Source organism: Perca fluviatilis, chromosome 18 (assembly GCF_010015445.1).
Source record: "Perca fluviatilis chromosome 18, GENO_Pfluv_1.0, whole genome shotgun sequence".
NCBI lineage: Eukaryota > Metazoa > Chordata > Actinopteri > Perciformes > Percidae > Perca > Perca fluviatilis.
The window spans coordinates 9,908,060-9,980,148 of record NC_053129.1 but is presented as its reverse complement, the minus strand read 5'-3'; the positions used below and the strand labels follow the sequence as shown (position 1 = coordinate 9,980,148).

The 72,089-nt window shown below is 39.3% G+C and overlaps 2 protein-coding genes and 1 long non-coding RNA gene across 3 annotated transcripts; 2 read left to right on the top strand and 1 right to left on the bottom strand.

The window, feature by feature from the left end:
- Nucleotides 1-34,407: 34,407 nt before the first annotated feature.
- LOC120547068 (mannose-specific lectin-like) lies at nt 34,408-35,284 on the top strand. The gene is made up of 3 exons (XM_039782467.1): nt 34,408-34,487; nt 34,732-34,825; nt 34,912-35,284. Exons 2-3 carry the CDS (start codon nt 34,736-34,738, stop codon nt 35,158-35,160), a joined length of 339 nt encoding a protein of 112 aa, XP_039638401.1. The 5' UTR covers nt 34,408-34,487; nt 34,732-34,735; the 3' UTR covers nt 35,161-35,284.
- A 6,382-nt stretch (nt 35,285-41,666) lies between these two features.
- LOC120546255 lies at nt 41,667-44,962 on the top strand. The gene is made up of 4 exons (XR_005636844.1): nt 41,667-41,714; nt 43,144-43,193; nt 44,494-44,575; nt 44,708-44,962. It is a non-coding gene; the product is annotated as an uncharacterized LOC120546255 (long non-coding RNA).
- Nucleotides 44,963-46,229: 1,267 nt separating this feature from the next.
- LOC120546401 lies at nt 46,230-48,793 on the bottom strand. Its single transcript, XM_039781325.1, has 2 exons — nt 48,747-48,793; nt 46,230-47,114 (listed from the first exon to the last, which is right to left on the bottom strand). The coding sequence occupies exon 2, from the start codon at nt 47,103-47,105 to the stop codon at nt 46,230-46,232; it is 876 nt and encodes a 291-aa protein (XP_039637259.1). The 5' UTR covers nt 47,106-47,114; nt 48,747-48,793.
- Between the last annotated feature and the right edge of the window lie 23,296 nt (nt 48,794-72,089).

The window sequence follows — 72,089 nt, the reverse complement described above, 5'->3', positions numbered from 1 at the left end:
CAAACTCCACCAGCAGTTAGCAGTTAGTTGGATACAAATCACCCCATTTCTGCAACAGGCAGTCCGGGGTAACACAGCCCTCCTCCACTAGTAGTCTTACCCGGTGACAGCAGGCTCGATTGTCCACAGCAATATTTCCACAACAACAAAAACACAGCACAGCAGTCTCTGAACTCACGTTGGGAGTTTCGTTAAAGTTGGATGTAGTCCAGTTTGTTTTATGAGCGGACACTTGCAAGCAGGATTGGTGAATGAGATGGCTGGCTAGCGTTAGCTTTCCACCGGCACACTCGTTCAACGCTCCCCGCTGATGAGGTCACTTTACCGGCCACAGGAATCGAGCACTACCGCTGGTCTCCGTGCAGGCAAAGCTCGCGTAGTGTGTGGAGTATTGCGTCTGTAATAAAGTGTCCTGCATATTCTCCGATGTGTTCCAATGTATCCCGGTGGTACACGTGTGTGGTAGTTTGAATGCACATAATTGTTGTTCTAAAATTTCCGTCGGGATGAACAGTTTCTGCTCCTGCTGAGAAGCTAAGCGAGGATTCAAGATGGCTTACACTCGTTTTTTCCTCGGCAATCTCTGGAAAAAGCCGACAGTCCAACCCCCTTTAGGCTATGCGGAAGTGGTTCCTAATACAGGCTGTAGTCTTTTGCCTCTGGGCAAAAAAACCTCAGATGACGCAAAAATCGTCATTTTGCGTCATCTGAGGCTTTTTTCCAGACCCACAATACAGAGATCTCCCCTCTCAGGGGGACATGAGGGAGGAAAGCATGGTCATTCAAAAATACTACCAGGTTTCTACTGATACAAAGCTTAATGCTAATCGGTGAAGTTTCCCTTTAATGTTTTCAATATGTTTATCGGTACTTGAATAATAAAGTTTTTTGGAAAAAAAAAGACAGCCTGGTAGCGAAGCTGATATAGCCTCTTGTTTCACATTAGATAGAAACTGATGATGTAGGCTAAACACAACGACATTTCATGCAACAACAGTTAAGTTTTCATGTAGTTACTGTAATTGGTCCCATGTACTTTTTCATTCATTTCATTTCTGATTTTGAAATGATATCCAAATTTGAAAAATGGTTCATTTTAAAGCTTGTTAATATTGATGACAATGTGTTCAAATGGAAAACGAGCCATATGTGTTGTTTCGTTGTGGACTTTCCTATTAACAGCAAGAATTCAGTCTCCATTACAACCAAATGTACAAAGGGGCGATTTTGCTTTATTAACAGGTGACCCAGAAGCATACGGTGAAACTCGAAAAATTTGAATATCGTGCAAGAGGTGTCATTTATTTCAGTAATTCAACATGAAAGGTAAAACTAATATATTATATAGACTTATTACATGCAAAGCGAAACATTTCAAGCCTGTATTTGTTGTAATTTTGATGATTATGGCTTACAGTTTATGAAAACCCTCAGAAAATTGGAATATTGTGAAAAGGTTCAATATTGTAGGCTCAAAGTGTCACACTCTAATAAGCTAATTAATCCAAAACACCCGCAAAGGGTTCCTGAGCCTTTAAATGGTCTCTCAGTCTGGTTCAGTAGAATTCACAATCATGCGAGATGCTCCTTGGATATTACCTGCACAGTAGGGCTGTTGGAATGAATACCGAAATTCGAATATAATTCGAATAGTAAAAAAATCAATACTATTCGAATGTTGAAATTACTATTCGAATGTGACTTTTTTTTTAATATAAATATGTTGGCTAACGTTAGCTAATCTCCCTCTTCTCGCCTTGACCTATACCCGCATGGGTGATTCATGTCACGCCGTATGAACAATAACAGCGGGAGTGAGAAACAACGCATTGTGCGGTCTTAAGACAACGTTACGTACCAGGTAACGTTAGTACAACATCACAGAGCTAACGTTACGTAGCGAGTAACGTTAGTACAACATCACAGAGCTAACGTTACATACCGGGTAACGTTAGTACACGGGGGAGTGACAGGCTGCGGCTGGAAATCGTAAACAGGACGGGAAATAGTTTTAACATGACTTTAAAATCGCCATCCACCGAGCCAAAATGCTAATGTTATCAATAGTTCGTTCTGGTTTCCTAACTGCGTTGGGAGGTAACGTTAGCGTAGCTGGGAGCTTCATGGAGAAAGCTAAAGTTTATGTTAGCTCCCCTACAGCTGTCAGAGTTAGCTTCTACTTGTTGGGGACCAAGAGTCTGGTTAAACCCGATTTTAACCAAAAGGCCTCAGATTAAACTGACCTCTGGATACAAGACACACATGTGCTCAGAGACAAGGGGACATGTGGCCAAGACAAAGGAATCTTGGCCTGTATGTAAACCTCAAAGCCTGGTTAATTCACACCTCTATGTGAAAGTGCCAGCCAGAAGGGAAACGCCTCACAACTGGCAGGAAGTCAAAGGACTACACGACTGTAGTTTTCACCCTTTCAAGAGTTTCGAGTCTTCCTATTGGTTCAGCGGGACCATAAACACAGCAGGGGGTCTGAACCTATAAATAACCTAACCCTAGGAAACCCCCTCGTCTTCACCTGCAACTCCCGTTGCTGACAGGAGACGCGCAAGCGCTTGTGCTCAACTTCTATTTTCTGGAGAAAGTGGATTTAATTTCGGAGGATCCTATGAAAAACGCACCAGTGTTTTTCATAACTGCAGTGAGAAGGAAACAACGTTTTTCTTCTCAAAGTCGACCAAGCTCTTCCCCTTACTGCCTGTTTGGAGGGGAGTTTCTCCGTGGCCCTGACGAGCGCCCGGGAGTCGTTCTGTTTCATTTCTGTGGAAATCTATCGACAGAAACAACGGACTGAACACACCGTAAAAAGGCTGACGTCTGGGCAGAGATAAGTAGTGTGTTTACTAATGAGCAAAGGGTTCGCTACCATTGTTGCCATTAATGTGATCTGATTTAATCATGTACTGGTCCATATGTGATTATTAATCTGTCTGTGAATGTATAAATTGATCATTATACTCGTTGATTTATGTCGCGTTAAAGTAGCTGGGCTAAAACCGTAATTGCTATCTGCTACTCACTCCTTTCAGGAGTTTTAATTACTGTCTGCCATAGAATCGCGAAAATCAGCTGCTAGCTACTGGAGTGGTTATAGTGACGTTTCCCTCAGCAAAACCAAAAGTCTCAGTCTGTAGGACAGTGGCTGAGGGGAACTAGGTCATTATCGATAATTAAAATCAAAGTGCCTCTTTTCTTTACTCTTCTTCTCTTTCTCCTCTTACTAACATACACACACACACACACACACACACACACACACACACACGACACAGGCTAGAAGCGTATCTCCCGAGCTAACGCGGTAGGCTAGCTTCACACGTGGAGTTGGCATCACCTTGTACAGAGCTAACACATGACCTAGCATACTAGGTTAAGCGTGCGCGTTGCCTAGCAACCCCCTCGGCTTCTTCAGCCCCTCCCCGTGCACGCAGCACCACTACCGCCCTCTTGAGGCTAAATAGTTTTGTGCAGCTCACAGGAGTAGCCAGTTTGGTTTTTGTGTTAGGAATACATTTTGACACCGCCCCTCCTCCTTCGCTCGCACACACACACACACACACACACACAGACGTGTCCATGACACATGCTGCTTTGTTTTGGCTTTGTTTTGGTTGTGATATGGTAAAAGATATATATGTTATTATTGAAGGATTATTGATTAGCTACTGATAATTGTGACGTTAATAAATCTTATTATACTTAATTAGCAGTTGCTTGTGATTATTTGTGTACTTGTTGTGATAATCGCTGGTCGATCAGGTCCGTGCTTGGATTCACCCCTTCCTTTATTTCCTTTTTAAAGGATTACCACAGAAATGAGACTGTTCCACAGTTTGATTATTGTTCCCTGACTAGCAGGGTGGTGCCCCATTTTGATTGTTTGTCGATTTGATAAAGTTATTAATAACCATATTCATAACTTTCGAGAATCCTACATACTTCATATATTACATTTGAACAGCTGTATTCTGAGTAACGTGACAATCTGCTGGAATCAGGTTGCTTATAAATCACTAAAATAGTAGTGACAGCACCGTTTGGCTTAGTTATTAATGCAGTTAGCATCGTTTGTTACTTACCTAGTTTATGAAAAATGGTTTTGGCTGTGCTTCCTAACATGATGATATTGTGCTAACTGTGCACCGTTAGCCTTTACAACAGAACCGCTTCACTTGTTAGATAATGTTTCATTACTCTGTTGATTTGGGTTTGTCGCTGTGTGCTCGTGGTGGAAAATTAATGTAAACAAAGTTGCGTGCAGGTCGCCTCAAGGCCAGGCTAATGGATGCCCCTCTAGTGGACAGAACGTGTAACAACAACCAAATGCTTGTAGTGGCATTGGCAATGCATAAGCCAGAGTAGTGTAGAACATATTTAACAGGCTGCATTTTGAGCATTAAATATTCGAATATTATTCGAATATTTAAAAAAATCTCAAATGGAATTCGAATAGTAATATAGAGGAAGATTGACAGCTCTACTGCACAGTAACACACCTAATCTAAGTATTTTAAAAGGTCGAACACACATACAGATGTCTAGATACAGTAAAATCGCTACGTGATTACCGTTATATCCGAGGGTTGAAGTTGCATTTTAACGGGGCCTGAGCTTTCACGTTATACACAATATCAAAATCAAATCAATATCACAATATAAAAGGTGTTGACCGTTGACTTAGCTAACAGTTAATTTACATGTCTATGAGCATGTTAGAAAACTACCCCAAGAGACAAATTCTGAGGAATATTGATAGAAAGCATGGGAAACTAGTACTTCCATACTTTTTAGCATTAGCTAATTTGCAACCTGCCTGCCATTACATCCCTGCCATAGGCTTGATGTCAAGCCCCGCCTTCCAGCGAGATACACTTGCTCTGGCGTCATCTCGTGCTGCATTCACTGCAGTTGGACATTGGAGATGCACACTCATAAATTGGCAAACTGGCCATAACTTTCAATTTTTTGCTCCCAACTGGGGTGGCAGCAGGGGTGGCAAGGCTTTCTTTTAGGGTAGCATTTGCCACCCTATGCCACCCCGGTAGTTCCGCCCCTGATTTTGATAAATCTTCGATGAAATGAATTGATTATTTAATAGGACACTTTTTATTTAAAAGGTGAGAAACTCTTTTTACCCACCAAATAACAAATAAAACTGTGTTGAAATCAGTAAAATAATCTATACAACAATGCAATGCAAAAAAGCAACATGCTGCCAGGAAACAAAATTCTTCCATAACCCAACATAAGGTCGCCTACCCAACCTATACAGCCTTAACCCAGCTTTTGGGTTATTAAAATAACCTAGCATTTTTTTGTGTACAGTCAACAGATGTCAGTAATCAGAGTAATTCCTAACCCTGACCCACCCTAATGAAAACCTTTTGACCTGATGATAATCTGTAAACAAACCACAGGGCAGGAACCAGAACCACATGCTGACTACTAAAGTGGAGTCATTTTTCTGTCGTATACTCAGAGGTGTCAAAAGTATTCCCATTCATTACTCAAGTAGAAGTATAGATACTAGGGTTTGAAAAGACTCTGTAGAAGTTGAAGTTTCAACTCAAGCTTTTTACTCAAGTAAAAGTGTAAAAGTACTGGTTTCAAAACTACTTAAAGTATAAAAATAAAAGTAATGTAAGGGGAAAAAAATGCCATTAAGGACAAAAGCTTAGCCCCCACAGGGGCCTATAGTGCACTATCCCACCTCCCCAAAAAAAAAGGAAGCACCTTGTTCAATTGTATTTCTCTGTTCTGTATGTTCAAAAATATAAAACATAAAAAAGTTGATCGAAAAAAAAAATTAAAAAAGGAGCACAAGGCGACATTAAAGAACGGCTTGTGTATTGCTAAAGCCACAGGGTCAAAATTAAATGATTTATTAAAAATGTAATAACAATAACTTATAACAATAACTTATTTCAAGCTGAGTCTGTGTTTTTCAGACGACAGCTACAGTCTGGTGTTACAATCCTCTCCAGTGAAATACAGACACACTTTTACACCGTTTAGCTGTCAGCATTTTAACCGTGTTTACTCCAGCTGCTAGCTAACGGTAGGCTAACGTTACCTGCTGTTGAGTTTAGTGTAACTAGCTAATGGTAGGCTAACGTTACCTGCTGTCGAGTGTACTGTTAACTAGCGTCCCGTGCGGCGATGTTTCAGTTCCCTGTAACGTCCTTTTACGGAGCATCAGAGAGAAGCGCAGGCATTTAAGTTGCACCTAAATAAGGCACCGAAATCCACGTTGCTATTCTGTCCGGTAAATAACGTGTCGTTAAGGCACTGGTGCTGTATTAGCACCGGGTCTGTGCAGGTGCGATGGATCGTGTAGAAACCAATTGGGTGTTGGAATGGTATATGTTTATACTTCTCATCCAACCACAATCAAATTCACTTTTTTTTGTGTGTGTGTTTTTTGAAGGATAACAAGCCGGAATGAAAACAAGCCAAACTGAAATAGGAGTAACAAGGCTATTTTTAAAATGTAAGGAGTAGAAAGTACAGATAGTTGCGTGAAAATGTAAGGAATGGAAGTAAAAAGTCTGCTGTAAAATAATAACTTCAGTAAAGTATAGCTAACAAAGTATTTGTACTTCGTTACTTGACACCTCGTATCCATGTATGTTTTATGTTTTAAATAATAAATTGTATGCTGCAGTAAGGTTATGAAAATAGGAATGGAATCTAGAATGACTACTAAGGTAAAAACAGCTGGTTATTTCTCTCCCCCTTCTTCCTGTTTCCTGCAGATAGATTAGGTTAAAACCAACTATTAACATATGAAGAGAAACATCTCTTTGAGTCTCCAACCTCCTGGTGCCAAGTCTGGGTTAGAACAAAGGAAATGCAAACTCTGTAAACTTGAATATAATCGGTACTACCATGTTAAACAACCTTTGTCTGTGACCTGGAGTAAACCTGAAATTCAGAGGTGTGTCCTTAACCTGTGAGACAGGAATATAATGCGGAAACGGAGATGATTTCCAGGAACAGGAGGAGGTGGGAGAACACCACAGCGGTGAAGATATGGAGGGAGAGCATCACCAAGATGAGGAGGGAGAAAGCGATAGACAAGATAACGTGCAGGGCTCAGACAGTGAAAGGGAAAGCAGAGAGCCTGGGCCATCACCAACGATCTCCAGTCGAGCTGGTCCACATGGTATGGAAATTGTTGCTGCATATATACTAAGTTACATATGAATAAGAACAACAAATGACAAAGATGGACATTTTTATAACATTTAAGAGACATTGCTTGGATATCAAATAAATATAAGAATTCATGTTTGCTTAAATATGAATAATTAGGGAAAGTTGTCATTGTGAAAGTATGATGAGATGAGGAGATGAGTTTTTATATTTTCTGTAGAATGTATTTTAGATCTATTGCTCAGATTAAATAAAAAATTAAACAAATTAACCTAAAAATACTCTCCCAGGCTAAAATGTTAGTGTGTGTTAACACAGAGATCATCATCATCATAATTTTTTGGAAGTCCAAGTCAAGTCTCAAGTCTTTGAGGGGCAAGTTCAGTCAAGTCTCAAGTCTTTGAGCTCGAGTCCGAGTCAAGTCTCAAGTCTTTTGCCACGAGTCCAAGTCAAATCTCAAGTCTCTGGGCATCTGATCTGTCCCTAACACTGTATTGTTACATCTTATGAATTCAAAGCATGTCCTGTAGCTACCATCCATACAGTACAGTATCAAAATCAATTGTGGGATAACTTTATGGGGTCTACTTAACACATCCCTCTAGCCCTCTGACCTGGTGAAATATTAAAGCTAAAGCTGTCACATCATATGGATACAACTATAAAGATACAATGTGCCTGTTCCCAGCATTAGCACAACACTTTGCGATGGTTAGCTTGTTACCTCAGAAAGAACAGGGGAGACACCTTGTTCTCACTATGACTGTAGTGTCACTAGTTGCTCCAAAGCTAATCGCTGTCACTCTCTCACTTCTCCCTCGCTCTATCACCCACTCCCCACACACACACACATGCCGGCTCAACGCACAAACCAGTGCACAAGTATAAACATCAGGCAACTTACGTAGGCTATGGCGAAAGCTCTGCGTGGAGACTCCGCAGAACCATAAAACAGGCTTTATGAGCAAAGCATTGTTTGTTACATTGGCCACAAATTCCCCAAATGTAATACCTCAAAGTCGCCACCAGATGTCGATGTACACCACGGAATCTTTTTGTCTAGAAACATGCTGCTGCAGTCTTTACCATGGTCCATGGATACTATGTTGACGACTGACAGGGCTTACTAACGTTACAATGCGATGATTACAGAATGGCCTCCTAAAAGTGTCATGTGGAATTTTGTGTAGCTTTGTACTTAGCACCCACCTGTGTTTCTGAACCATCATAATAATAATATAGCCTAGCTTTATTTCAGACTCACAACTAACTTTAGGTAGGTAGATCATATTTCACAATCAATGATTTTATTTTAGGAACATATTTAGGCTAATTCGTAGGCTACTGTTTCTTGGCTTTACCATAGTTAATTTATAACGTTAGTCAAATTAGTGCACCGTGTACCTAGCTAGCTAGATATTGGACATGGTAGCTGCCATGTTACAGTTTTTCTCAATGTTAACACACACATACTGGTACTTGAGACACAATGACCACAACATGTAACTCATGCACCACCCCCCTGAACCAATTCCTCCTAAACTACAAGCACAATTCCTGCTTTACACTCACATTGCAGTTCTAAAACACACTTTTTTCAAAACACTACACACAATTCTCTGCATTTGGCACAGTTTTCATGAAGAAAATCTCTTGTTTTCACAAGGAACACACTGCCATTCAAATATACTTACTGACTCATCACATGGGCAAACACCTGTCACACAGTTTTACAATTAGCAATCAGATTTCATCAGTTTAAATTGTCATTCATTTATCGACAGATAGAGAGCCTCACGCTGTTTTGCTCTGATCTTTAAAAAAACCAAAGGCTAATAGTGGCAGGTTTAGTTAAATGCATGTGATTGTATTTTAATAATGATACATTTAAACTGGAACTTGGTCTCTAACTGTGCATTTTGGTCTGATTTCAGGAACACTGACAGCTGTGGAGAGCTTCCTGAACATTACCAGTGGGCCTGAGGTAGTCTGATCAATTACAGCTTCTGTATTGCATGATGGGAAATGTAGTCTGATACTCATTCTCCAACCTTTCAAAAGTAAAGTGATGGCTGTGTTGCTGTAAGTTTATATGATTGAGCTGTCACTTTAAGAACACAGTTAAAGGTGCCATATGTAGGATTGTGAAGACCCATGACTTAGCCAAAAAATGTGAACATCGACAACTTGTCAGTCCCTACCCCCTTTCCGCTAAAGCCCAAAACTGTCTCCTAAGCCCCTCGCCCCACAAGGGAGAATGAATGCGTGTGCATGAGCAGTGATTGACACACAGTTAGATTATATCAACGCAAGAACTGTCACTGTTTCCCATTATTGATTGCAGTGATGGTAGTTAAAGTTACAGTTTTGCTCTATATGCTCAATACTGTGCCGTGTAGTCTGCTTTGTGCGTAACATCAGTAGAAATATTCCTCTTTCAGATGAAAAGAATAATTCATAATCACTCATTCAGAATTACTTGGTCTGATATGACCAGTAGCTCATGATTAGCTAATCTTAGCAAACAGTTCTTTAACTGACATCACTGAGTCAGTTTGCTGACTTTATGGCTCTTCTCAGATTGTGCTGCTGTTAGACAACGTTTTAGTATTCATCATTATCCTGCTGATGGTGAATGTTCGGCAGGAAGAAGTCAACTGGTCAGCTGAATTCTGTTGTACTCACCACAAGTCAGCTATATAGAGAGATGCTGGGTAGTCTCTGCCCTCCTTTGCTACCAGATGGGTCTGACCCATGAGTTTGCTGGGGGGCAGGGGGAGCACTGCCCCCTAGTGGCTGAAACGGGTAATTGCATTGTTTAAAAAAAAAAAAGATTGGATTAATCAATTATATCTGGCATGACCAGATATTTTATAAATATTTTAATCAAAACAAAACAACTAAATGGTGGTAGGTAATACATCAGATTTCATATACTGCTTTAGTAAAAAAAATATTACCTAACCTGGCTGACGATGGGAGCAGCAGGACGCAGAAAACGAAAGTTACTGTTGCACTATCTGGACATCTTGCCGTGCCAACCTTGCAATAAAGGTTTCCTAAATGCCATGTATATACATGTGATGTCAGCTTACTAATTGATTGCGGGTTTTGTGTAGATTTGGACTTTTATACGTTCATTCCACTTTGTTTAAACGGCGAAGTGGAGAGGCATCGTTCACCTGTTTGGAGCTGGCTGGTGAATGTGACGCTCGTATGGCCTTGCTGGATACACCGTGACTCTGTTTGTGGATCTACTGATCGCTGTGGATTACTTTTTTTTTCGTGTCATTACGGCAAAATACGGATCTTTTTTTCTCAACGTCTCTTAATGTTTTATGATGAGTTTGGAGAGGCGTCTCAACAGACTGTAGGTCCAACACTGATTGTTCACTGTTACATTTTAGTTGAATTTAAGTGTCGGGACATTCCGCCACCGTCTCTCTATTGCGTTCCAAGACAGCCGCGTGCCGCGATTGGATTTCATAAGGGCGAATTGTTAAATTGTTACAATGTAATTTAAAATCTTTTGTAAAAATAAACATATATGTTTTGGAATATAATGTTCAGCTTCGGCAGCTTTACCTATGTGCTAAATATACGACTGAGGAAGCCTAGTGATGTCATCCATAGCAACCAGCTTTGAATTGGTTATTTCCCAGTGTCCTTTGCTGAATCGTCTCAATGTTTTATTGTTTTATTTCATATGAATACTAGTTTACTAGAGGTGTAACTTAGTTTTTAAAGTTAATGCAGTAATGCAGGAAGTGTGCATTTAGTTTCCATGCTTATTGTGTTTTCACAACTATGTTAGTGAGTAAATCTACTGAAATTGCCACCACACCATAACAGAGGACTGTGATGTGTAAGATGAGAAGCAGAGGTTAACTCATGTATGTTATTGCTGTAAAAAGTCGAATGTTATTTTATATCTTTTCTAAGCATAAGCTAACATGTAAGGGTTTAGTCATATTTCTTTCTCAAATCATATTGGATGGTCTTAGAAAAATTATTATTGGTGAGGACGTGGTCAAGTCGGTTTAGCCTGAAAGACCCCAAACTCCTCTGATGGCCCCTTAAATAAATAACAGTGCTCTACCATACACTAGAAGACTAAAGTCTGACTCTATCTCACATCTAAAGACAATCATCTCTCATCTAAAGTTAAAGACTGTCATAATATGTAAAGACTGGGCATCCTGCAGGGTCACACTTTGCAAGACCGCAACTAGATTTTGAAAAATGTAACCAAGCTAGCGAGCTAGCCTTAGCTGGTAATTTAAGAATTAAAATGGTTATTCCAAGCATTTAAATGTGGATAAATGTCTCAGTCAGGTGTTGGAGTTTGCCAAAAGGCTTATTCAATGCTACTCATGTTAAATGCAGCAGCAGAGTGTGGCAACAACTGGGATATTACTTGATGCGTGTGAGTTTAGAAAGGTTTCAAATCAACATGGATTTTACAGTTTTAATGCTTCATTTGTCAGCACTGCAAATCAAGAAAAAGCAGATAAGTGATGGAGACTAAATTCAATTCAATTTTATTTATAGTATCAAATCATAACAAGAGTTATCTCGAGACACTTTACAGATGGAGTAGGTCTAGACCACACTCTATAATTTACAAAGCCCCAACAATTCTAACAATTACCCCAAGAGCAAGCAGTGCGACGGTAGCGAGGAAAAACTCCCAATTAGGAAGAAACCTCGAACAGACCCAGGCTCTTGGTAGGCGGTGTCTGACAGTGCCGGTTGGGGATGTGATGAACAGTGGCAATAATAGTCACTTTAAAGATAATGGAATAGTGACTTCAAATGATAGTCGTAGTAGTTCATGTCATATCAGGGCGCTGCAGGGCGTTACAGGATGTAGCACGGCACAGCAGAGCACGGATGGACGCTGCAGGGTTCAGCAGGACGCAGCATGACCTGCAGGGCACCGCAGAGCTTGTTAGGGAGTGCAGCAGGACCACGGCGACAGCTGCAACCAAGAACTTGGTGCCAACGTACTCCAAGGTAATATGCTGGGTGAGAAAAAAAATCAAAGCACAAGGACTCTGGGGAGTAAACTCCTCAGAGCCAGGTTAGTAACAAATGGAACGTGAGAGGAGAGAGCAGTCAAAGGAAAGAGAGGAGAGCGCAGTCAAAGGAAGGATGGAAGTCCCCCGGCAGTCTAAAACTATAACAGCATAACTAAGAGCATAACTAAGAGAGACAGGCAGTTTAAGTTTAAATGGAGTCAATAACATGTTTGTATAAGTGCCATTTGTTTTTTTGTCTTTCCCAAAGTTTCCATCACTCTTCTCCTTTGGCTTGTTCACCAAGTCTGGTCCAACCATAAAGCAGGTAACACAAATACTGTTAGAGCTTTATAGATTTGTATCATTTTAGTATCCTGAGATGAACTTAAAGCTACCTTGGGGAGAAATGGTGGTCAAACATCACCTGCAGTTAGGAGCTTTGAAACCAAGTGAAGTGAATGATCTGGTCTGGATGATGTAGTTTGTGTTGTCAAACGCCCTGAAAACCTGTTTTATTAATGGTCTTTTTATTATGAGTGATGGGGTCCAAAAATGAACAGAAAATCTGCCATAGCTAGAACGGTTTTGGTTATTTCACATCATGAGAGATTTCTGTACTTGTCTTCAGGATTTAACAACATTTGAATCAAAATGTGAAACCGTTGTCCTGATGGACTAGATTATCTGAGCTTTTGAGTGTTGTCTCATTCTTTTAAATGGTGTTAGAGTTAAATTCACAAAACAATAAAACTGATATGAATACACACACTCTTGGTAAATTCTCTTATTCATACTAAGTCTATGAACCTTTTTCAAGAGAGATTGTTTATGATGCTTGAAAAAGTATTAAAAAGGCTATGACTGTTTCCTAATGGGATGTTAACAGTTGATTCACTGAACATTGATTATCCATAGTTTTGTATCCTCACAAAGATGGAACCATACAGTACAACACACATAATAAATATGCTGTGGATGACAACTTAAGTGTACAAACCAATGAGGCTGCAGTTTTCCTCCCACTTTTCTGCCACCAGGTGCCAGTGTTTCCTCTGCTCCTCATCCCTGACAAATATTAACACGACATGACAGTAGAGGTTCATTTGGTGCCTTTGAGGATGCAGAGACAGTGCTCTGCCTCCATTAGAATACTGTACAATGAGAATGTGGAGAAACGGGGACAGGAACACAGAGGGTTGTTATTGTGAGGTAGCAGACATCTCAGATCTGTGAATAGGATGTCAAGTTTAAAAAGAGCTGGCAACATATTGTCTCTGTTTTTACTCTTTCTCCTCGTTGTGAGTCATTGTGAGTCTTTGGCTCATCTGTGTGGGGAGCTAGCTAGGTGGAACGCTAATGCTAGTCGGCCACCTGTTCCATCAATCCTGCTTGCAAGTGTCTGCTCATTAGACAACAAACTGGACTACATCCAACTTCAACGAAACTCCCAACGCGAGTTCAGAGACTGCTGTGTTTTTGTTGTTGTGGAAACATGGCTGAACAACAGTGATCCGGACTATCCAGCTACCAGGCCTGCTGCTCTGTCGCCGGGTAAGACTAGTGGAGGTGGGCTGTGTTAACACGGACTGGTGCTTGTTTACAGCCCACCAAGCGCTAATGCTAGTATGCGTTAGCAGAACTTTACGGAGCCTATAATGTGTGTGCACTAGCTAAATGTAGCCTGTTTCGTATGTTGTTTTTATATAATGTTGTTTTTACAGTGCCTTGCGAAAGTATTCGGCCCCCTTGAACTTTTTGACCTTTTGCCACATTTCAGGCCTCAAACATAAAGATATAAAACTGTAATTTTTTGTGAAGAATCAACAACAAGTGGGACACAATCATGAAGTGGAACGACATTTATTGGATATTTCAAACCTTTTAAACAAATAAAAAACTGAAATATATTGGCAAAATTATTCAGCCCCTTAAGTTAATACTTTGTAGCGCCACCTTTTGCTGCGATTACAGCTGTAAGTCGCTTTGGGTATGTCTCTATCAGTTTTGCACATCGAGAGACTGACATTTTTGCCCATTCCTCCTTGCAAAACAGCTCGAGCTCAGTGAGGTTGGATGGAGAGCGTTTGTGAACAGCAGTTTTCAGTTCTTTCCACAGATTCTCGATTGGATTCAGGTCTGGACTTTGACTTGGCCATTCTAACACCTGGATATGTTTATTTGTGAACCATTCCATTGTAGATTTTGCTTTATGTTTTGGATCATTGTCTTGTTGGAAGACAAATCTCCGTCCCAGTCTCAGGTCTTTTGCAGACTCCATCAGGTTTTCTTCCAGAATGGTCCTGTATTTGGCTCCATCCATCTTCCCATCAATTTTAACCATCTTCCCTGTCCCTGCTGAAGAAAAGCAGGCCCAAACCATGATGCTGCCACCACCATGTTTGACAGTGGGGATGGTGTGTTCAGGGTGATGAGCTGTGTTGCTTTTTACGCCAAACATAACGTTTTGCATTGTTGCCAAAAAGTTCGATTTTGGTTTCATCTGACCACAGCACCTTCTTCCACATGTTTGGTGTGTCTCCCAGGTGGCTTTTGGCAAACTTTAAACGACACTTTTATATGGATCTTTTTAAAAAGAAATTTTTTTTTTTTTTTTTTTTTCCCGCCCCGGTGGTGTGGGGGGCCCCCACTTCTTGTTCTCTTGGGGGCCCCCCCTCCCCCCTCCGCTGTTGTTCTCTGCAGTTCATCCCCCCCCCCCCCAGAGTGATCATGGGCCTCTTGGCTGCATCTCTGATCAGTCTTCTCATTGTATGAGCTGAAAGTTTAGAGGGACGGCCGGGTCTTCGTAGATTTGTAGTGGTCTGATACTCCTTCCATTTCAATATTATCGCTTGCACAGTGCTCCTTGGGATGTTTAAAGCTTGGGAAATCTTTTTGTATCCAAATCCAGCTTTAAACTTCTCCACAACAGTATCTCGGACCTGCCTGGTGTGTTCCTTGTTCTTCATGATGCTCTCTGCGCTTTACACGGACCTCTGAGACTATCACAGAGCAGGTGCATTTATACGGAGACTTGATTACACACAGCTGGATTCTATTTATCATCATTAGTCATTTAGGTCAACATTGGATCATTCAGAGATCCTCACTGAACTTCTGGAGAGAGTTTGCTGCACTGAAAGTAAAGGGGCTGAATAATTTTGCACGCCCTTTTTCAGTTTTTATTTGTTAAAAAAGTTTGAAATAGCCAATGAATTTCGTTCCACTTCATAATTGGGACCCACTTGTTGTTGATTCTTCACAAAAAAATACAGTTTTATATCTTTATGTTTGAGGCCTGAAATGTGCCAAAAGGTCGAAACGTTCAAGGGGGCCGAATACTTTCGCAAGGCACTGTATATATTTTTAATGTGTAACACCACTTGAGCCACAGTGAAACGTTGTTTTGTTTGGTGTCTTTCATCCACATGAGCCAAAAACACATTTTCTGTCTTTTCTCCGCCTAGAAGCCACCAATTTCTAAAAGAAATTCACATTTCTACTACATAAGTGACCCAATTTAAAGATATATTCATCTTTCCAACGGTGAAATATCCCTTTAAAAATTTTGAATGTTTGATTGGTTTTACACCACACTATCAAGCAGACCACATCTTCACCTTTCACATTCATATACATGTATAGAATAGACAATAGACATGTCTATCAGGACTGTTTTAATTTCAAAAGAAGCTTTTGATTTAACCTGGCAAAATGGGCTCTTCCTAAATGGTTTCAAAATAATGGAAGACATGTTTTGGGGGTTGTCTGTCCATCCCGTTTGTGTAAACGCGATATCTCAGGACCAGGGGCGTAGGCAGAAATAGTATTTTGGGCGGGCCAGTACAAAAGTGGGTGGGCCATTTTCTAAAAGACGAAGTAGCAAAAAGGACTAACTGAAACAAACAGCAACGATTTTACCTTTCAACATACTGCATTACAACGACAATAACAGTACTGTCTACAACTTGCTCAACCAACAAAGCTCCGTCTAAAAAGTTTGTACACAACAATATAGACAAAAACCTGTAGATTGTAAAATATTCAGGCTAAAATATACACAGCACTGTTATAAAATTAACCCTTTTATTGCACAAAGTGGCAACTAAACATGAACCCACACAGCAGAGAAGGCATTTACATACTGCAGGATATAGAATAGCCTACATCAGACAGAAATCACACATGTAACAATGCAACAGCATTGTTGCTTCAGGACTATGGTCAGATCATGAGCAGCAAATGGCTACCAGCAGTAAAAGAAAATCAAAGAATGAAAACTTCCAGCCAAGCATTTAGATTTAAAAAGCAATAATTGCATGAAAACAGGTTGTTGACGAGTCTCGAAGCTCGAAGTCTTTTGGGTCGAGTCGCAAGTCAAGTCTGAAGTCTTTTGGGTCGAGTCCGAGTCAAGTCTGAAGTCTTTTGGGTCAAGTCCGAGTCAAGTCTGAAGTCTTTTGGGTCGAGTCCGAGTCAAGTCTGAAGTCAGCTGTTTGTGCGACTTAAGTGCGACTTAAGTGCGACTCAAGTCCGAGTAGGGTGACCAGACGTCCCGAAAAATTCGGGAAAGTCCCGAAAAATTCGGGAAAGTCCCGAAATCCAAGCAGTTGTTCCGAATCCCGAATCCTGCCCTAATTGTCCCGAAAATTAGAGCAAAGTCTCAAGAGCAGACGCTCGAGTAGGCTAGTTCTAGTCTGATAGAACATTAAAAACTGTTCATGGTGACTGAGTCGTCCTGCGGCCAGCTCCCGGTCTGGCAGATGGTCCAGGGCACTCTGCCTGCGACCCACTTCCAATACGTTCCGAAAGTCCTCCTCGTCTCCAAAATAAAAGCCCCCATCCCGGGGTGGCATCACAGCTGAGGGACGCAACAGTCCGGGGTGAAATACTATAATAGTATAAAATAATATAATTACAAAAAATACAACCTTTGTGTCCCCTTTTGATGTTATAGAGTAGATGAGCGAGTGCGCAAGCTGAGCGGGGCGGGAATGCACAGCAGGCAGCCAATAAAAATAAATCATTTTGGTGCAGAGTTTTGAAATTCATGTTCACCCCCACCCCCACCCCCCCCCCCAACCCCCAAGTGCCTCGTCCCGAATTTTACCCATTCTCATTTGGTCACCCTAAGTCCGAGTCTCAGACTTGAGTCCCCATCTCTGACTAATAGCACGCATGGAGACGGTTAAGGCCGTTTTATGCTTCTGCGTCAAATCAACGTGCGACCCCTCGCGAGACCCCTCTGCGCCTAACCCGAAGCCTGACCGTGCACCTCGCAAAAATGTAACTACATGTCCGCGGCCGCCGGGCCGTGGCGCGTGAGCGTTGCATTTCCCCCCGACTCATTTCCTGGTTCTCCTTCTCCATAAACAACACGAAATCAAGGACAGGGTTAACTTTTGCTACAGATTTCCCACCGTGGTCAGAAAGAACTGGGGAGACACTTTGTTTCTCCCACTATGCCTCTAGAGTCACTACTTGCTCCGAAGCAAATCGCTGTCACTCTCTCACTTCTCCCTCGCTCTATCACCCACTCCCCACACACACACACACACACCCATACCGGCTCAACGCACACACCAGCGCAAAAGTATAAACATCAGGCCACTTATGTAGGCTACGGCGAAAGCTCTGCGTGGAGACTCCGCAGAACCATAAAACAGGCTTTATGCGCAAAGCATTGTTTGTTACATTGGCCACATTCCCCAAATGTAATACCTGAAAGTCGCCACCAGATGTCGATGTACACCACGGAATCTTTTTGTCTAGAAACATGCTGCTGCAGTCTTTACCATGGTCCATGGATACTATGTTGACGACTGACAAGGCTTACTAACGTTACAATACGATGATTACAGAATGGCCTCCTAAAAGTGTCATGTGGAATTTTGTGTAGCTTTGTACTTAGCACCCACCTGTGTTTCTGAACCATCATAATAATAATATAGCCTAGCTTTATTTCAGACTCACAACTAACTTTAGGTAGGTAGATCATATTTCACAATCAATGATTTTATTTTAGGAACATATTTAGGCTAATTCGTAGGCTACTGTTTCTTGGCTTTAACATAGTTAATTTATAACGTTAGTCAAATTAGTGCACCGTGTACCTAGCTAGCTAGATATTGGACATGGTCGCTGCCATGTTACAGTTTTTCTCAATTGTTAACACACAAATACTGGTACTTGAGACACAATGACCACAACATGTAACTCATGCACCACCCCCCTGTACCAATTCCTCCTAAACTACAAGCACAATTCCTGCTTTACACTCACATTGCAGTTCTAAAACACACTTTTTTTTTTTACTTACTGACTCATCACATGGGCAAACACCTGTCACACAGTTTTACAATTAGCGATCAGATTTTATCAGTTTAAATTGTCATTCATTTATCGACAGATAGAGAGCCTCACGCTGTTTTGCTCTGATCTTTAAAAAAACCAAAGGCTAATAGTGGCAGGTTTAGTTAAATGCATGTGATTGTATTTTAATACTGATACATTTAAACTGGAACTTGGTCTCTAACTGTGCAATTTGGTCTGATTTCAGGAACACTGACAGCTGTGGAGAGCTTCCTGAACATTACCAGTGGGCCTGAGGTAGTCTGACCAATTACAGCTTCTGTATTGCATGATGGGAAATGTAGTCTGATACTCGTTCTCCAACCTTTTCAAAAGTAAAGTGATGGCTGTGTTGGTGTAAGTTTATATGATTGAGCTGTCACTTTAAGAACACAGTTAAAGGTGCCGTAGGTAGGATTGTGAAGACCCATGACTTAGCCAAAAAACTTGAACATCGACAACTTGTCAGTCCCTACCCCCTTTCCGCTAAAGCCCAAAACTGTCTCCTAAGCCCCTCGCCCCACAAGGGAGAATGAATGCGTGTGCATGAGCAGTAGAGCTGAAGATCTTTGCCCGAACCCGACGGGACCCGACGGGTTCGGGCGGGTTCGGTCTTAATTTCTGTTATTTTACACGGGCTCGGGCCGGGCTCGGGCTTGCGCTTCGAGTTGCATGGTAAATGAGCGGTCAGCTGATGCGTTTCCATTAGCGTGAACATGGATCCTGAGGAGGTGAAACAGAGGCTGGTCTCTGGAGGACTTAGCTTGTTTCTTTGTTCCAACTTCCAAGTGGCCTATAGCCTCCGTTAGTCATGAATAAATGATGTTAAAACATGTATAAATGACTCATTTTTTACGAAAGACAAAGGAGCTGTGTGCGTGCGGCGCAGTCTCTTTTTTTCTTTCTCTCCCTTTTCCACCGAGTGGTGCGTGTGCCCGCTCGCGGTGTGAAGCGCGTGTCCGCGCTATTCTCCGACACTCTAATGACTGCTGATAGACGGCCTTTTGTACAGTCGGGCTGTAAACGGGTTCGGGCTTTTAAAAAGCTGTCAATCAAAATGTACTTGTCGGGCTCGGGCCGAACTCTGTCGGGCTCGGGCCTTTTCGGGACGTACTTTTAAGGCCCGATTACAGCTCTAATGAGCAGTGATTGACACAGTTAGATTATATCAACGCAACTGTCATTGATAAAATGAAATAATAGTGTGTTCTTCAACTTAATTTTTTGGATCACCCTTGTTCGACATATCGGTAGAGAGTTGTGGAAATTTACTGCACTCAAGCAGTAGTATACTTCAAAGACCACGTCGGCAGTACTGATGGCAAAATAGGCTACAGAATATTTAGTTCTTTGAGGTGCAATATTTGAAAATCGATAATTATAATTTTTTTTTTCAATTATATAATATCTGCATACCACATACCGTAAATACTGTAGTAGCTGGAACTGACAAAGCATTTTGTGTAATGAACAATGCTTTGGAACATTTAGAGATATTTCTGCAACTTCTTATCACCATGTTTGTGTTTTTGTTGTGGTTTACAGAGCCTGGTTATGTCGCTACAGTTTCTGCTATGGTACAAGCAGCCGTGACCTTGCTGAATGAAGTGCACTCTCTCCTCAGGAGGTCAGTTTTTTTTTTCAATTGCTTCCTTTACTTTGTCCCTCTCTGTCATAACTTATCTATATTATCTTTACCACCTCTTTCAAATAAATCTCTCTCTCTTCCTGTGTCTCTGTTGTTTTTGACAGGGAGGGGTGTACACTCCAGGAGCTGCCTTCTATAAAACTAGTCTCATCGACCGCCTCCATAACCACCAGCATCAAGTTTTCAGTCAGAGGCTACCAGTAATGCTTTATCACTGTGTAGGGCACGCCAGCTTCCAGTTACAGGATGTCAGTGCTGCTCAACTTGTATAGATCTTCTGTGCGCGCGGGAGGAAATTTTGCCAGACAGATTTACAATACACGTAATAGTTTTTTATTAAACTGCTTTAAGTTGCTCTGATCTGCTCTTTTCCTTCCATTCTCGTACCACTACCCTCTCCACTGATGTGAGTGTAGACTGAACAAATAATGGATGGAGCATCGCTGACCTGACCCATTGGTTTGTGGACCACCGTTTTGAGTTTGCATTTTGGCCGTCGCCATCTTGGTATTTGGGGCTCGCAAATTTTCAGCCATCTGATGCGAGTCCTCCGGTGGAATTTTACTGGCGGGTAAAGGCAGATCTGTAGGTACTGTAGCTGTTCGTTAGCAGGTCGAGAAATAATTTAAAAAATAATTGAAGTTCTATCTTGACTATTCCAATTATTCAACATTTTTGTGTTTGCGCATGTCTTTATATTTTTTCAGGTGAAGCCCAACACTACAAAACTTATTTGGCAACAACTGAAGATGAAATATAAGAATATTCATCAAACAGATTTAATTTTATTTCAAGCAATTGTGATGTTTAGTCTACCCCATAGTATTGGAGTTTTCTAAGCATACAGATAATAAAGCATAAAGTGAAATTCACAAGCTACTCGGCAGTTTACAGTGTAAAGTAGTAAAATGCAACATTAAAGCAATGTAAATATTACATATACATGTATTGCATCACAAATTATAATGAAATATTATACACTATATTCTGAAATGGGCTATTCTGTATAATGTGTACTTCACTACATTTTGATGCTAGTACTTTTGTACTTTTACTTCAGTAACATTTTAAATACACAAGCTTTACTTGCACATTGTGGTGTAACTTATTTTACTTAATTAGAAGATTGAGTACTTCTCTCCCCCCACCACCCCTCCCCTGCATTGCAAATTTTCATTTGTAGTAGTTTGATAAATATGGGCCCTGATTTGTCAGCATGGTAACAGTGATGGGAATAAGATAATGAAAACACATGAAGTGATACACAGTTTCTACAGTGAAGAGTCTGAAGCAAACACACCTTACATGCAGAGTTGTCTTTATTAAAAAGCAGGAAATGTTCAGATTAAAGTAATATTCAACCCTTAACATCATTGGTTAAAAACAGCCATTTAAAATCATTTGATTGACATCAAGTTCATCAGTAGAACCCATACCATTATTACTTTCTGATATTACCAGAATAGAATTAAGCACATGGTTTTCTATATTGAAGAAAAAGAGAAAATAAAATCAAAGAGGCTATCAGCAAAATGATTTAAGAATATTGTTGGGACTCTGCTTTCCACTTTAGTGAGTTTTGGGAATTCTCAGCTCCGCTTCCATGAAGAAGGCTTTCTCAGCCGTTCACTGATAGACACACAGGTACTCAGTGTTGCCCTTAGTGCCTGTGTTGAGATTTCTTTTGATAACAGAGACACCAGCCTTCACATACACTGGTACAGCATCTGTGTTAAGAAGCAGGGACATGGCCTTAATGGGCTTGGTGATGCCATCTTTCTTGTACCACAGGTACACCGGGTTACCTCCGGTCCCCTCGTTGAGGTTGACACTCACTGATGTGTAACCTTGCTGCTTAAGAGACTGATACTCAAGATCGTTGGTGGAGATTTTCAGATCAGTGAGAGCACGCTTTGGGTCGGTGGTCTGACGGTACCAGATGAAGACATAGGCTCCTCCTGCACCTCTGTTAGTATCTTCATCCACATGTATGTAACCTTTCTTATAGTAGTCAGGGTCTGATAAGTAGGAAGCAGTGGCAGAGACATCACAGATGTAGGTTTGTTTCTCTCTCTTCACCCAGGCGTGGATCCAGTTCCCTTTAGCGTTGCGGTTTAGATCACAGGCTGATCTCTCCCAGCCTGTGCTGAACTTTCCGGCTTCACTATCTCCATCTGTAGTGACATCAATCTCCACTATGGGAGTGTGGAACTCCCCGGACCCTCTGAAGTAGCAAAGGTAGATGAAATCACCTTTTGCTCCAGCATTGAGATCTTTATTGATCTTTGTGTACCCTGCATTGATCAGTCCAACAGCCATGTCATCGTTGAATGTAAACTGAACCCTGGTGATTGGTACTGACCCTTTTTTGTACCAAAGATAGATGTAATTTCCTCCTGCTCCTTTGTTTAGATCAACATAGATTTTCTTGAAGCCTTGTGATTGGAGCTCTTGCTCCTGAGCTTCATTAATGGACACATCAAGTTGTGAGATGTAGGCCATTGTGGGTAACTGCATAAAAGAAATACACATAATTTGTTTGTATGTATAACGTATGTATTTCTATGATTGTTACCTTGTGAATATGGTGTGGAAAACACAATAGTGAGTAAACACAATATGAAAAGTTAGCAGCATGACTGTGCCTTTGGTCCGTGTACTTTTTCGTTCATTCGATTTTCATTTCATAAACAGACTTAAAAAACAAAAAAGGAATGGTTATTTGATTTTCGTTTTAAAATACAACAATTGAAATTGAAATACAAGGCATTTTTTTCCTTTTCGTGGTCAAAAGGGGATGGGAGAAATTAAAAATATGCTGTGATTTTCATTTTCTATTTCATATAACAAAAATAAAATCACTCGGAAAATAGAAATGAAAAAGGTTTTTTTTCATATTCAGAGACCGGATGTTGTCATTTCCAAGGCAACAGCGCCAGCATAGTCTACCAGTGTTGCTTTCGCCCAGGCCAAAATTACTTTGGAAACCTGTGCTCTTGATAATGCTGGGGGGGAATTTTATTTCATAATGTCACATGTATTTATTCCCCTCTCTCCCTGCCTCCCTCTGACTCTCTGTCTCTACCCGCCGCAGACAACTTCGCCCCAAGAGAGTCGAACCAGTTGAGGAAACAGACTTTCAGTTCACGGCTGTAACGTTACCGTTACGCCACCGTTAACAATCCCAGCAAACTTTCTGTTGCTGATCTGGCAGAGAGTCACCTCATGGGATCATCAGATCATGGGGATCAGACCTCCGGTGCTGGGTCTATTCTAATATTAGCTGCTGCTGCAGCTAGCTAGCAGCTAGCCACCAGCCCTGTGACCTCGGTCCCCGTGGTTCGCTCCCCAGTGCTGACTGACTCTGGTCCGTCTGCAGAGCTGCGTTACCCGCTCTAGCTGAGCTGGGAATCTGCCGCTCGTGATTTATTCATATTTTATTTTATTTGCAGATAGTGATATGCTATGATGCACTGATGTCAGGCAGGCTTGCTGCTGCTTTTAGTCTGAGTCTGTGAGATAACCAAACTTCCCTTAAATATAACGTGCATATAAATAGATGGAATAAATAAAAGTCCCTCGAAATACATAGTAAAACATACATGTATTTAGGCTATTGAAGTATTATGACTAAAGCCTGTATTTCATGATCTATTTCATAGTCATATGTATATTTATGTAAAGGGGGCAAAAAGCGGAAGTTATAGGCTACAGATTCCCTCAGCTGCAGCCGGACATTCTAAAACACACAACGTGAAAAAGCTTAACTTTAATGTACCTAAACAATGATCAATCAAATATCAGTCAGTTATCAGTCAGATAACGTCCATAACGACTTTGTGTTAGTTTTTTGATCACTGTTTATAAACAGTGATCAAAAAAATCGCTTAACGTGAAAAAGCTTAATGGTTAACCACGTTTAAGCTTTTTCCTTACAATTTCCCTTAATGAAGCAGAAACCCTTAATGTCAGCTAACGTCCATATTAATTGTACTTTGGGTTAGATTTTTTAGTTTTTCAGTGGTTATGAGGAGCAATATGAGAGACAAATTTGGTAATCCTTGATCATTGCTCATTGATCATAGAGCAGGTAACGCCAGCTCTGCAGTCAGTCCCGGGGAGCGAACCGCGGGGACCGAGGTCACAGGGCTGGTGGCTAGCTGCTAGCTAGCTGCAGCAGCAGCTAATATTAGAATATTAGACCCAGCACCGGAGGTCTGATCCCCATGATCTGATCCCGAACCCCGGTGACTCTCTGCCAGATCAGCAAGCTTAACGGCAGCAACAGAACGTTTGCTGGGATTGTTAACGGTGGCGTAACGGTAACGTTACAGCCGTGAACCGAAAGTCTATTTGCTCCGCTGGTTCGACTCTCTTCGGGCGAAGTTGCCTGCGGCAGGTAGAGACAGGGAGGCAGGGAGAGAGGGTAATAAATACATGTGACATTATGAAATAAAATTCCCCCCAAGGATTATCAAGAGTATAGCTAGCTAGGTTTCCAAAGTAATTTTGGCCTGGGATGAACACTGGTAGGCTAGGCTGGCGCTGTTGCCTTGGAAATGACAACATCCGGTCTCTGAATATAAAAAAACAAGCCTTTTTTCGTTTCTGTTTTCGAGTGATTTTATTTTTGTTATATAAAATAGAAAATGAAAATCACAGCATATTTTAAATTTCTCCCATCCCATTTCGACAATGAAAAAGAAAAAACGCATTGTATTTCAATTTCAAATGTCATGTTTTAAAACGAAAATCAAATAACCATTCGTTTTTTGTTTTTTAATACCTGTTTATGAAATGAAAATCGAATGAACGAAAAAGCACACGGACCGCCTTTTGAGATGAGCTCCAATATGATTATAACAAATTAAAACATCAATATCAAATATGGATCACTATTATATCTAAAATTGTATTTTACAGTTTTTCCACAATCGCTATGACAATTTTTCAATACTTTTAACAACTTTCCTAAACTCTTAACCCACTAACACACCTACAACACACGATTGGCAAAACAGTTAATTTCATGCTTAAAATCACACATTGTAAACTAAACTCGACTGATTTTCAAAATACAATAATTTTTTTATTTTTATTTTTATTTATTTTTATTTATCCTTTATTTAACCGGGAGAAGCCCATTGAGATTAAAAATCTCTTTTGCAAGGGAGACCTGGCCAAGATAGGCAGCTGAATTACATCACATCACATACGGACAAAGACACAAAAAAACATGAAAATAAAGACATTAATAGAAACAGTTTGAAAGCCAATTATGCACTTACAAGGAAATAACAATTAAAAACATTGACAAGTGAGGGAGTTCAACTCAAAACACCTCATTCTTAACTTAAAAAAACTCAAAGGAATCAATTTACTAAGTTTTAAGTTGTTCTGCAGCAAATTCCATGTAAAGGGAGCAGAATAAACAAAGGCCTTTTTACCCAGCTCAGTACTGACATGTGGGACAGAAAGCAAGACAGCAGCCTGAGAACGGAGAGAATAATGACCAGCACTTTTTTTCATAAGAAGTGAACATAAATAGGATGGAAGCACACCAAGAATAGCCTTATATATAAATGTGTACCAATGACAAAGCCTCCGTGTGGCCAGAGCAGACCACCCTACCGCGAGTACAGCTCACAGTGGTGGGTGCGAGCTTTACAATTAGTAATAAATCTCAACGATGCATGATAGGCGCGTCAATCATATGAAGGCATTGAACAGATGAATGCATATATAATATATCACCATAGTCCAGCACAGATAAAAAAGTGGATGCCACTAACCGTTTTTTAACATTAAAAGAAAAGCACAGCTTATTTCGAAAATAAAAACCCAATTTTAGCCTCAACTTTCTCACTAGACAGTGGACATGAGGCTTAAATGATAGGCAATCATCAATTACAATACCAAGATACTTATAAGTTGTAACAATCTGTATTTCACGTTTGTCAAGAGTAATCACTGAGGGAACATTCAGTGGTCTATTCCGAGGGCCCGTGAAGAGCATACATTTGGTTTTTTCTGCATTGAGCACAAGTTTCAGCTGTAGCAACGTGTTTTGGACCACAGTGAAGGCATTCTGTAAATGTGCAATGGCTTGTTTAAGAGAGGGTGCACAGCAGTAAATAACTGTGTCATCTGCATAAAAATGAAAGTTTGCAGTCAATAATTCACTAACACAATACACTATGTTTACCAAAACAATGCAATCATGTCTCAAAATCAAATAATTCTTCCACAACACTAACACTTGTTCTCTCCCAACAGGAACATTTAGTCAATCATAGCACAATGTCATACAAAACACTAACATCCATGGAATTACAGAAATTGCATTATTTTATATGTGTCAGTCAGTTCTTCCCTTATACAACAGACAAAAGTGATTGTATTGATTATAGATTGTGTTTTGCACTGCAGTTTCTGTTGAAGCCTCTCTATATTTTGTTTTGTTGGGTTTAGTAAAAATATTTTAAATTATTTAAGATTATTTTTTGGGCTTTTCCACCTTTATTTGACAGGACAGCTAGTTGAGAAAGGGGAGAGAGAGAGAGAGGGGGGGAAGACACACAGGAAATTGTCACAATTTCAAGTCGGATTTGAACCCTGGACCTATGTGTCAAGGCACAAATCTCTAAGTGTATGTGCACCTGCTCTACCCACTGATCCAACCTGGCCACCATTTTGTTTCTTTTGCTGCAGAGATTCAGTACAAAAAATGAATGTCCCATCTCAGAGTAGCTTTATAGAATGTACAGTTTATGAAAAAAAGGAGACAGAGACAGAATTGTCCTGGTACTCCTCTTCCTCTCCCTCGTGAAGGCATTTTTCTTATTTTCTATGTTCATCTACAGTATATTGTTCAAATAGGTCCTCTTTTACTGTACTAGAAGGGAATCAGCTGTGATTGATCTATTTGCATAACTTCAATCAGCTGTTTCTCAATAAATGCATGTATGAAATGCAGGGGATATATTTGAGTTTCAATTTACAATATGAACAGCTGTTCACTTTGACTTTAGCCTATAAGTTAGGTTAAGAACATGATGCTATCTGTTCTGACATACAGTGTGAAAGCATTTGTAAATTTGGCAGTGAAGATCCATTGTTTTGGTTTTGGTGGAGCTTGTGTGTAAAAGAAGTTCAAGCATTTTAAATTTGTGTTAACTGTATGCATTTTGTGTCAAAGCAACAAGAAATGTGTTAATTGTATAGCCTACACAGACGGATGTTGTGCTAACTGTGTTAAGAGTTTAGGAAAGTCGTTAAAAGTATTGAAAAAAGTGTCATAGCAATCGTAAAAAAACTGTAAATGTGCATGCTGCACCTTTTTATACTGAATATAATAACTTTGAAATAGTAAAATGTATGTTCCACATAAAGAAAATAAAGTTCTTGAAGACTTACGTGTCTGCTGACGGTGAATGTTCGGCAGGAAGAAGTCAACTGGTCTGCTGAATTCTGTTGTACTCACCACAAGTCAGCTGCCTTTATATAGAGAGATGCTAGGGCTTATTGTGCAATCTCTACCTGTGAGGAGTCACACTCCGCAGAATACATTTGTTTTTGTTATTAAAGTTTATTATTAAAACTGGTTTGATCAGTTCTGTGGACCACACACCTTCTCAGTCCCACACACACACAGACACACACACACATATATACACACACACACACACACACACACACACACACACACACACACACACACACACACACACACACACACACACACACACACACACACATATATATATACACACATACACACACACACACACACACACATTTTGTATTATTTCTTAAGGTGAAATGCACTTTTATCATAATGTTTTCCCATTCAGACTATATTGTATTGTATTGTGTGTGTGTGTGTGTGTGTGTGTGTCTGTGTGTTTATGTGGGGTGTCTTTCAAATAACTGTTCATCTGATCTACTTTACACTTGGCTTCCTGGGTACACAATGAAGTTGGGGTTTGGAATTTGGAGCAGTTTGGACAGCTTTGGATATTACAGTTTTTTCCAACTGCTTACACATGTTTTCAAAACTATGTATCCTTTTTTCAAAACTCTACACACAATTCCCAAAACTGCACACACAAAATGCTAAATGCCTCACATCTCCTTCAAAATGAAACACTGCATTCAAAGTGCCATAAACACATCACACATTTACAACGTTCTAGAGTGAAAGTAATCTGCGGAGAGTGGTTGAAAAGTGTACTGTAAACAACAATGCAATGTTACAGTAAAACAGAATATATTTATTGGGCAAAACATTACATTTATAAGAGTAGCACAGTTTTGTATACAGTAGCATGAAACTAAGAAAACAAAACTATTAACATATGTAAACCAAAGGTATCATTTTTACAATAAAGAATATGTGTGTGTGTGTGTGTATGTTTGTGTCTGTGTGTGTTTGTGTGTGGGTGTGTCTGTGTGTGTGTTTGTGTTTTTCTGTGTGTGTGTGTGTGTATGTGTTTACAGTTTTTCTTGATTGCTTTGACCTGCTTAAAGAAACTGGGATCCACTCGGTTTTCATCATCACTGTCTCAGCAGAGCAGAAGACACCTCTTGCAAATGTCTTAACCCTTTCTCATTGGATTGACACATTTTCCCCACCCTTTTGCAGAACAGTTAACACGGATGTCATTCAAGCATATGTTCTTAACTATTAGAAACTACCTCCTACACACAAATCTTCAGTTAGCAATCAGTGTGCAGGGTTAGGCCATGTGGCCCCATAGATCAGTGTGCAGGGTTAGGCCATGTGGCCCCATAGATCAGTGTGCAGGGTTAGGCCATGTGGCCCCATAGATCAGTGTGCAGGGTTAGGCCATGCGGCCCCATAGATCAGTCTGCAGGGTTAGGCCATGCGGCCCCATCATCAAGACAGAAGAGACTGAGTATCAATAGTGGCTATTTCTCATACTCTACAGTAATATATGGTTATACTTTACTGTAATAGATTTTATTTTGGTTTACATGTATTTTGTGTAATATTTACAGTATTTCAGTTTTCAGCCACAGTTAAAAAAATAACAATAATTGGAATAAATAAAATTTGCATCAAAGCATTTCTGATTCTGGATCCAATTCTTTGCAAGAAGGCAAATTTGACAACAAATGTCACTGGGATGAAAACTACATCTAGTAATAGACTGCAATGAAAAGCAACGGTTCACTGATTCGCACTGAGTGCTGTATTTTGTATTTTGTTGTCCACTGTGTAATGGTTGATTGGAAGAGCTCATACACTTGTTTGCAAGTTGTGTTGTTTGAAGCCAAAATTTGCTTTTGTTTTGGCACGGTTAGAGCCTTTTGCAAACAAAATGTGTCATTTTGACCATGAGTGCCACTGTTTCAGCCTGTGTGTTAACTGTTTTGAAAATGTGGAGTTTGAGTTGACTGCTGCACCAAAGCAATCAAGAAAAACTGTAACAGCAAGTTTAACAGTAGAATATTTCTGTACTTAAATTAGAGTTTTGTTGGACTGCTAAACGACAGTGGTCACAACTGAAGCCACATGTGTAAAACTTTAACTGTAGTCTGCATTACCAACAGTCACCTGAGCTCAACAGTTCACATCTCCTGCAAAACTCATTCACAGCAACACAACTCTTCACACACGTCTCAGAGCAGGATCAGTGCAGCGAGACACTATGAACAATCTTCATCGAGACAACACACACTGTCACTCATCTTTACTGTTTCAATAATGTCAGTGACTTCACACTAATTAATATAAGGAAAAAGTGAAATTCTTTCACATGACATTTTTATTTTATGATATACCACTTTTTAGGTAAACAAGAAAGAAGGAAAATCTTCAGTTTGCTAAAGTTTAATCTATCAACTAGCTCTGCTACCTTCTTCGTTGCTCTGCCTGGTTGTAGCGCTATCCTATTGCGTGCAGAGGGAATTTGAAAGACAAGCGTTTATCCCGCCCCTCGGATTGAACTCCGTCAATGGTGAGTTCCCAGACCCAACATCTTGATGTGGGTCTGGCTTATCAGGACATGTACTTCTCAGCACAATCTACCATAATTCAAATAATAATAATAATAATAATAAGTTTATTTGATATAGCACCTTTCACAGACAGAATCACAAAGTGCTTCACAAGATAAAAATTTGTACAAAACATAGTGAATTATACAACAATAAAGATAAAAGAATAAAAACAGTCATTAAAAGGCAACATTTTACATGAATGAATCAAAAGCAAATTTAAACAAGTGCGTCTTCAGCTGCTTTTTAAAAGCTTCAACAGAGACTGCAGAACGTAAGGCAATAGGAAGCGCATTCCACAGGTTTGGAGCCACCGCTTCAAAGGAACGGTCACCTCTAGTCTTTAAACGGGTGCGTGGAACAACCAGTAATCCCTGGTTAGAAGACCTGAGGGGCCTATTTGTAGTGTATGAATGGAGCAGGTCCGAGATATACGCCGGAGCCTGACCATGCAAAGCTTTATAAGTCAGAACCAAAACTTTAAATTTGATCCTGTAGTTAATCGGAAGCCAATGTAATGAGTATAAAACTGGAGTAATGTGTGACATCCTGCTAGACCTGGTTAGCAGCCTTGCAGCAGAATTCTGGACTAGTTGTAAACGGTCCTGTGACGATTTGCTGAGACAGGTGAAAATAGAATTGCAGTAGTCAAGCCGAGATGAAATAAAAGCATGAATAATCATCTCAAGCTCAGAATGTGAAACAGTTCCTCTAATTTTGGCAATGTTTCTTAATTGAAAGAAACATGTGCGAGTCAGAGATTTAATATGTTGATCCAAGTACATGTTATTATCAAATATTACACCAAGATTTTTCAGTTTGGACTGAACAGCTGAGGACAAGGAGCCCAGCAGCCGACTAATCTTCGAAACTATAGGGTCCGGAGCAACAATAATGACTTCGGTCTTATTTTCATTGAGCTGTAGAAAGTTATTTGCGAGCCAATCCTTAATCAAAGTGAAACATCTAAGCAATTTCAACACTTTGTCAGTGTCTTCTGGCTCAAAAGAGACATACAGCTGGATGTCATCTGCATATAAGTGATAAGAAATATCTCCAACTTGGCTAATTATATGTCCCAGGGGGAGCATGTACAATGCAAATAAAAGTGGACCTAACACAGAGCCCTGCGGAACCCCACAGGAAAGGGCCGCGGTTTCTGAGGAATAGGGGCCAAGATACACCGAGAAACTTCTGTCTGATAGATATGAGGTGAACCAATCCAGGGCGCTTCCTGAGATACCAACCCAATGCTTAAGTCTTTCAAGCATGATGTTATGATCCACTGTATCAAAAGCGGCACTAAGATCCAGCAGCACCAAAACAGAGCATTGACCCTTGTCAGAGGACATTAATAAATCGTTGGACACTCTAAGAAGAGCGGTTTCAGTTGAGTGTTTCTGACGGAAACCAGATTGAAATTTGTCTAAAATGTTGTGTGCATTCAGAACAGTAGTGAGCTGTTTAGCAACAATTTTTTCTATAATTTTGGAGATAAAAGGTATTTTCGAAATGGGCCTATAATTTTCCGGCAGTGATGTATCCAGGTTGGTTTTCTTTAAAAGTGGCTGCACACATGCATGTTTAAAATATAAAGGGACACAACCAGATTGCAGAGAGCTGTTGAGTATAGCGAGAACCCAAGTACTCACAGACCCAAGAACATTTTTAAATAATAAAGTTGGTATAATATCTCCTGGGCTCGAGGAAGATTTCATGCTGCTAACCAGATCAGTGAGTTCTTGTAGCGAGATTGGAGCAAAATGGTTCATGATTGGTGGCCTGATTGAGTGAGCCAAAAATGAAGTAGTCGAAGGGATAATTCCATTTCTGACATCACTGATTTTCTTTACAAAGAACTTGAGAAAGTCACTGCAATCCTTGTTTGAAAAAATTGGCACTTCAGGAGGAGTAGGACTGACAATATTGTTGATGGTTTCAAAAAGAATTTTAGGGTTTTGTTTACTGGATGAAATAAGATTAGCAAAATAAGTTGTTCTTGCCTCCTTAACCATGTTGTTGTATTCAGTTAAGAGGTCCTTGTAATATAGTTGGTGAACATGAAGCTTGGAGGATTTCCACTGTCGTTCCGCCCTGCGACGCATGCGCCTGAAACAGCGTATGGAGTCACTACGCCATGGGGATGTGTTGACGGGGAAACACGACGCATCTGACATGGAGCCACTCTATCCAACACTGATATGCAATTTGTGTTGAATGAATGGACCAGATCATTAATGTCAGCATGAGAGGACAGCACTGCGTTTTGGACAAAAGCTGCCGTAAACCTCTCAGCTGAGGAGGGATTTAAGATGCGAGAACATCTTACATTTTTACTGGGCAATACATCAGGATTAAAAGACAAATTAAAAAAAACACAATCATGGTCAGTAATATGCAGTTCCTCAGTGCAAACAGAGTCAATATTAAGACCATGCGTAAAAACAAGGTCCAAAGTGTGACCCCCAATGTGTGTGGGACCAGAAACATGCTGGATAAAATTAAAAGCCTCAGTTACATTAAGAAAGTCTGCAGCTAAAATACTAGACAAGTCATCAACATGGATGTTAAAATCTCCAACCATAATGACGTTATCCAACATAATAATGGATGATAGAAAATCACTAAATTCAGACAAAAAAGAACTGTTAGAACCAGGTGGTTGATAAATTAAAATACAATAAAATGGATTAGAATTACCAACTTTGGTAACCTGCAGTTCAAATGAGGAAAAAACTCTACTGGGTACTGTCCGACTTTGAAAGCAGCCTTTATATACCACCGCGAGTCCTCCACCACGACCTGAGGTCCTGGGAGTACTGATAAAACAACAGTCAGGTGGACAAAGTTCAATTAGAGGGCCGTATTCTAAGATAACAAATTCCTATGTTCAAAATGGAGTAGGAAGAAGTTCATAAACAAACTTTTCTAGTCCTACCCCCTTTCTCTATTTTTATCCTTTAGTTAAATACAAAACAATTCAACACAATTACTCTTTACACACACATACACCGTCTATCTACCTACCTACAGCTCACATATACACAGACACAGATGCATGCATACATGCATACAAACTAGGGTTGGGTACCGAACCCGGTATTTTTACTGGTACCGACCGAATCATGCCGGTACTACTGATGTATTGGTTCATGTAAAGTCAAACGGTGCAAAATTTCGGAAGGCCTACCTGAGAGTAAGTGCAAGCTTATCTGTCCTCTCTGCATGTTGACAGAGAGCAGAGGTCCGACACACGCGTGCCGAGCTGCGGACGGAGTAAACTACGTCGGCTCTGCAGTTTTGTTGAAGTCACAGAGAGTCAGAGCGATGCCGGTAAAGTGGTTTCAAGTGTGGTTACAGTTTTTCAAAACTTCACAGAGACACAATTCACCGTGATATGATATTAATGGCGAGCCGAAAGCGGTCGCGGTGCTGTTGACGTTACATTTCCTCTGACAAGAGCAGGCACAACGGTGGTTTCTGTGCCCTGGGGACTGACTGACAGGCTGAGGTTGTAAGGCAAGGCAACTTTATTTCTACAGCACCTTTCAGCAGCAAGGCAATTCAAAGTGCTTTACATGAAACATTAAAGAGCAATTAACATTAAAGAGCAATTAAAAAAGGTCATGATGAAAATGAATCAGGCTAAAATAATATACAAATACAATAATAAAAGTAGAATAATTATTCAATTTAATAGGTTGTGGGGACAGGTTTGGGAGGAGAGAGGGGTTTTATTTTTGTTTGTCTTTAATTTATGTCAGTGTAAAATATTCTAAATAAATAACATAATGTTCTAAGTAAATAGGTTTGGAATTATTTTTACAACTGAAATATTTTTTTTGTAATTACAGAGGGAAAGTACTGAAAAAAAGTACTGTTGGGTACCGGAACCGAATTCCTGGTACCGGTTTCGGTAGTGGTATTGGTTCAGATGCGAAAGGTACCCAACCCTAATACAAACACAGATATAAATATATGTAAAACAAAAAGTATTTATATTTTGAAAAAAAAAATGCTATTTGTAAAGAGTTGCACAATAGTACAATGGAGCAGAGTGTAAAGGCTTCTGAATAAATGATTCATGTAACCTGTTCTTTATCTTTGTTACTGTAAGGTAGAATTTGTAATTCTAGGGAAATGGGAGTCAGGACTTCTAGATAAGAATGTCACGTCATCTACCGCTCCCTTTCCATCCCCAGATCAGAAGATATAAAGAAGATGTGAATTTCACTTCCTTCACTTCTGCAAACAGACTGACTGGTGTGAAATTCAAGACTGTAAGTACTCTGATGGATTCATATGTAGATTACTGAGCAAGAGTAGTTTAACGCAGAGTCGTTGCACAATGCTGTTAAATCTGTTTATAATAGGTACATCAGGCTTATTGTAGTGATGAACTGAGGTAGACAAATTAAATTTTCATCTTCAATGTAAGAAGCAAAAGTAGAGTTACTATTCAGTTACAAATGAAAAGCCCATCAATGCCAACATCACAGATGTATTTTTGTGTCTCTGTTTCAGGATCATGAAAAAGAACTTCTTGTCTAAAAATGAGCAGCTCTTCAAGGACGAGTTGCTGGTTTCCAACAATGGGAAGTGGCAGGCTATCTTCCAGGTGAGTAACTCTCTCTAAAATGAAATGCTCACTTTTGATATGATATTGTTTGGATATCAGTCAAATGCCTCTGTTTCTGCCTGCAGGGTGATGGTAACTTCGTCGTCTATGGTGACAGCAAGCCTGTGTGGGCTTCAGGCACCAATGGATCAGACCGTTACCGTGTGATCATGCAGGCTGACGGCAACCTGGTCATGTACAACAATAATAACCAAGCCGTGTGGAGCACAAATACATACCTCAAGGAGGAGTGTGAGATGTGCCGTCTTGTACTGACTGACAGCGGCAAACTGGAGTTGATCCAAACTGTACCTAAAAAGGTTTGGAGCTCATGATGAAATTAGGCCCAATGTCTTAACATGACATCACAAAGTTTTTAAAATGAAATGCTTTGCAAGTGAAAATCATCTTTGTTTGTGCATTACAATAAACATGCCTGGTATGTAATCGGGAACCAAATAAAAGCACATTTTCACAATGTATAAAGGTGTTTTTCTTTTCTTTTGTTTTTTTACTTATGTTATTTGTGGCTTCATAGTCACTTAAACACACACACACACACATATATATATATATATATATATAGTTTGGGTTTTGGGTTTGTTTTGACACTTCTGTTGCAGTTATCATGCATCCATACATTCCTCATTCATCCAAACACTCCACACACCACTGATACCATTTACTCACCACATCTCATGTTTTAGTAAATAGTAATTATATTTATTTATCAATAAACCTTTCATTGGCACTTTAACCTGTTTGGACTCCCCTGTATGTATATACTAATTATTTAATTAGTGAATTTGAAAAACTCCTCACAGATCTGAGAACACGTGGAACATTTCCACAGTGATATTTTTAAAGCAGATCTTCACACCTTGTGTAAACTGTGACCAGGAAAGGGGCAGTAGTTCTTATTTATGTTGACTTGTCACCATGTGGGTTGGTTGCTCTCTCTCCATTTCTCAAACATCATTTTGTGCCCTGGATGTGGCTCGTCTAGACAGCGCCATTGTCTTCTCTGCTCCTTGTGCGAAGAGTAAATCTCATTAACAGTGGGAGTCCTGCGACTCGTCCAACCCGCCACCAATCTATGATCTTTTTTTTTGTGGGGGGGGTGTCACTCTTGCCTGTCTTCAAAACTTGAGAGCCCTGGGTGTGTACTTAACCTGCGAGAGAGGAATATAATTCGGATCCTGAGAAAGATTCGGGGCTTCAACTGTGACTCCGCAAGGGGAAGCATGTTGAAGTCCGCTGTTTACAGTGTATTTGTTTTGTCATGTCGCATGGCTGCAGACTTTGACCCCACAAGGGGAAGCATGTCTGCAGTCTGCTGCTGGCAGTGTTTTGTGTTTTATGTTTTATTGTGTTTTGACTGTCGTTTTCATCGTGTTGTTCATTAAACCTTTTGCTTAACTTTCAATTGGACCAAGCCTCTCCTTCCTCCTCAGAAATCAAACGAACACTTCTTTTAGAAATTCTTAACACTATCCCGGTGGAGGCTAGCGTGGAACAGATTGGGCAGGTCGTAAAACGGTATTATCATCTGCGCATACGTCATGGCATACGTGTCATCTTGCACATGCGCAGAACGGATCGTGCCGGTGGAACGGATCGGGTACTGACAGATGGATGTGACATCAAGCCCCGCCTTCCCGCAGGCTGCAGCGAGATACACTTGCTCTGGCGTCATCTCGTGCTGCATTCACTGCAGTCGGACATTGGAGATTCACGCTCATAAATTGTCAAATTGGCCATAACTTTTAATTTGTGGGGTGGCAAGGCTTTCTTTTAGGGTGGCATTTGCCACCCTATGCCACCCCGGTAGAGCCGCCCCTGATTTTGATACATTTTTGATGAAATTAATTGATTATTTAATAGGACACTTTTTATTTAAAGGTGAGAAACTCTTTTTACCCACCAAATAACAAATAGAAAATGTGTTGAAATCAGTAAAATCATCTATACAACAATGCAATGGAAAAAAGCAACATGCTGGTCAAATTTAATTTGGTCCGTTTCAATAATGTTGTGTTACTTGTGCCAGGAAACTAAATTGTTCCATAACCCAACATAAAGTCGCCCACCCAACCTATAACCCAAAAGCCTTAACCCCGCTTTTGGGTTATTAAAATAACCTAGCATTTTTTTGTGTACAGTCAACAGATGTCAGTAATCAGAGTAATTCCTAAACTTTTTGACCTGATAATAATCTGTAAACAAACCACAGGGCAGAAACCAGAACCATATGCTGACTACTAAAGTGGAGTCATTTTTCTGTCGTATACTGTAGGTCAATTACAGGTCAGTGTTATTCAGTTTTTTCTTACTCAGCAAATAACTTTCTTACTCTTAGGTTGGCTCTTAGAGAATTCTTTTGTCAAAATACATATATGTGTTTTGACATTAATACATTTCAGAAAGAAAATGTTAGATTACTTAACTTCAAAATGTTTGTTTAATATGTGGAATGTTTTTCAAGTGTTTTTTTTGTTTTGTTGGTTGGTGTTTCTGATCAATATGTTATGTACAACTGGTCATATATGCTTGTAAATGTTTTCATTTGAGTATCTAGATATTCAGATGATTTTGAGCATATTAAAAAATATTATTCTGAGGAAGTGAAATATAATTTTGTTTGGAATAAAGCAGCATTTATATGTTCACAGGTAAATAATTATTAACTCTGATTTTTCTGGTGTATATTTGGTAGTTCATCTTTGTATCCTGGCAGCTTCTCATTTCCATAAATAGTTTGTGTTTGAGTGGGTTAAAACAGAATATCATATAGATGTTATAATGGTTTCAAACCAAATGTTAAAATGTGTCTACACAGATGACTTTAAAATATTTTAATAACTTGGATTTCCCTGCCAACAGTGGGGTCACAGCTCATTGCTTTCTCCCACCAATCAGTAGCTTTAATTCCTCTTAGAAGCCTACATGTGCAAAAAAAACTAATGTGTCAGAAGATGAAAAATTAAACATAAACATAAAGTCCATATGTTCAACACAATCAATACGTTCTTTCAATTGAAAGCATACATGTGTGCACGTCAATTCAGTTAGGATATTGTGAGATATGTTAGTCACAAACAAAAAAACAACTAAACGCAGACATTTCAGTAATTTTGAAATGATATGATGCAAATTTGGGAGTGTATTTCCTGTGAGTCTTTGTGCTGCTTTATCATCAGTTTTGAAACAAGACCATGAAGAAAATGCTTGCAGTAATTTTGAAATGATATGATGCAAATTTGGGAGTGTATTTACTGTGTGTGTGTGTGTGTGTGTGTGTGTGTGTGAGCAAACACCTGTGATATGTTTGTAGCATTGCTGAGCATAATACTCTAATTCAGAACAGAGTAGCTTCAGTCTAATATTTGCATTCATTTGAACATGTGTTACTCCACTGGCATTTATCAGGGTCTGGACAATAACAATAAAGCTGATAGTAAGATGCCAAGTAAGGCAAGGCAAGTTTATTTGTAGAACATTTCATACAGGCAACTCAAAGTGCTTTACAGAGGCATCAAAAAGCATCATAATAATAAACAATAAAAGTACTTTTAAGAAACAAAGAAAGTTAAAATAAAATTATTAAAATAAGCCAGTAAGAGTACATTTAAAGACAAGAATAATCAGTTAAGAATTAAAATGATGTATCAAATTTATAAGAAAGCTGCAGTGAACTATAATGTTTTCCGCCCCGATTTAAATAAGCTAACAGTTTGAGCAGACCTCAGGCATTCAGGAGTTTATTCCACAGCTGAGGGACTTAATAACTAAATGCCACTTCACTTAGTTTAGTCCTAGTTCTGGGAACACACAACAAATCTGTCCCAGACAACCTAAGTAATATTTTAAAATCCATCCTATGCAGAGATGTTCACAAGTCATTTTTTTGAAGTCAATTCTCAAGTCTTTGAGCTCGAGTCCAAGTCAATTCTCAAGTCTTTGAGCTCAAGTCCAAGTCAAGTCTCAAGTCTTTGAGGGGCAAGTTCAAGTCAAGTCTCAAGTCTTTTTCCACGAGTCCAAGTCAAGTCTCAAGTCTCTGGCCATCTGATCTGTCCCTAACACTGTATTATATCTTATGAATTCAAAGCATGTTCTGTAGCTACCATCCATACAGTAGGCTACATTATTAAAATCAGTTGTGGGATAACTTTATGGGGTCTACTTAACACATCCCTCTAGCCCTTTGAACTCACTGATGTAATGCAATTTATTTATTTTCTAAGTGTTAGTAGGCTCAGTGATACTGAGTCCAGCGCGAGGGAGACCCGACTCAGAGGAGGAGAGGTTAGTGAGGCCAGCGTCTCCATGGCAGGTGACAGTACGCACAGATCCGCTGCGCCACACATGGATGAAATAATGAAATAGTAAATAGGACTACAATAACAGAAATATGTGCAGAATTAAGACAGTTAAGACGGTTTGGTGGACCGGGTACACCTTGTTTACTTAATAGCCTACAAATCATCCACAGGATCAATTACGATCAATTACGCATCACATGAGTTTGTTCCTGGGGAGATGGATCCGTGCGTCCCGCCTCCTGTGTGCCATGGATGTCTGAGCCTCAGCAACTACTAACTATAAAGATACAATGTGCCTGTTCCCAGCATTAGCACAACACTTTGCGATGGTTAGCTTGTTACCTGTGACTATATATATATATATATATATATATATATATTAGCTAAATGTAACGTTTCACTTTCTTAGCGTGTGAGTGATGATGAGGTGCCTGATGAAGTTCGACGTTGTTGATCTGGCATCATTTATCTTGGTGCCACACACCTTGCATGTAGCTGTTGGCTTACTGCCTCTGTTTATCAAGTTATTGAAAGCAAAACTAATGATAAAAGGCACAACTCCAGGAGGACTTGGTGTCGCCATCGTCAATGTATTTTTATGTGTGAGTGCGTGCACTTAAGGCATAATGCATGCGTTACGTTGCACATTATGGCAAAGGGCAGGGGACATGCAGCTCGTCATACGTTTCCCCAACGTATATGCGCCAATAAAAGAAAATAGAAATACATGAATACATTTAGATTTAAAAAGCAATAATTGCATGAAAACAGGTTGTTGACGAGTCTCGAAGCTCGAAGTCTTTTGGGTCGAGTCGCAAGTCAAGTCTGAAGTCTTTTGGGTCGAGTCCGAGTCAAGTCTGAAGTCAGCTGTTTGTGCGACTTAAGTGCGACTTAAGTGCGACTTAAGTGCGACTCGAGTCCGAGTAGGGTGACCAGACGTCCCGAAAAATTCGGGACAGTCCCGAAATCCAAGCAGTTGTCCCGAATCCCGAATCCTGCCCTAATTGTCCCGAAAATTAGAGCAAAGTCTCAAGAGCAGACTCTCGACTAGGCTAGTTCTAGTCTGATAGAACATTAAAAACTGTTCATGGTGACTGAGTCGTCCTGCGGCCAGCTCCCGGTCTGGCAGATGGTCCAGGGCACTCTGCCTGCGACCCACTTCCAATACGTTCCGAAAGTCCTCCTCGTCTCCAAAATAAAAGCCCCCATCCCCGTCGGGAGACAACGGGGTGGCATCACAGCTGAGGGACGCAACAGTCCGGTGTGAAATACTATAATAGTATAAAATAATATAATTACAAAAAATACAACCTTTGTGTCCACTTTTGATGTTATAGAGTAGATGAGCGCAAGTTGCAGCCATGAGGCCAGGGAAAGTGCACATGCAGGCAGCCAATAAAAATAAATCATTTTGGTGCAGAGTTTTGAAATTCATGTTTGTTCACGAAAGCTCTGTGTGGAGACTCCGCAGAACCATAAAACAGGCTTTATGCGCAAAGCATTGTTTGTTACATTGGCCACAAATTCCCCAAATGTAATACCTCAAAGTCGCCACCAGATGTCGATGTACACCACGGAATCTTTTTGTCTAGAAACATGCTGCTGCAGTCTTTACCATGGTCCATGGATACTATGTTGATGACTGACAAGGCTTACTAACGTTACAATGCGATGATTACAGAATGGCCTCCTAAAAGTGTCATGTGGAATTTTGTATAGCTTTGTACTTAGCACCCACCTGTGTTTCTGAACCATCATAATAATAATATATTATAATTTATTTCAGACTCACAACTAACTTTAGGTAGGTAGATCATATTTGACAATCAATGATTTTATTTTAGGAACATATTTAGGCTAATTCGTAGGCTACTGTTTATTGGCTTTAACATAGTTAATTTATAATGTTAGTCAAATTAGTGCACCGTGTACCTAGCTAGCTAGATATTGGACATGGTCGCCGCCATGTTACAGTTTTTCTCAATTGTTAACACACACATACTGGTACTTGAGACACAATGACCACAACATGTAACTCATGCACCATCCCCCTGAACCAATTCCTCCTAAACTACAAGCACAATTCCTGCTTTACACTCACATTGCAGTTCTAAAACATACTTTTTTCAAAACACTACACACAATTCTCTGCATTTGGCACAGTTTTCATGAAGAAAATCTCTTGTTTTCACAAGGAACACACTGCCATTCAAATATACTTACCAGAGATGGGAAGTAACGAAGTACAAATACTTCGTTACTGTACTTAAGTAGATTTTTCGGATATTTCTACTTTACTTTACTATTTTTTTTGTGGCGACTTTTTACTTTTACTCCTTACATTTTAACACGAATATCGGTACTTTCTACTCCTTACATTTTAAAAATTAGCTCGTTACTTTAGTTTTGTACAAGAGGTCGTAATGTCGGAGAATAGCGCGGACACGCGCCTCACACCGCGAGCGAGCGGGCGCGTGCGCCACACAGAAAAAAGTGAGAAAAAAGAAAGAGAGACTGCTGTCCGGAGGATAATCAGTTGAGATGGTGTGTGTGCGTCCTTGAGAACTGTAAGTAGTAGCCTATAACTTATGTTGTCAGTTCATTTAATGTTTAATGTTGTTGTATTGGTCTATAGTTCCTGCACAGTTAAAGTAGGTTAGCTAGAGATTTAGTTGTTTGTGTTCTTCACCTGTTAGCTAGGTTTCACGTTGCTTGTAAAGCATCAAAAGAGAGAAGTTGTCTCTGTCCGTGTTTTACAGACACACCTGGGGGGGGAGGGGGGGGGAAGTTTGAAACCAGCATCAGCTTTAAATACGGTCCTAATCTAGTCCTCACTAGCAAGTTTCAAATAATTTCGCTGGAGTTACCGTTATTATTTTTAACGTGATCAATACCGAATTCAATCTAATTGGATGGGAATATAATGTAGGCTACGTTGCATGTAACGCACCACTACAAGACGACTCGACAGATTCGGCCGCATTCATTTGCGGCAAATAATTGCAGCATGATGGTGGTAACGTTAGCACTAGTAGCATGGACGGCGACATGATTGTAAATGAAGAAAAGAGAGATCCCAGAGATTAGGCAGATAAGCAGCAAGACATTCCCAATCATCCCTGGCCTTATCTGAGGGAGATGTTTGAGATAGGCTAGGAGGCATCAAGTATGACTCCTGGCCAATGTGCTGTGTAACTCTAAAAGTATGGGGAACTTCTTAATTAATCTATGTTTAGTAATTCATATTGTATCCTTTATTTTCTTTCTATATTTGAGCACACACACATACATGTAGATTCCTTTAAATGTTAAGGGGACGATTAAAAAAGAGAAACTGGATCTGTGAATTCTCACAGAATCACAATTGAATTCATATCTTGCTACTCAGTCAGAATCTTATTAAGCTGGAGTCCCAGTCTCTGTCACAATAATCATATATGTCATGTTTGGCAGACATCCATTTAAAATGTAGACAATGGCATATAAAGAGCCTGGTTTTTATGTCCACTGAAGTTTCTCATCTTGCACTCTAGTAACGTGTGGTCCAGGTAGCTTTGCATAAAAGTGGTTGTCATTCGCAAGGCTACTTTTACTTTTATACTTTAAGTACATTTCAAAGCCTGTACTTTGTTACTTTTACTTAAGTAAAGAAGTTAAATCAGTACTTCTACTTTTACCAGAGTATTTTTTAACACAAGTATCTTTACTTCTACTTAGGTACGGGAAGTGAGTACTTTTGCCATCTCTGATACTTACTGACTCATCACATGGGCAAACACCTGTCACACAGTTTTACAATTAGCAATCAGATTTTATCAGTTGAAATTGTCATTAATTTATCGACAGATAGAGAGCCTCACGCTGTTTTGCTCTGATCTTTAAAAAAGCCAAAGGCTAATAGTGGCAGGTTTAGTTAAATGCATGTGATTGTATTTTAATAATGATACATTTAAACTGGAACTTGGTCTCTAACTGTGCAATTCGGTCTGATTTCAGGAACAATGACAGCTGTGTAGAGCTTCCTGAACATTACCAGTGGGCCTGAGGTAGTCTGACCAATTACAGCTTCTGTATTGCATGATGGGAAATGTAGTCTGATACTCGTTCTCCAACCTTTTCAAAAGTAAAGTGATGGCTGTGTTGGTGTAAGTTTATATGATTGAGCTGTCACTTTAAGAACACAGTTAAAGGTGCCGGTGTAGGATTGTGAAGACCCAGGACTTAGCCAAAAACTTGAACATCGACAACTTGTCAGTCCCTACCCCCTTTCCGCTAAAGCCCAAAACTGTCTCCTAAGCCCCTCGGCCCACAAAGGGAAATGAATGTGCGTGTGCATGAGCAGTAGAGCTGAAGATCTTTGCCCGAACCCGCGGGACCCGACGGGCGGTTCGGTAATTGTTCTAGTTTCTGTTATTTTACACGGGCTCGGGCCGGGCTCGGGCGGGCTCGGGGCTTGGCGCCCGAGTTGCATGGTAAATGAGCGGTCAGCTGATGCGTTTCCATTTAAGCGTGAACATGGATCCTGAGGAGGTGAAACAGAGGCTGGTCTCTGGAGGACTTAGCTTGTTTCTTTGTTCCAACTTCCAAGTGGCCTATAGCCTCCGTTAGTCATGAATAAATTATGTTAAAACATGTATAAATGACTCATTTTTACGAAAGACAAAGGAGCTGTGCGTGCGGCGCAGTCTCTTTTCTTTCTCTCCCTTTTCCACCCGAGTGAAGTGCGTGTGCCCTTCGCCGGTGTGAAACGCGGTGTCCGCGCTATTCTCCCGACACTCTAATGACTGCTGATAGACGGCCTTTTGTGCAGTGTGTAACGGCGGGTTCGGGCTTTTAAAAAGCTGTCAATCAAAATGTACTTGTCGGGCTCGGGCCAAACTCTGTCGGGCTTGGGCCTTTTCGGGACGTACTTTTAAGGCCCGATTACAGCTCTAATGAGCAGTGATTGACACACAGTTAGATTATATCAACGCAACTGTCATTGATAAAATGAAATAATAGTGTGTTCTTCAACTTAATTTTTTGGATCACCCTTGTTCGACTTATCGGGAGAGAGTTGTGGAAATTTACTGCACTCAAGCAGTAGTATACTTCAAAGACCACGTCGGCAGTACTGATGGCAAAATAGGCTACAGAATATTTAGTTCTTTGAGGTGCAATATTTGAAAATCGATAATTATAATTTTTTTTTTTTTCAATTATATAATATCTGCATACCACATACCGTAAATACTGTAGTAGCTGGAACTGACAAAGCATTTTGTGCTACTAACAATGCTTTGGAACATTTAGAGATATTTCTGCAACTTCTTATCACCATGTTTGTGTTTTTGTTGTGGTTTACAGAGCCTGGTTATGTCGCTACAGTTTCTGCTATGGTACAAGCAGCCGTGACCTTGCTGAATGAAGTGCACTCTCTCCTCAGGAGGTCAGTTTTTTTTTTCAATTGCTTCCTTTACTTTGTCCCTCTCTGTCATAACTTATCTTCTTATCTATATCTGCCTACCACCTCTTTCAAATAAATCTCTCTCTCTTCCTGTGTCTCTGTTGTTTTTGACAGGGGAGGGGTGTACACTCCAGGAGCTGCCTTCTATAAAACTAGTCTCATCGACCGCCTCCATAACCACAGCATCAAGTTTTCAGTCAGAGGCTACCAATAACGCTTTATCACTGTGTAGGGCACGCCAGCTTCCAGTTACAGGATGTCAGTGCTGCTCAACTTGTATAGATCTTCTGTGCTGCCGGGTGGAAATTTTGTAGACAGATTCAGATACACTTAATAGTTTTTTTATTAAACTGCTTTAAGTTGCTCTGATCTGCTCTTTTCCTTCCATTCTCTGACCACTACCCCTCTCCACTGATGTGAGTGTAGACTGAACAAATAATGGATGGAGCATCGCTGACCTGACCCATTGGTTTGTGGACCACCGTTTTGAGTTTGCATTTTGGCCGTCGCCATCTTGGTATTTGGGGCTCGCAAATTTTCAGCCATCTGATGCGAGTCCTCCGGTGGAATTTTACTGGCGGGTAAAGGCAGATCTGTAGGTACTGTAGCTGTTCGTTAGCAGGTCGAGAAATAATTTAAAAAATAATTGAAGTTCTATCTTGACTATTCCAATTATTCAACATTTTTGTGTTTGCGCATGTCTTTATATTTTTTCAGGTGAAGCCCAACAGTACAAAACTTATTTGGCAACAACTGAAGATGAAATATAAGAATATTCATCAAACAGGTTTAATTTTATTTCAAGCAATTGTGATGTTTAGTCTACCCCATAGTATTGGAGTTTTCTAAGCATACAGATAATAAAGCATAAAGTGAAATTCACAAGCTACTCGGCAGTTTACAGTGTAAAGTAGTAAACTGCAACATTAAAGCAATGTAAATATTACATATACATGTATTGCATCACAAATTATAATGAAATATTATACACTATATTCTGAAATGGGCTATTCTGTATAATGTGTACTTCACTACATTTTGATGCTAGTACTTTTGTACTTTTACTTCAGTAACATTTTAAATGCACAAGCTTTACTTGCACATTGTGGTGTAACTTATTTTACTTAATTAGAAGATTGAGTACTTCTCTCCCCCCACCACCCCTCCCCTGCAGTGCAAATTTTCATTTGTAGTAGTTTGATAAATATGGGCCCTGATTTTTCAGCCTGGTAACAGTGATGGGAATAAGATAATGAAAACACATGAAGTGATACACAATTTCTACAGTGAAGAGTCTGAAGCAAACACACCTTACATGCAGAGTTGTCTTTATTAAAAAGCAGGAAATGTTCAGATTAAAGTAATATTCAACCCTTAACATCATTGGTTAAAAACAGCCATTTAAAATCATTTGATTGACATCAAGTTCATCAGTAGAACCCATATACCATTATTACTTTCTGATATTACCAGAATAGAATTAAGCACATGGTTTTCTATATTGAAGAAAAAGAGAAAATAAAATCGAAGAGGCTATCAGCAAAATGATTTAAGAATATTGTGGACTCTGCTTTCCACTTTAGTGAGTTTTGGGAATTCTCAGCTCTGCTTCCATGAAGAAGGCTTTCTCAGCCGTTCACTGATAGACACACAGGTACTCAGTGTTGCCCTTAGTGCCTGTGTTGAGATTTCTTTTGATAACAGAGACACCAGCCTTCTCATACACTGGTACAGCATCTGTGTTGAGAAGCAGGGACATGGCCTTAATGGGCTTGGTGATGCCATCTTTCTTGTACCACAGGTACACCGGGTTACCTCCGGTCCCCTCGTTGAGGTTAACACTCACTGATGTGTAACCTTGCTGCTTAAGAGACTGATACTCAAGATCGTTGGTGGAGATTTTCAGATCAGTGAGAGCACGCTTTGGGTCGGTGGTCTGACGGTACCAGATGAAGACATAGACACCTTTTGCACCTCTGTTAGTATCTTCATCCACATGTATGTAACCTTTCTTATAGTAGTCAGGGTCTGATAAGTAGGAAGCAGTGGCAGAGACATCACAGATGTAGGTTTGTTTCTCTCTCTTCACCCAGGCGTGGATCCAGTTCCCTTTAGCGTTGCGGTTTAGATCACAGGCTGATTTCTCCCAGCCTGTGCTGAACTTCCCAGCTTCACTATCTCCATCTGTAGTGACATCAATCTCCACTATGGGAGTGTGGAACTCCCCGGACCCTCTGAAGTACCAAAGGTAGATGAAATCACCTTTTGCTCCAGCATTGAGATCTTTATCGATCTTTGTGTACCCTGCATTAATCAGTCCAACAGCCATGTCATCGTTGAATGTAAACTGAACCCTGGTGATTGGTACTGACCCTTTTTTGTACCAAAGATAGATGTCATTTCCTCCTGCTCCTTTGTTTAGATCAACATAGATTTTCTTGAAGCCTTGTGACTGGAGCTCTTGCTCCTGAGCTTCATTAATGGACACATCAAGTTGTGAGATGTAGGCCATTGTGGGTAACTGCATAAAAGAAAGACACATCATTTGTTTGTATGTATAACATATGTATTTCTATGATTGTTACCTTGTGAATATGGTGTGGAAAACACAATAGTGAGTAAACGCAATACGAAAAGTTAGCAGCATGACTGTGCCTTTTGAGATGAGCTCCAATATGATTATAACAAATTAAAATATCAATATCAAATATGGATCACTATTATATCTAAAATTGTATTTTACAGTTTTTCACGATCGCTATGACAATTATTTCAATACTTTTAACAACTTTCCTAAACTCTTAATGCACCAACACACCTACAACACACGATTGGCAAAACAGTTAATTTCATGCTCAAAATCACACATTGTAAACTAAACTCCAACACTGATTTTCAAAATACAATAATTCACTAACACAATACACTATGTTTACCAAAACAATGCAATCATGTCTCAAAATCAAATAATTCTTCCAAAACACTAACACTTGTTTTCTCCCAACAGGAACATTTAGTCAATCATAGCACAATGTCATACAAAACACTAACATCCATGGAATTACAGAAATTGCATTATTTTATATGTGTCAGTCAGGTCTTCCCTTATACAACAGACACAAGTGATTGTATTGATTATAGATTGTGTTTTGCACTGCAGTTTCTGTTGAAGCCTCTCTACATTTTTGTTTTGTTGGGTTTAGTAAAACAATTTGAAAGATTTTTTTTGGGCTTTTCCACCTTTATTTGACAGGACAGCTAGTTGAGAAAGAGGGGAGAGAGAGAGAGAGAGAGAGAGAAAGGAGAGGAAGACACGCAGGAAATCGTCCCGATTTCAAGTCGGATTTGAACCCTGGACCTATGTGTCAAGGCACAAACCTCTAAGTGAATGTGCACCTGCTCTACCCACTGATCCAACCTGGCCACCATTTTGTTTCTTTTGCTGCAGAGATTCAGTACAAAAAATGAATGTCCCATCTCAGAGTAACTTTATAGAATGTACAGTTTATGAAAAAAAGGAGACAGAGACAGAATTGTCCTGGTACTCCTCTTCCTCTCCCTCGTGAAGGCATTTTTCTTATTTTCTGTGTTCATCTACAGTATATTGTTCAAATAGGTCCTCTTTTACTGTACTAGAAGGGAATCAGCTGTGATTGATCTATTTGCATAACTTCAATCAGCTGTTTCTCAATAAATGCATGTATGAAATGCAGGGGATATATTTGAGTTTCAATTTACAATATGAACAGCTGTTCACTTTGACTTTAGCCTATAAGTTAGGTTAAGAACATGATGCTATCTGTTCTGACATACAGTGTGAAAGCATTTGTAAATTTGGCAGTGAAGATCCATTGTTTTGGTTTTGGTGGAGCTTGTGTGTAAAAGAAGTTCAAGCATTTTAAATTTGTGTTAACTGTATGCATTTTGTGTCAAAGCAACAAGAAATGTGTTAATTGTATAGCCTACACAGACGGATGTTGTGCTAACTGTGTTAAGAGTTTAGGAAAGTCGTTAAAAGTATTGAAAAAAGTGTCATAGCAATCGTAAAAAAACTGTAAATGTGCATGCTGCACCTTTTTATACTGAATATAATAACTTTGAAATAGTAAAATGTATGTTCCACATAAAGAAAATAAAGTTCTTGAAGACTTACGTGTCTGCTGACGGTGAATGTTCGGCAGGAAGAAGTCAACTGGTCTGCAGAATTCTGTTGTACTCACCACAAGTCAGCTGCCTTTATATAGAGAGATGCTAGGGCTTATTGTGCAATCTCTACCTGCGAGGAGTCACACTCCACAGAATACATTTGTTTTTGTTATTAAAGTTTATTATTAAAACTGGTTTGATCAGTTCTGTGGACCACACACCTTCTCAGTCCCACACACACACAGACACACACACACATATCTACACACACACACACACACACACACACACACACACACACACACACACACACACACACACACACACACACACACACACACATTCTGTATTATTTCTTAGGGTGAAATGCACTTTTATCATAATGCTTTCCCATTCAGACTATATTGTATTGTGTGTGTGTGTGTGTGTGTGTGTGTCTGTGTGTTTATGTGGGGTGTCTTTCAAATAACTGTTCATCTGATCTACTTTACACTTGGCTTCCTGGGTACACAATGAAGTTGGGGTTTGGAATTTTTAGCAGTTTGGACAGCTTTGGATATTACAGTTTTTTCCAACTGCTTACACATGTTTTCAAAACTATGTATCCTTTTTTCAAAACTCTACACACAATTCCCAAAACTGCACACACAAATGCTAAATGCCTCACATCTCCTTCAAAATGAATGTGTTGTTACAGTAAAACATAAATATATTTATTGGGCAATATATTACATGTATAAGATTAGCACAGTTTTGTATACAGTAGCATGAAACTAACAAAACAAAACAATTAACATATGTAAACCAAAGGTATCATTTTTACAATAAAGAATATGTGTGTGTGTGCGTGTGTGTGTGTGTGTGTGTGTGTGTATGTTTGTGTGTGGGTGTGTCTGTGTGTGTGTGTGTGTGTGTGTGTGTGTGTGTGTTTACAGTTTTTCTTGATTGCTTTGACCTGCTTAAAGAAACTGGGAAACACTCGGTTTTCATCATCACTGTCTCCGCAGAGCAGAAGACACCTCTTGCAAATGTTTTAACCCTTTCTCATTGGATTGACACATTTTCCCCACCCTTTTGCAGAACAGTTAACACGGATGTCATTCAAGCAGTCCAAACTCCACTGTTTTAGTTATGGTAACCAAACAGAAAGTATCTGTTCTTAACTATTAGAAACTACCTCCATCAGTATGAAATCACTGAAGCACCTGTTTGACACTCCTTCACACAAATCTTCAGTTAGCAATCAGTGTGCAGGGTTAGGCCATGTGGCCCCATAGATCAGTGTGCAGGGTTAGGCCATGTGGCCCCATAGATCAGTGTGCAGGGTTAGGCCATGTGGCCCCATAGATCAGTGTGCAGGGTTAGGCCATGTGGCCCCATAGATCAGTCTGCAGGGTTAGGCCATGTGGCCCCATAGATCAGTGTGCAGGGTTAGGCCATATGGCCCCATAGATCAGTGTGCAGGGTTAGGCCATGTGGCCCCATAGATCAGTGTGCAGGGTTAGGTCATGTGGCCCCATAGATCAGTCTGCAGGGTTAGGCCATGTGCCCCCATAGATCAGTCTGCAGGATTAGGCCATGTGCCCCCATAGATCAGTCTGCAGGATTAGGCCATGTGGCCCCATAGATCAGTCTGCAGGGTTAGGCCATGTGGCCCCATAGATCAGTCTGCAGGGTTAGGCCATGTGGCCCCATAGATCAGTCTGCAGGGTTAGGCCATGCGGCCCCATCATCAAGACAGAAGAGACTGAGTATCAATAGTGGCTATTTCTCATACTCTACAGTAATATATGGTTATACTTTACTGTAATAGATTTTATTTTGGTTTACATGTATTTTGTGTAATATTTACAGTATTTCAGCCACAGTTTAAAAAATAACAATAATTGGAATCAATAAAATTTGCATCAAAGCATTTCTGATTCTGGATCCAATTCTTTGCAAGAAGGCAAATTTGACAACAAATGTCACTGGGATGAAAACTACATCTAGTAATAGACTGCAATGAAAAGCAACGGTTCACTGATTCGCACTGAGTGCTGTATTTTGTATTTTGTTGTCCACTGTGTAATGGTTGATTGGAAGAGCTCATACACTTGTTTGCAAGTTGTGTTGTTTGAAGCCAAAATTTGCTTTTGTTGGATATTTTAAATGTTTTGGCACGGTTAGAGCCTTTTGCAAACAAAATGTGTCATTTTGACCATGAGTGCCACTGTTTCAGCCTGTGTGTTAACTGTTTTGAAAATGTGGAGTTTGAGTTGACTGCTGCACCAAAGCAATCAAGAAAAACTGTAACAGCAAGTTTAACAGTAGAATATTTCTGTACTTAAATTAGAGTTTTATTGGACTTCTAAACGACAGTGGTCACAACTGAAGCCTCATGTGTAAAACTTTAACTGTAGTCTGCATTACCAACAGTCACCTGAGCTCAACAGTTCACATCTCCTGCAAAACTCATTCACAGCAACACAACTCTTCACACACGTCTCAGAGCAGGATCAGTGCAGCGAGACACTATGACCAATCCTCATGGAGACAACACACACTGTCACTCATCTTTACAGTTTCAATAATGTCAGTGACTTCACACTAATCAATATAAGGAAAGTGAAATTCTTTCACATGACATTTTTATTTTACGATATACCTACCAACGCCTACCAAGAGCCTGGGTCTGTCTGAGGTTTCTTCCCAAGAGGGAGTTTTTCCTCGCCACCGTCGCACTGCTTGCTCTTGAGGGAATTACTGTAATTGCTGGAATTGTTGGGGCTTTGTAACTTATAGAGTGTGGTCTAGACCTACTCTATCTATAAAGTGTCTCGAGATAACTCTTGTTATGATTTGATACTATAAATAAAATTGATTTGAATTGAATACCAGTTTTTAGGTAAACAAGAAAGAAGGAAAATCTGCAGTTTGCTTCAATATATTATTTTATTTTTATTTTTTAATTTTAATTTTTATTTCATTTATATATATATATATATATATATATATATACACACACAATATATGTTCACTAACAAGTCTAAAAAAAGACACCTGCTTAGGCTTTCAGCTGAAATTGCAATCAGCAGTGTTTGAAATGCTCCAGGCTGAAATCCATTCTGTTTTGAATGTTTTCAAAGAAAGAAAGCAAATTCTTTTTTTCTTAAACCACACTACTTTGTGTGTTCAAGTCAGTGGAATTTCTTCATGTTCTGGCTTGAATACTGATGATCAGCTCATTTTCATTAGTTATTGCACGTTTCTAATGAAGGATTTATGTGAGAGGAAGAACTGAAATGGCTTGTTCTGTGGGAGTCACTCCTCAGTAACACACACACACACACACACACACACACACAGACACACAAACACACAGCATTGAGCTCTTACAGTTTTTTACAGTTACTAGGACGCATTTCTCAATACTTGGCTCACTTTGTCAAAACTCTTCACACAGTGAGCACAACAGAAGTATATGTGGGCTAAACTGTGGATCATTTATCATTGCTTTGGCACAAAATGCATTCAATGACTACATCTTTCAAATGACATTCATTCTTTTCTCACTTCAACGCAACAACCGCCAAAACTATATGTACCTACAGGCAGTGTTGGGCAAGTTACTTCCAAAATGTAATACATTATAGATTACTAGTTACTGTCATTTGAGAGTAATTAGCAGAGGTGGGTAGTAACGAGTTACATTTACTCCGTTACATTTACTTGAGTAGGTTTTAGAAAAAATTATACTTCCAGGAGTAGTTTTAAATCACTATACTTTTTACTTTTACTTGAGTAGATTTGTGAAGAAGAAACTGCACTCTTACTCCGCTACATTAGGCTACAACGAGCTCGTTACTTTTCTTTTTACTGCGTCATCGTTTTTATCTCCCCGCATTCGCCTCATTTTAATGTTTTATTTTGACGGAGAGAGAGATTTCTGCTAGAGGCTCTACCACGTGGCTGTGTTTCACCAATTAAACGTAGTTGTGCAGTCTCGTCACGTGACCATACTCAATCTCATCGGCGGGACGGGTTAGCTTTACAATGTCAGAATCAACCATCGGCAATGCAGACACAGATGAGGAGGAACACCCCAGAGGCCAGATCAACATGTCCTGGATTTGTTTCAGTTACCCGGCTTCACCTAACCTAACAACCGCGGTCCCGCAAGCTGTGTCACGACCACTGACATATATAATGGTGGTTAACAACTAGTTCAATCAACCCAGGGTTTCCCAATCTAGCGGCGCGTGTTCACATAAAAGCAGTGTTGTAATGTAACGGAGTACAAATACTTCGTTACTGTACTTAAGTAGAAATTTCACGTATCTGTACTTTACTTCGCTATTTAAATTTATGTCAACTTTCACTTTTACTCCACTACATTTCCTAGATAAAATGTATACTTTTACTCCGTTATATTTCCACTAAGCATCTTCGTTACTTGTTACTAAAAAATAAAATTAGAAGAAATGTGTGCGATTGCAATAAGGGAGGTTTGGCGAATCACTGCTCCTAGATTGCATTACGCACGCTCCGCACACCGCGCGCTCTATTTCAGCGCTTGTTTGTTGCTAAAGGAGGAGGAGGACGCACAACTGAAACCGCCATTGGAAGCACGAGCACCTACTGGAGGACCTCCCGTTATTGTAGACGACCAGGCTCGACATAAGCAATGGCCCGATGGCCCGGGGCCAGTAAAAACATATGTCGGGCTGGTTGCAGCCACAGTCACTGGTGTGTGCGTTACTTCACGCAGCACATGTACTGACTGGAAACGTTACCGAGGATTATTTACCGCCGATGGCGCAGATGAACTAACGCTACACTCGTTACTGTAAGTAGGTAGCCTACAATAAAACCTTCATGATTAAAGAGTCAATACTTATCAATAACCCACCTACCTGTTCTACAGGCAGAAACACGTAGAAACCCATATCTCAGTCTGCGCTGTCCACTCTCGTCCACCGCGCTGTGCAAACACAGCTCTACTCTGCAAATAGCGACTTTACAAACGAGCTAAAATGAAAGATGTCAGTTTGTAGTCTAACTGTTTGTCTTAATTTGCAACCAATCTTGAACTTTGGACAAACTCTTGTAAACGTAGCTGCTGTCTAAACGAGCCATCCTCTCCGCTGGAGCGGTAAACCTATGGATGTATTATAAGACCAAAACAAATACATGTGGCTACTTAATATGCACGTGAATGACGTGTTTTTCATTCTTGACGATGTTGCCGGTTGTATTATTTAGCAACAGAATTGTCTTATTTCAAATTAGGCATACAGGACTAAACGGAGATCATTTTCTAGTTAAGTAGCCTATCTAGTTATCATTATGGATTTTCCATGTTTTTAGGGGTTTGCTTGCTAATGTAAAAAATATAGCATTAATTTAGTAAGAAAGTGAAAATATCAAACAAGATGATTGATGTCAGCTCTAAAAATATGCTGTTTGTTCTTTGAACTTAAGAGAATTGTGCCTGAAAAGTCCTAGAAAAGAATGTGATTTTGATTTGATGAGTGAGATTAAGAAGATATGGGAACCCTGAATATGCTTTATGCTTTACTATAAGAAAGCCACAATAAAAGTTCTAACCGCTTGCTTTAAAAAAAAAAAAAAAACTTTTACTTTTACTTCAAATACTTAAGTACATTAAATATCAGAAAATTACTTTTGATACTTAAGTACAGTATATATCAGATACTTTAAGACTTTTACCTAAGTAATATTCTAAAAGGTAACTTTCACTTCTACCAAAGTCTTTTTCTAGTACGATACTTGTACTTTTACTCAAGTATTGCTTTCTAGTACTTTATACAACACTGCATAAAAGAGGCGATGTTTGCACAACATGACCAATAGCCACATATTTTACATAAAAAGAGCAAACTATAATTCTACATAAATATGAAGAACACAGACACGGTTTTACAGACAAAACGCAATACAGTCGCTGCTTCCTAAAACAGGAGGACAGCTGGCAAAAAAAAAGAAAGAAATAGGCGACGCTGTAGATGCGTAGGCTAGCCTACATCACAACGCTTATCAATATCACTTCCCCATCAGTCAGGCACAACATCTGACCATGATTACACTTGTGCTTTCCATAAACTGTCGCTGCTTTAGCCTATTATTTCAGTTGCAACCCTGGCAGTGGAAGCGATCGTGAGAGCAAATAAAACATATAAAAAACATAATTCAAACCGCTGTGCGCATTGGCCACACACGGCTCAAGAAGCCGACAAATAGCCCATATGTAATTCCCTTCCATTAAAATCTATATATTTCATAAATATACCCATCAGGGAATGTTAACGGGGTTGTCGGTCTCTAAATGTTTTTTGTATGAGCACACCCCTCTCTTTTTCTCTCTCTCTCTCTCTCTCTCTCTCTCCGCGCACCGAGCTCCGCCTGATTTTCTAAGAACGGTGACGCCGTTATCAATCGAGTATTGATTGGTCAGTAGGCGGTGCTTTTACACCGGTTGATCTCTGATCTCCAACATAACCTGCTCCCGACCAGGTTAGGCGTCCAGCATGAGTTACCACGGCGATTGAACCCGGTAACAACTGATCCACCTTCGTGATACAGAAAACCAAATCTTGCTTCGTAGTCCAGGCCTCTGGCCTCATAATGAAAGCATGTTCACCTTAGTAAAAGTGCCAAACAGCAGCTCCATTACCTTGTTCTAGTTCTGCCTGCAAAGCCTGGTAAAAAAAAAAAGTATAAAGGTTTGGAAATTTGTGTTACTTGTGCTTATTTATTTTTTTATGTATTATTATTTTATTGATTTCATTTTTTAAGTATTTGAATTTACCTGGATTATTTGAATTTAAGATATTTTGTAATTAATTAATTAATTTTAATTTATTTTATTGATTGAATGAACTATAATGTCCCTAAAGATGATTATTTTGAATTTTTGTCTGTCTGATTGAATGTTTGTGTTAAAAAAAAAGAAACCAGACGTTACTCAACAGTTACTCAGTACTTGAGTAGTTTTTTCACCAAGTACTTTTTTACTCTTACTCAAGTAATTATTTGGATGACTACTTTTTACTTTTACTTGAGTCATATTATTCTGAAGTAACAGTACTTTTACTTGAGTACAATTTTTGGCTACTCTACCCACCTCTGGTAATTAGTTATATTACAATATTACTGTCTCTGAATTGTAATGCTTTACACTACTTTTGCATTACTTTTGAGTTACTTTCACCAAAATAACAGCGGAAGTTTGACTTGGCAGCTAGCTTGTGAATTTCACCACTGGATCAATAAAGTCTCATCTTTATCCATTTTAATACATCACATATTATTCATAATTAATATGAATATGCAAAGTAACTAAAGCTATAAAAAATAGGTAAGTAAAACGTACAATAGGCAAGTAGGAGAAAATGAAAATACTCAATTAAAAGTACCTTATAGTTGTATTGAAGTAGCCTACGGCATTGTTGTAAAATGTTTCTTTAAAGCACTTGAATAAGAAATTCATGTTGTTTAGTTTAAAACAGTCTAAAGGAAATTGTCAATTATAGTGTGATTAATGTATCTCATGTATGACACGATGTGCCCTGCTATGACATGAACTTCCACGATAACCTTCGAAGTCACTGTGACCTCTAATGTGACTATTATCGCCACTGTTCATCACACCCCCAACCGGCCCGTCAGACACCGCCTACCAAGAGTCTGGGTCTGCCGAGGTTTCTTCCTAAAAGGGAGTTTTTTCTTGCCACTATCGCGATAGCCACTGCTAATGCTTGCTCTTGATGGAATTACTGTAATTGTTGGGGTTTTGGAAATTATAGAGTGTGGTCTAGACCTACTCTATCTGTAAAGTGTCTCGAGATAACTTTTGTTATGATTTGATACTATAAATAAATTGAATTGAAATGGAATTGAATTAAAACTCACTATTTACATTATTTACAGTACTTATTTGTTTAACATTAATTTAGTGTTACTGCGAACCGTCACAGGAAGTGCTTTTATTTTGAAGTAGCCTACAGGGAAGTTGTCGGTTGTGTACAAGGGGGTAAGCCAGCGTCTGGAATGCGTAGCTCCTATGGCGCCATTTTGATGCTAATAAGTGATCACCCGCCGTTAGCATCCCATTGACTGCCATTCATTTTGACATCACTTTGACTGCGAATAACTTTACATCTGAACCGTTTAAAGACTCTATTTGTCCATTGTTTATTTCTAAAGAAACACGACAACGTATAAAAGGCTCCATTAACTTGTACCTCACGTTATGGCTCCGTAGCAGACGTTTTTGTAAAAATAGGCTAACGATTGTGTCATAACCAAGTGACTTACTGTCGCACAGTAGAGGAATTACCGTATAGTACAGGAGAAGCTCGCAGGCAGTTTAATTAGTAATGCGTTATATTACTGCGTTACAGCAAAAAGGAATACATTACTGTAATTGCGTTACTCCCAACACTGCCTACAGGCCAATTTGCACATGCTAACATACTATTTTCAAAACTGTTAAACTTAAGTCAAAACAATAACATAATAAAAAACTGAATAAGACAGCAATTTGCTACATTTCTACAGTACTATTGTAATGAAATATATTTTGAATCGAATAATTAAATGCTATGAAAACAATTGGACAATTGGACCAACCACAGCTGATTCTCATTATGGCTAAACACCTACACAGGTGTTACTCTTTCAATTTCATTACAAAAGCAGACAACCTCAGAATAGTTTTGTATTGTGATGTTGACATGGACCCAGCCAGAGATGGAGAAGTGGCTGAAAGAGGAAGAAGAGTGGCTGGGAATTCATATGCGTGGTGGAAGAAGAAGAGAAAGCTCAAGAGCTGTAGTCTCAGATGAGATTAGAGCTACTGTAATTGATCATGTAATCAATCATGGTCTCTCAATGAGAGAGGCTGGTCAGAGAGTGCAGCCAAATCTGCAACGCTCAACAGTGGCATCTATTGTTAGAGTTTTCCGGCAAACCAACAGGTAACTTGTATTCTGCATGGCATCTGACTGAGCTGCACATTACAGAATTAAATGCAGAAGACCGGGTAGATTAGCATTCCTATTGTATCTGTATCAGTGGATGGTGTGTATACAAATTCTTGTATTTTGGAATTACTCAGTGCAAATAAAACACATACAATATGTTGAAGCGTACTGCATCATGTCTGATTCATTCCAGTAACATATATTGCAGTGAATTCTAAACAGTAGAGAGGTGTCCTTGTTTTACATAAGAAAACATTGTATAATGATACCTGTTGTTAGTGTATTTTAGGTCATTGTTTTGTGGGTGACAAAGTGTGTTTGTTGGCTGTCAACCTTTGCTAGTGTTATGGGAGAAGGAGTTGATTTGAGACATGTATGAAGTGATTTGGTAGTTTTAGTGCATTTTGAATGTGAAATGAACTGCTGTGCCGAGCTGAAAGTTGGTTAAGAGAACTGTGTTAAGAGTTTTGAAAAAGTGACCTAAGTATTGAGAAATGTATCCTAGTGACTGTAAAAAAGTGTAAGTAAGTAAAGTTTATTTATATAGCACTTAACAAAAAGTGCTTCACACTTTTTTTTTTATTGTACATTTGTTTTCCAGGGGCCTGTATGAGAAAATAAGAAAGATCTAAAATGACAGCAGTGTTTAGAATTCAGTTCACTAGTGTGTTGTTTCTGCTTTGAAATGTGTAATATGTATGTGCATGTGTGTTTCCTGTTGATCCAAAAATGACCTTATGAATAAGAAGTGTTAGGTTTTGATTGCAGAATGTCCTGTTGACACAGCTGCTTTTTAAAAATGTCAGCAGAGGCAGCCTTTCTTAAAACAAAGGAAAAGTGTTCCACAGTCTAGGAGCAACTGTTTCAAAAGCTCTATCACCTTTAGTTTTCAGCCTAGTATGGAGATCAGCCAGTAATTGATCAAAGGACCTCAAAGAGTTGATGACAACATACGGGTGCAGCAGATCACTTATGTAAGCCGGTGCCTGACCATTGATGGCTCATTAGGTAATAACAAGAGTCTTGAACTGGATCCTGAATTTAACAGGCAGCCAGTGCGTTGAGGCCAGGATAGGGGTAACATGGAATGACCTCCCTCACCTTGTCAGCAGCCTAGCAGCAGCATTCTGGACCAATTGTAAAAAGAGTAAAAAGTAAAAAGAGAATTACAGTAATCCAAACGCGAGCAAACAAAGGCATGTATAATAGTGACAGTGATATAATTTGATTTGATTTGCTTATTCAGGCTTAATCGGTTGCACGTTTGCTGAGCCAGGATGAAACGGTGAAGCTATGTCAAGCCAGGTGTCTTTCTTAAATAGACCAGGGTATTGATCACAGATTTACTGATGCAGAAATGGAGAAGACCCGTGCGGCATATGTTTCACCCGCTGAGCTGCAGCTTCTAATGGAAAGTTACGAGGTGGTGAAGCATATAATATGCAAAAAGGGAAATGTGGCTATTGTTATCAGACAGAGAGAAAAAGCCAGACAGACAATAGCGGACCGACTGAATGCGTAAGGATTTAAAAAGATTTATTTACTAGGCACTCGTTGTACACTCTGTTTTAATTGCTTTTAATATGTTTATTTTAAGTGTTGGTTTTATTGCTGTATCTGTTTGTATGTGCTAAATGTGCTGGTTTTACTGTAAAGTGTCTTTGAGTAGCCTTTAAAGCACTATATAAATAAAATGTATTATTATTTAGCCTACTTTGACTTAAAGTGAGCAGAGGGAATTAATGTTCCTCAGGAAATTTACCCTAAGGACTAGGCTTAATTTCAAACCCTTATTCATAATGCGAGAATATGTTTTACAACCATATGCACCAATCTCTATAAGCTATGACTAATTCTAAATATCTTTCTACAATTAATGTTCAAACACGACTGGACAAAAACTAGAAAAAGAAGTAGACTAAGTGACTTCAATACACACTGTAAGCATATCTGTAAAACAATATAGCCTATTATTATTCATGTTTTTATTCCTCACTCCCAAGCTCCAAGATGACGGCACCAAAATAAAAAGATTAAGAAGCTTTGTAAAAGCATCTCGTAAATACGGACGTTTGGTCAGGTGCCATTGTCGTCGTTATTGATGCTAAAAGTCTTCTTTAGAGTCCGCTGCAAGGTGTGGGAGGATCCCCCTGCCTCCCACCGCCTCTCCACGTTGCACGGGGCAAATTTCACGGGGAGAGCAGCGGAGGAAAAGCCCATTTCCTCCGCATTGTCCCGCTTTATCTCTGGTGCCAGTGCAACCATTTCTTACCATCCAAACAACTGAAATAGTAGGATTTAAATCAAACTTGTGACAGCAATAGTGACAAGTAAAGCATGCTAATAAAAATAAAGCAGAACACATTCAGAAGACAACGTAATAACTGTTAAACAAGTTTATTTCTGATCAGAGTGGCAGCTGATTTAACACATAAGACTTGAGGATTAATCTTAGCCTGGCTGTTAGCCTGCTCTGGAGCAGGCTAGCTGCAAAGAATAAATCTCCATGGTTACTTGGCTGGGTTTAATTCAACCTGCTTTTGTGCAACCAAGTCAAAGCTAAATTAATCCAGGATAACTTGAATATCCTGGCTTAATCCCTTATCCTGGTTTTGTGCAACAGGCCCCAGGACTTATTTCCATTGTGATCCTCAACACATAACATCAGGACAAGACAAGACACTGTTTCATTCTTATTTGGTGTTTATTTACAAAAAAAAGTCTTTCTGAGCTTATATATATATATACACTACTGGTCAAAAGTTTTAGAACACCCCAATTTTTCGAGTTTTTTATTGAAATGTTAGCAGTTCAAGTCCAATGAATAGCTTGAAATGGTACAAAGGTAAGTGGTAAACTGCCTGAGGTTAAAAAAAGTCTAGGTTACCCAAAACTGAAAAATAATTTCAGAATTTTACAAAAAGGCCTTTTTCAGGGAACAAGAAATGGGTAAACAATGTAAAGCTGTTCTGCAGCAATGGAGGTTGATCAAGCTTTGAGAGTTGGTGCTACCAATTCCCACAGGTGTTCCAACATGTCTGGATTACTTACAACCCCCTCTGTTTGTATAAAAGTATTGTTGGAACACACTGTGGTACCATACCCTCGTGAGCATTATTTTAACAGTATTGTACTGCAAGTAGTGTATTGCCATAAAAATGGCGGGAAAAATGCAATTAGCAATGGAAGAGAGACAGACCATCATAACACTTAAGAATGTTGGTCTTTCCTACAGAGAAATTGCGAAGAAAGTCAAGGTGTCAGTGAGTACAGTATTCTTCACCATCAAAAGGCACTTAGAAACTGGGGGAAACTCTGACAGGAAGAGGTCTGGCAGACCCAAAGCAACAACAGAATCAGAAGACAAGTTTCTGAGAGTCAACAGCTTGCGTGATAGGCGGCTCACAGGACAACAGCTTCAAGCACAGCTTAATAGTGGTCGTAATAAGCAAGTCTCAGTTTCAACTGTAAAGAGAAGACTTCGAGCTGCAGGTTTGATAGGTCGAGTTGCAGCAAGAAAGCCATTGCTAAGACGTCAGAATAAGAAAAAGAGGCTTGCCTGGGCCAAGAAACATCGTCAATGGACTACTGAGGACTGGAAGAAGGTGTTATGGACTGATAAATCAAAATTTGAAATCTTCGGTTCATCACGCAGGATTTTTGTACGCCGTCAAGTAGGCGAAAGGATGGTTCCTCAATGTGTGACATCAACTGTCAAACATGGAGGAGGAAGCATGATGGTCTGGGGCTGTTTTGCTGGATCCAGGGTCGGTGATTTGTACAGAGTGAAAGGCACCCTGAACCAAAGCGGCTACCACAGTATTTTGCAGTGCCATGCAGTACCCTCTGGTATGCGCCTAGTTGGTCAGGGGTTCATCCTACAGCAAGATAATGACCCAAAACATAGGTTCAAGCTATGCCAGAACTACTTCAGCAAAAAAGAACAAGATGGTAAGCTTAAAAACATGGAGTGGCCAGCACAGTCACAAGACTTAAACCCCATTGAGCTGGTTTGGGATGAACTGGACAGAAAAGTGAAAGCAAAGCAACCAACAAGTGCCACACATTTATGGGAACTTCTGCAACAGAGTTGGGAAGAACTTTCTGAAGAATATTTGATTTCCATTGTAAAAAGAATGCCACGAGTGTGTTCAGCTGTTATATCTGCCAAAGGGGACTACTTTGATGAGTCAAAAATATAGAATACATTTTGATTTATAAATTGATTCCATGATTTAGTTTTTAACTTAAATTGTTCATTTGTTCTATTCTTTCATTTCAGAATACAATAAGACATTGAACTGCATGAATTTCAATAAAAACCTGGAAAAATTGGGGGTTCTAAAACTTTTGACCGGTAGTGTGTGTGTATATATATATATATATATATATATATATATATATATATATATATATATATATGTTCACTAACAAGTCTAAAAAAAACACCTGCTTAGGCTTTCAGCTAAAATTACAATCAGCAGTGTTTGAAATTCACCAGGCTGAAATCCATTCTGTTTTGAATATGTTTTTAACACCATGTTGCCTCGGGTCACTAACTGGTATGTACGCTCATGTTCCCACGCTCAGAAGTGTTTGTTGAAATTACACCTGCTTTGCACAAACCACACTACTTTCTCACGTTTGTGGGTTCAAGTCAGTGAAATTTCTTCATGTTCTGGCTTGAAAACTGACGAGCAGCTCTTTTTCATTAGTTATTGCACTTTTCTAATGTAGGATTTATGTGAGAGTAACAACTTATTTTTTAAACACACACACATATATAAGCGCTGAAAATGTGTAGAAGAAATATTTTACAAATTAAAACCTTGGAAACCTTTTTTCAAGGTTGACGGGAAGACAAGTAAGTAAAGTTTATTTATATAGCACTTATCACAAAGTGCTTCACAGGTCAAATAAAAAAGTACATTATAAAAAAATGATAAAAAGCACAATAAATCACAGTAAGTCATAATAAAACACAAAAGCATAAAATACATAGGAATACAGTCACAAGCTGCAAAGATGAAAATTACAGTCAAACTAAATCCTGAAGCCTTTTTCTTTTTGTGTTTATTGAAATGTGCGTAGATGTATAGTATTGTACTTGAACATTTGTTTTACAGGGGCCTGTATGAGAAAATAAGAAAGCTTTTGAAGTGAAGTACTGAAGGACTCTGATCATTGGATGGTTTTTAGAGGATTTTAAGGCTGCTTGGATGTTATACATCCTGTTTGAAGGCAGTGTTTTGAATTCAGTTCACTAGTGTGTTGTTTCTGCTTTGAATGTGTAATATGTATGTGCCTGTGTGTTTCCTATTGATCCAAAATGACCTTATGATTAAGAAGTGTTAGGTTTTGTTAGCAGAATGTCCTGTTGACACAGCAGTGAGACTTTTATTTCCAAGTGTTGTGTCTAGGCTTCTTGTATGTTGAGTTTTGACACGATGAGCCCCATTATGTATTTTGGTCGTTAGCAAACGGGAAAAACTGTAAACGAACGCCTGACCAAAAAGATGCGTCTTTAGCTTATTCACCATAACCCCCAGAGTTAGATAAGTCCATACATACCCTTCTCATCTCCGTGCATGTTGTATCTCTGTCTGACGCCACCACTGCTAACCTAGCTTAGCACATCCTGGAGGTAACCAGCTCCAACTAGCCATCTGCTCCCAATAAGTGACAAAATAACACCAACATGTTCCTATTTACATGTTGTGATTTGTATAGTCACAGCGTGTACAAATAAAAAGGTCACATGAGACACAGCCATCTTCTTACCGTATATAAACTGGGAACTATATTCTCAGAAATGCGAAGCACTGCTACTCTCTGCTACTTGGGCAGAGTGATTTGCTTGCAGCACCATTCACATTAAACACTATATTTCTACTATATCCTGTTGCAGTAATAAGAAGGCTGTTAGAACACACACACACACTATTTGTACTTTTCAAATGCTTTATCAAAATTGAGTTGTTTTCCATCTTTTTATTATTGCTTTATGTTTTGTACCTCTGGCGTACTTGACCTGTTTGTATTGTACGGAGCCGCCCTGGGGTCAGCTGAGAAAAAAAAGTAAACAGAATAAAAACCCGTTCCCTCGGTTTTAAAAACTGTTCGCACTGATTCATAATCTGTGCTCTCGGTTTTATAAACGTGAGCAAAGTTAGATATTCACAGATTCCAACTTCCGGGATCAATTACTCTATAGCAAAATGTTATTAAATCACAAACGATGCATCTTTCCTAAAGTAATAAGGTTAACAATGAGCTACAAACTCATTTTCATCACAACAAGCCGTCCTCCGACCTGGAGAAATGACATTATTGGTCTCTATGAGCAGCCGGCTCAAGTTGCAAAAAGTTTAGGAGATATACTTTGTTCAATGTGCAGATATATAGTCCAGGATGTAGGTTAATGTAACATGAAGAAGAGTCATTTACAGGAAGTGCATAATGGTGTGTGATTTTAGACAACACCACCTTGCTGAAATGTACACACTACAAAAGTGAGTACATACTGTAGTGTACACAGTCTACTACATGTAAGTGTATTAAGTTACTGAAGTATCCAAATTGAGACACAGCAGGTGTTTTTTTGACGTGATTGGTTCCCTCCACCCTGCTTGAATAAAAATATGAATTGCTTACATTTTCAAGAGATTTATAAATTTTGAAAAAGGACAGCACTGAATCAAAACAATTTCAGTTATATATTCAATTCAAATTACTTTAACTCTATTAAATGTTCTTGAATAAACCACTGATTTCATCATAATTTATATAACCAAATTGCATATTTATTACTGTTATTTATTAAGATAATTCATCCTATTATCTTCATTTTTTGGGGATTATTTTTTGGGCATTTTAGGCCTTTATTTATAGGACAGCTAAAGACATGAAATAGGAGAGAGAGAGGGGGAATGACACACAGCAAAGGGCCACAGGGCGGAGTCTAACACGCAGCTGCTGCGTTGAGGAGTAAACCTCTGTATATGGGCGCGCGCTCTACCAGGTGAGCTACCCAGGTGGCCGACCTTTTATCCTCATTTATCGAATATAAAAGCTACTTTTATCAAAAATAAAACATATTCCTGAATGTCACTGATGAGCCGGTTCAAGTGGTAAGTCACAGTAATAATACGAAATATAATCAGCAAATGATGTATTATTATGGATAAAGATAAGACTTTATTGATCCCTTGGTAAAATTCACAAGCTACTCGGCAGTTTACAGTGTAAAGTAGTAAACTGCAACATTAAAGCAATGTACATAGTACATATACATGTATCACAAATTATAATTAAATATATACTTATTCTGAAATGGACTATTTTGTATAATGTGTACTTCACTACATTATGATGCTAGTACTTTTGTACTTTTAATTCAGTAACATTTTAAATGCACAAGCTTTACTTGTACATTGTGGTGTAACTTATTTCACTTAATTAAAAGATTGAGTACTATTTGTTTTAAATACCAGACATGAATTCTGAAATCTACATATTGCTTGTTATTCATCATGACCAATGATAGTTTGTACAAACATGTTTTAGAAAGTGTTTCTCACCTGTTACTGTACTGCAGTCATCTAGGATCTACTCTTGGCCAGTAACATTTTAAATGCACAAGCTGTACTTGTACATTGTGGTGTAACTTATTTTACTTAATTAAAAGATTGAGTATTCCTCCCCCACCCCTCCCTGTAGTCCAACTTTTAATTTTCAGTAGTTTGATAAATATGGGCCCTGATTTGTCAGCATGATAACAGTGATGGGAATAAGAGAATGAAAACACATGAAGTGATACACAGTTTCTACAGTAAAGAGTCTGAAGCAAACACACCTTACATGCAGAGTTGTCTTTATTAAAAAGCAGGAAATGTTCAGATTAAAGTGATACAGAGTTTTAATATTCAATCCTTAACATCATTGGTTAAAAACAGCAATTTTGAAATAATCTGATTGATTTGATTGACATCAAGTTTATGAGTAGAACCCAAATACCATTATTACTTTCTGATATTACCAGAATACAATTAATCACATGGTTTTATATATTGAAGAAAAAGAGAAAATACAATTTAAAGAGGCTATCAGCAAAATGATTTAAGAATATAGTTGGACTCTGCTTTCCACTTCAGTGAGTGTTGGGAATTCTCAGCTCTTCATGAAGAAGGCTTTCTCAGCCATTCACTGATAGAAACACAGGTACTCAGTGCGGCCGTTAGTGCCTATGTTGAGATTTCTTTCAATAACAGAGACACCAGCCTTCTTATACACTGGTATAGCAGCAGGGTAAAGAAGCAGGGACATGGCCTTAATGGGATTGTTGCCGCCATCTTTCTTGTACCACAGGTACACCTGGTGGCCTCCGGTCCCCTCGTTGAGGTTAACAGTCACTGGAGTGTAACCTTGCTGCTGAAGGGACTGATACTCATCTTCATTGGTGGAGATATTCAGATCAGTGAGAGCACGCTTGGGGTCGGTGGTCTGACGGTACCAGATGAAGACATTGGGACCTCCTGCATCTCTGTTAGTATCTTCATCCACACGGATGTAACCTGCCTTATAGTAGTCGGGGTCTGATCCGTAGGAAGCAGTGGCAGTGACATCACAGATGTAGGTTTGTTTCTCTTGCTTCACCCAGGTGTGGATCCAGTTCCCTTTAGCGTTGCGGTTCAGATCACAGGCTGATTTCTCCCAACCTTTGCTGAACTTCCCAGCTTCACTATCTCCATCTGTAGTGACATCAATCTCCACTATGGGAGTGTGGAACTCCCCGGACCCTCTGAAGTACCAAAGGTAGATGACATCACCTTGTGCTCCAACATTGAGATCTTTATTGATCTTTGAGTACCCTGCATCGATCAATCCCTTAGCCATGATTTCGTTGAATGTAAATTGAACCCTGGTGATTGGTACTGACCCATTTTTGTACCAAAGATAGATGACATTTCCTCCTGCTCCTTGGTGCAGATTGACATAGATTTTGTTGAAGCCTTGTGACTGGAGCTCTTGCTCCTGAACTTCATTAATGGACACATCAAGTTCTGAGATGTAGGCCATTGTGGGTAACTGCATAAAAGAAAGACACATCATTTGTTTGTATGTATACTGTATATATTTCTATGACTGTTACCTTGTGAATATGGTGTGGAAAACACAATAGTGAGTAAACACAATACGAAAAGTTAGCAGCATGACTGTGCCTTTTGAGATGAGCTCCAATATGATTATAACAAATTAAAATATCAATATTAAATATGGATCACTATTATATCTAAAATTGTATTTTAAATGTGCATGCTGCACCTATTTATACTGAATATAATAACTTTGAAATAGTAAAATGTATGTTCCACATAAAGTAAATAAAGTTCTTGAAGACTAACGTGTGTGCTGACGGTGAATGTTCGGCAGGAAGAAGTCAACTGGTCTGCTGAATTCTGTTGTACTCACCACAAGTCAGCTGCCTTTATATAGAGAGATGCTAGGGCTAATTGTGCAACCACTACTTGTGAGGAGTCATATTCCACAGAATACATTTTTCTCCAAATACCTTGGTAAATATCCTGATTACTGATTAATTGATTACACACACACACACACACACACACACACACACACACACACACACACACCACACACACACACACACATCACGCATCATAGAATTTTTATAGAAGAATTCCAGTGTTTCCTTTAGGATTTTTTTTAGCAGTGGGGGCAGGTTCGACGCACACAATGAGGCATATTTTCAGAACTGTATTTTTTGAGTTACTTTATAGGCCAACTTTGAGCTTGACATATAGGCTAAGCATTCTGTAGAAAATAACAATAACCCCACTATTAATTACATTATCTTAATGCAGTGTAACTACTTCAGCATGTAAATAATGCACCTAAAATACAAACGTTCTCCGACATGCACTCTAAAAATGCAGCCCTATTTCTGATACCGTGGGGGGCAGAAATGTTGCTGGTCTGCTGAATTCTGTTGTACTTACCACAAGTCAGCTGAGATGCTAAGGCTTACTGTGCAAACTCTACCTATGAGGAGTCATTAAAAAAACGACCATGCTTTTGCATTCAACTTTGGACAACCTGCCCAAAGAGATAAGGCTCTTGAATGTAGTTTTTCCAAATAAGTTTTAAAAATAAGACGTGTTGATTGGTTACCTTCGATAACATGTCACGTCCAACCTTTCTGCCAAAACAAATACAAAAGCTATCTTGTCTTATCTGGGGAAAAGTTCTGGGGACGGCCAAGAGCAATAATGAACCTGAACAGTTAAATGGTTTGTAGATGTCAAAGAAAAGAAAACGTAGTGTTATGCCTTATTAAATTGCTTAATTTGTTTTAAATACCAGACATGAATTCTAAAAATGTACATATTGCTTGTTATTCATCATGACCAATGATAGTTTGTACAAACATGTTTTAGAAAGTGTTTCTTACTTGTTACTGTACTGCAGTCATCTAGGATCTACTCTTGACCAAGTGACACCACTGAGCAACATTTCACTTTTAGCCGTTCAAATTGAAACAAATTACATATCAGTAGTCAAATATTAATCTTTATTTTGACATATAGAATAAATTATTTTTTAAATGTGCATACATCCTGCACCCATTTACACAATATGTACAGAATATAAGTTATTATGATCTGAAATAGAAAAATGTATGGTTCATAGAAAGAAAGTAATAAATTCTTAAACACTAAGGGGTCTGCTGTGTATGTTCAGCAGTAAGAAGTCAAATGGTCTGCTGAATCCTGTTGTACTTACTTCCACAAGTCAGTTGCCTTCATATAGAGAACAGAGATGCTGTTAATAACCTCAACAAAAGAAACAGTGGTGTAATGCCCTATGAAATGTTAAAATCAATTTAAATAATATACATGAATTCTGAATTCTACATATTGTTTCAGCTAACGTGTTATTCATTATGACCAATGATAGTGTCATACACCAACACATACATGTGATACACGAAAGTAAAAAAAATTAACACACACAAACACACACACACACCATGTTATCTCCGGTCACTAACTGGGAATTTTGCTGCTGTACACACATGTTCTTACCCTCAGAAGGGTCTTGTTCTGTGGAAGTCACACCTTCTCAGTAACACATACACTCACACACATGCAAGCACGTATGCACGTATGCACGCACACACACACACACACACACACACACACACACACACACACTCAGCATTGAGCTCTTAAGTAAAAAAAGTTTATTTATATAGCACTTACCACAAAGTGCTTCACAAGCCGAATAAATAAATACATTATAAAAAAATTGTTGTTGTTGAAAACCAGCCATTTGAAATAGTTTGAGTGATTCCTTTAAGAGCAAGTTTAACAGTAGAACTCATATACCAATGATGCTATCTGATAATAGCTTCACTCTAATACATGTAATTACAGTATTATTATTATTATTATTATTATTATTATTAATTATTATTATTATTATTATTATTATTATACATTTATATAAAACAGAAAAAAGATCATCAAGAATTATCACCAAAAATTGTGTGTTTGTGTGTGTGTGTGTGTGTGTGTCTTTCAAATAATTCGAGAACTGTTCATCTGATCTACTTCACACTTGGCTTCCTGGGTACCCAATGAACTTGGGGTTTGAAATTTGGAGCAGTTTGGACAGCTTTGGATATTGAATAATAATAAACTGTGACTAAAAATTGATTGAAACACACAACACACTGTAACTGTAAGTAAGACTATGTTCCAACACTGGATTTTTAGTTATTACAAATGTTGATGAAATCTGTGGTTACACTCTTAAACATTACAGGCGTGGTTTTAAACGTCATTAACGTTGTGAAAAAGAGTATAGAAAAAGATCATGGCTTAGGTCAGGGGTCTTCAACGTTTTTTAAGCCAAGGACCCCTTAACTGAAAGAGAGACAGAGCAGGGACCCCCTACTACATATTATGTATAAAATGAAGTTGCATATTAAATTGGGCCTACAATTACGTGTGGGCAGTCCTACGCCTTTATAAATAGCTTTTTTTTGCATAGAATACTAAGTTTTTAAAATAGCCTAATAATTTTTGGCATGATTTTATGAATCATGTTTTAATGTTAAACATACAGTACATGTGGCACAGTGAACCTTAGGATGAACTCTATCTGTGGAAGGCCTTAGTGACTACCTTACCTATAGGCCAGTAAGCAGTGGGGGTTTATATTTGCTAAAAATATGTTGGATATGTGTTCATTTTGAAAAAACTTAAATTAACAATAATTTTGAGGCCCCCTGCATTGACTCTGAGGACCCCTCCAGGGGTCCCGGACCCCCTGTTGAAGATCCCTGGCTTAGTTTAAAATTTATATATTTGTCACCTTAATTCCCTTCTGGCATACTGTGCAAAAGGTTCAGGAGATATAGGTAAAGAGGAGAGTTCTCTGCGCTTCTGCAGACCACAACAATCCGGTGCAACCAAGGCAGGACACAACAATATAAAATAGCAAAAAATTGCCGGTGCAACACAGATGTCTTCTTACTTGATGGTTTTATTTCTTAAGGTGCATAACAGTGACTAACGTTTCGATGTCCCACTGAGCAAGCAACGTCTGTGGACGTACAAAATAGGTTGAAATCCTGTCCGTCGGTCCAGGCCATGATTTGAACGTCCACTGACAGCCAGAATTAGTTCATTAAGGACACTGGGAAATGATGTCCTGTCAGGCCCTAATCTAGACGTCCACTAACAGCCAGAACTAGTTGAGAATAGACGTTGACGCTGGCTATAATCTGGATGTCCATTGACAACCAGAATTAGTTGATGAATAACACTGAGAAATGATGTCCTCTCAGGCCATAATCATCATCCTGACTTGCAGATTGAACATGAAGATTTCAGCTGAAATGCCAAGGAAACAGTCAGTCATCCTTACAGCAGAAGTTGAAGGGGAAGAAGTGTTTAGAGAGAAAATTGTTCTTTGCAGGTCATTACCTGTCCGAAATGCCCTGCTTTACCTTTTGCAAGTCAAAAACATATTTTATATGGATTGCTGGGAGATAGAGCCATAACACCTAGAGCATTCATTGTTTTTGCAGGACAAAGTTAAGTCTTTCCTGTTTGGACTGTTGAAGAATATTTTGTTCAGTGTTTTTTGTTTATTTAGAAAACGTTGATTTTCTTATGTTTTCATCTATGACACAATTTTAATACTTTTTGTTAATTATTATGGTTCATTGACTTATATAACCATTTGGCTGATGTTGTACTAATTTTAGGGATGTGAAGCATCTGAAGATACTCCGAGAAATGACAACACAATAAGCAAACATAGGCACTGTGGCACTGGCGGACCTTTTCTATTGCAGCAGTAAATAGAGCAGTTGTACATTGTTTACAGTTAAAGTTGAGAGCTTGTCCTGTTTTGACTCTTCATCCTGACTTGCAGATAGAACATGGAGATTTCAGGTGAAACAGAGAATAAAGACCTATGAAAAACAGTCAGTCACCATCACAACAGAAGTGTTGAGTAAGAGAGAGCCTAGTTCTTTACAGATAACTCACATACAAATGTCCATGCGTCCTTCACTGTTTACTCAATATGGATGTGTACACTGTTAAACATCCTTAAAGCTAAAAGTCAGTACTTGATCTCAGTAGTTTTATCCATCCATTATAACAGCTTTTCTTTTCAGTCGTTTTTTTATTTATTATTTTTTTTTTCAGCGCCATGCCCACGACAAAAGCGCACGCTGTGATACTTCAGTTTACGTAGTATTTACCAAACCTGCAGTTCATCGGGTAATCAGTGCCTTTCTCCGCCCACTATACCGTAAATTGCGCTGTAGCAAAGTGTTAAGTACTTGTGCTATGATACGGCTGAGGGCAGACTGCAATATTCCCACTGCTGATGCTATAACTGTTTGAAATGATCCTGATGCATATATTTGTAATGTAGCGAGGAGTTTAAAGGGGTGATAGAATGCAAAACTGATTTTACCTTGTCATAGTTGAATAATGACAGTTTAGTGGATAACTAGGACATACATAGAACCTCTAAATCCCATTGACACCTCTTTTCTCTGCAAATCTCACTATTTGAAACTGCCTCTGAAAACGGGCGAAAATTGATGTCTAATTGCAAATTTTGTCCGACTGTGTCGGACTTCAGAGGCCGGTGCTGCCTGTGTTGCTGCCCGCCACCTGGCCTGCCTTCCTTCACAGACCCCGGCCTGATGGAGCTCAGTCATGGCTGGCAGCCCACAGCACTCCTTACCCGCGCAAAGTCACCGTTTTGGGCTAATGGACTACGAAACGCCGCTGCTCTGACAGAGCTCCAGGGCC

Excerpts from the sequence above, each read along its gene's own strand:
- LOC120547068 (XM_039782467.1), top strand. The coding sequence starts at position 34,736 with ATGAAAAAGAACTTCTTGTCTAAAAATGAGCAGCTCTTCAAGGACGAG. Across the intron at positions 34,826-34,911 it reads AGTGGCAGGCTATCTTCCAG|GGTGATGGTAACTTCGTCGT; the intron begins GTGAGTAACTCT and ends TTCTGCCTGCAG.
- LOC120546401 (XM_039781325.1), bottom strand. The coding sequence starts at position 47,105 with ATGGCCTACATCTCACAACTTGATGTGTCCATTAATGAAGCTCAGGAG.